Here is a 72,089-nt window from a genome sequence, read left to right as displayed (position 1 = left end):
TCCTGTGGAGAATATCATTGGTCTTTTGCTAAGGATTACATTGATCTGCAGATTGCTTTCGGTAGTATGAATAACAATATTAATTTTATTAATAATATATTAATATGGATAATATTAATTAATATGGATAATATTAATATGGTTATTAATATCCATACACATGGGAGATTTCTCCACTTATTTGAATCTTATTCAATTTCTTTATCAATGTTTTATAGATTTCAGTGTAGAGATATTTCATCTCCTTGGTTAAATTTATTCCAAAGTATTTTATTTATTGTTGTAACTGTAAATGGGACTGATTTATTTCTTTTTTAGATAGTTTGCTCTTTGATATGGTTAGGCTTTGTGTCCCCACCCTAATCTCATCTTGGATTGTAATTCCCATAATCCCCACATGTCAAGGGAGAGACCAGGTGGAGGTAATTGACTCATGGGGGAGGTTTCACAATACTGTTCTCATGATAGTGAGTAACTTCTCACTAGATCTGATGGTTTTATAAGGGCCTCTTCTCCCTTTTCCCGGCGGCACTTCTCCTATATACTGCCTTGTGAAGAAGATTCTTGCTTCCGCTTCACCTTTGGCCGTGATTGTAAGTTTCCCGAGGCCTCCCCAGCCATGCTGAACTGTGAGTCAATTCAACTCTCTTTCCTTTATAAATTACCCAGTCTCAGGTATTTCCTTATAGTAATGTGAGAACAAACTAATACACTCTTAGTGATTATATCGCTAATATCACTGATATCAGAAGCGATACTGATTTTCATATGTTGATTTTGTACCCTACAACTTCACTGAAATTATTTTTAGTTCTAACGGGATTTTTTTTTTTTTTTTGGTGACATTTTAGGGTTTCCTATATATAAGATCATGTCATCTGAAAATGTACAATGTAACTTTTTCCTTTCTGAATGTAATGACTTTCTTTCTCTTGCCTAATTGCTCTGGCTAGAACTTCCAGTACTATGTTGAATTAAAGGGCAAAAGTGAGCACCCCTTTTCTTGCTTCAGTTTTTAGAGGAAAAGCTTTCAACTTTTTTCTGTTGAATATGATATTAGCTATAGATTTGTTAAATATGACCTTTCTGTGTACAGGTATTTTAAACCATGTATTATATTTCCTTAAACTTTGACAACTAGTTATAGCAAAACTTCCTCATTTATCCTCTTTCTTTTTAAATATAATTCTGTATTTTTTAACTTAGACATTAAAAAAAAGCCTTAAGAAAGTAATGGATCCACTTTTTAGTTGTTGAGTGTAATTACACCACCGTAAATGCTATGCAATGCTCTGAATCCATCTGGGTCTGTGTGCATTTCTGTAACAGTGAGGCATCCATCAAAACAGCCTTTTCCTTTGTGTGTTCCTATGGGCGGAGAACATTTAATAAACCCAGTCTCTATCATCAAGCAGCAACAATTTGAAATTATAATTTACTCACATAAACAAAAACCTAATGGAAGAGGACATTGAGGTTTCCAAATAGGTATTCTTAGAGTAGTTTATCTTTTATAAAAGTGACTAAAAGTAATCTAATTCTGTTGTTTTTTTCTAAATTTATTAGATACCATTGAGTTATAAAGCTATTACCTGGCAAGGGAATTTTGTCTCAGACTAAAATACTGTCAAAGTAATGCCAAGTTGAAATAGGATTTAAAATTGAAATTATCCATATGGAGGCTACAAGGCTGGTTTCTAAAGAAATGATTAACAACATACCCTATCACTTTAGAAACAGATTTAAGAATATACCCTCATTCCCAACATTTGCAGATGTAATATTCAACACTACCTTTATATGTATAAACTTTAATAAATGTTTGTGATTTATTTCACTCATTCATTTATTCATTCAGTGGTAATTGAAAGTCTTTTCACCTGTATGCAATGTTGCTAAGAACATAAAGGTATGAAGATACAATTCGGGCCCTCAGTGGAGTTGTAGAACACTTATAAATACAAATTTTTAAAAGACTGGTATAAGAAAGGGAAATACTGCTATGGTAAATATAAAGTATTCTTCCTTGCAGCTGACAACCTAAAATAAATTTTAGGTCAATATAAAGGGGACTCTCTCTGAAGGGTCAGGGAAAGCTTCTTACAGAAGGTGGTACATAAACTATGCCTTAAAGATAACTGATGAAAGGGAGATGGAAAAGTCCTTATTTGGGTAAGAAATTCCACTTCCTCTACAAGTACTTTAATTTCATGGAATTAGCACAATAAAGGGTTATATCTTGCTCAGTTCACCTTACACACTGCACTTCACCCACGGGTGAGCTGGAGAGGGTGGGACTGTGGTTTGGCTTTATGCAGTAACCCAGATGTGGGGCACTTTCCTGCCACTGACTTGCCCCTGGAGTTCTCAGCCTGTTCTTCTGGATCTTGCCTATTGATAACTGGTTTTAGAATCTGGCTCTGGAAGTGGCAGCACTCACGTCTGTCCACATAAAATGCCCCAAACTTCCTCCTGTGGCCTGTCTAGAAATAAAAGCCTAGGAATTGTAGTTTGATATTAGGCCAAGGGAAAGAAGGGGTAAGACTTACTGATAAGTAGAGACAGTGCCTCCGGAGTGGATAAGGGGGATTCAAGGAGAGGGAATAGGACTTCTAAAATATAGAGAGGAGAGCATTGCTTGATGAAAGGGATTGAGGAAGGGGTACAGGGAGCCCAGACTCGGAACACCAACCACATTTATGTTGGCTTTGTTGGTAAGCTTAGATTTTACTATGCAGCACTGAGAGCCTACTATCAAACTTTAACTGGAGGAATATGAGATGATATTTGCATTTATTGAAGGGAAATCTGATGATTACATGGAGGGTGGATTGGAAAACAATAAAAGGAAGTGGCTTGTGATAGGCATAGAGAAATATAAATAAGGAATATGGAATTTGTGCCTCTTTGGGTCTCAATGTATACTTGAAGACTTGCATTTGTACAGAACTGTGAGTTTTCAAAACACAGCTTCACTGATCATGGATCACTTTTTATCTTCATAGCAAGAATGTGAGATGAAAACGGTGTGTGTTCCCTCTTTTCATTGAGGAATAGGTTCAGTTTAAGTGGAAGTGATAATATTTTGCCTTAAACAACTCATCTAAGAGATGACAGAGAAGATATTAAACCCAAGTCTTCTTCTTTATAGCTACCAAGTTAAAACACATTTTAGAAAAGAAATTTTTCAGGAATCTGAGAGTCATTTCATGCTAAGCACAGTCATATCAGGTCTGTGCCCCACTAGTCTTTGAGGCTTTGGGGAGAAAGTCTGGGAGTCCACCTAAGGGCCCATAAAGAACAGCTCAGTGGTATTTTTGTGAGAATTTTCAAATTCTTAATTTTCCATCAGTTTTATCACTTATCAAACAGTGAAACCCAAATTGTCCTTGGGCATGTTGGCCACAAATAAAACATAAAATAAACATAATAGCCACAGTCAGATGCATGTTAATAAGTTTTAGATTTTATTGGTCAGGAAAGTAAAATCACAGATAGATTTAATTAAGTTAACAACATCAAAAAATACATATCTGAGTCTACTAGAGAAGCATAATCATGTTTTGTTTTCTGTGTTCCTTATGGCATCTGGACAACAGGATTGTGATAGTTCCATGTGCTTTTAAATAAACCTTCCTAATTCTTGAGGAGGAGAGAAAGGTGAAATTCCTTGGAGTATATAGGGTACAAATATTGGGAACTTTTTCCAATAGTTGTTCTTCTGAGACAAACACAGAAAAAAATCATGAATATAAAAACACTGAAAATGCTTTCTTTAAACAGAAGACTGAGACAAGAAGAGAGATACCATCACTATTTATTATTGGACTAGAAAAATCAATGCAATTTGAAAACGAAAATAGATGAAGGATATGTAAAAATAATTAATAAAACTATCACATTTTGAGGATGATATAATAATATCACTTTAAAAACTCAAGAGAACAAACTAGAAAGCCATTTAAAACAATACAAAGATTCAGGAAGATAGTAGAATACAAATCTCAGAAACCTATAGCCTTCACATATATAAGCTGTAGTAGAAATAATAGAGATTAGAGAAAACACTTACAATAGTAAAAAAAATGATTTATAAAACCCAACAGAAATAATAAATTTTTAAAGACATTATGGGGAAAATTAGAAAATAGTACGGATGAATACAAAGGAAATCCTGAAGGTATGGGTAGACTTACCTAAGAATAAATGCCTGAAAGAGTCCTGTGTTCTTTGTGACAATCATGAGAGTATACACTCACACTTCCCTTGCAGAAAGGTTGTGCCAGTCCCCTTTGGGAAGCAGTAAGCTAACATCCTCTAGCTCAGCAAGGTCAGGATCCACTGCAGTGTTAACAGCTATCCCACACTCTTCCCAGGCAGTCCACAGATAATGACTGAGGAAGGTGGCAGTGACTGAATTATCTATTACCATGTAATAAATTATCCCCAAATGCAGCAGGTCCAAAGAAGAATTAATTATTATTCCTGTGTGTATGAAATTTGAGTGTGGCTTACCTCAGCAGTCTGATTCAGTCTCCTAAGGCTGCTGTCAAAATGCGACTCTGGCTGCTATCATCGGGTGGTTGATGGGTCTGGAGGTTCTGCTGCCAAAATGCCTCACTCCTTTTGCTGTTGGAAGAAGCTCCAGATCCTGGCAACCTGGAGCTCCCTCGGGACTGCTTGAGTGTTTTCACAACATGGCAGCTGGCTTTTCCCTCTGTAGGTCACCTTTGCGCCATGAGCTCCCATCAAGCAGGCTGAGACTCTCTCAGTTGCACCATAGTCTGTGGCTCTTCTACTCAACTCTCTTTCCATCTCTACTATGGGCTGAAGCTCTCCCTGCCCATGCTTGCCCAGTCTTTCACAGTCAGAAGCCTCCAAACATTGTCACACATTCTTACTTTATCTTGGATTCTGCTTTCTAGAGGACTAAACACACTCAATAATTTAATTTATAAATGTATCATCATCACAATAAAAATATCAGACATGTTTCCTTTGAAATGCATACATGTATGAAATAAAAACCAGTAATATGAATAAAAATTTGAAATTTATATACATTTATATTCATGTACAAGGGTTGTTGGATTTATACAAATACAGAATGTAATAATCAAGGAAAGTCTGTTTAAGAACTACAGCAGAAAACCATCCTGAACAGGTCATAAGGCGTATTATATTATAATGCTTCAAAACAATTAAAACTAGAAATAATAAGATGAAAAAATATATAAAATCTAGAAATACTTTGAAATCAATATGGAGTTTCAATATATGATAAATTTATCTTTTAAAATTGAAGTGGGAATGACAGTGTTTTTTAACAATCGGGTTTGAACAACTGAAGAGTTATACTGATGAAACTTAGCAGGATACGCTAGTAAAATTTCAAATAGATAAAAATTTCACTGTAAAATATGAAGTCATATAAGCATTAGAATAAAACAATATTAATTCCCTTATAAACTTGAAGTAAAGAAGATCTTTCTTAAACTAATTCAAACTATAGAAGTTGTTAAATTGATACATTTAATTCTTTTGATATAAAAACAGTAAATACAAATAAAAAAATCATCGTAAATAATGTCACACAAAAAAAAATCTGATACAAAATATTTTCAACTTCAGGATGACCTGAAGTTCAACAACTGAGATTATCACCTTGATTTCTAAGAACTAGAAAACAATTTTAAAAATCCAAAGCAGGATAAAGACAAACATGTATATACACACTTACTCATCCACAAATTACAAATTGCCAGTACACACATGAATCTATATTCACCTTTCTCCAGAGGAGAGAAAAGCAACTTAAAAATATACTGAGATACCCTTTCTCCATTTTCAGATTTTTGGTGGCAATGCTGAAGAAACAAGAACTTTGCTACCTAGCTGGTTAGAATGCAAAATGGTGTAAGCCCATGGAGAGCAGGTTTACAATACCTGTCAAAATTTATTTTTCATTCGTCCCCACAATCTCATTTCTGTTGCCTTATCCTACATAGTCACCTGTGCATGTGTGTGTACAGGTGTATTCATTGTAGCATCGCTCATAATCACAAAATATTACCATCCACCCAAATGTCCCTCTATACTCAGTCAATTCTTACTGTGCCTCTGTTAAAAACCAACCTCCTCAAATGCAATATAAAATCAAAAGCAAGATATTCCTCTATGTACTGTTATAGAAAGCATTATGAGATACTGGCCAGGCGCAGTGGCTCAAGCATGGAATCCCAGCACTTTGGGAGGCCAAGGTGGGCAGATCACCCAAGACCAGAAGTTTGAGACCAGCCTGGCCAACACAGCGAAACTCCAGCGAAACTCCATCTCTACTAAAAATACAAAAAATTAGCCGGGCGTGGTGGGAGGCCAAGGTAGGCAGATCACCCAAGACCAGAAGTTTGAGACCAGCCTGGCCAACACAGCGAAACTCCATCTCTACTAAAAATACAAAAAATTAGCCGGGCGTGGTGGTGGGCATATGTAATCCCAGCCACTTCGGAGGCTGAGGCAGGAGACTCACTTGAACCTGGGAGGTGGAGGCTGCGGTGAGTCAAGATTGCACCATTGCACTCTAGCCTGGGCAACAAGGGTGAAACTCTATCTCAAAAAAAAAAAAAAAAAAAAAAAAAGGAAGTATTACAAGACACATTGAGCGAAAGCAGCAAGGTTTAGGATAGTGTATATAAATTAGTACTTTTGGGATAAAAATGAAGGCTGGTAAGAACATGTACCCATATTTGCTTTTGTTTTTATGAAAGGACAATGCAAGAACACACACAGAGAAACAAATAAACATGGGGACTTTCACGGGAGAGGAAAGACACTGCATTGCTAGGGAGAAAAGCAGGAGCAGAGACTATTGATTCTGCCTGTACCTTCCTTACATTGTTTTGGATCCTTAATCAAATAAATGCACTCTTCCTTTAAAAAAGTAAGCTAAGTGCTGGAGGGAATTGTTCCTCTTCATCCTGCTCCCAGATCATATTCATATACCCACACACCCATTACACAGATATTTTTCACACTCTTTAGAGAGCTCCCTACACAGTGCAAGATGCCATAGAATATATCTATGAAGAAGATGTGCACAGATGTCATGAAATATCTCTGTTTTGTAAAATTAACGGTGTTTGCCAGTTCTGATACTTGACTTTGATTTATAGCATGCTGAATATTGATATGGGTCTTTAGGCCTTTGCTAGGAGTCTCATCAGACCAAAGGAAGGCAACAAGAGGAATATATCCACCAATCCTGCTTCTATGGTACAGTACACTTAGTAACACAAAACTGGAACTTTTCTAAACAGGAGAGAGATAATCCATTCAACAGTGCACCATCAAAGGGGCTAAGGGCACCTGGGTGAAGGAGGAACATGAGAAGGTGCACAGAGGATGTGATGTCAGAAGGGAGCCTGTCCTTAAAGGGAAAGATGCCATTAAGCCAGGAAAAAAGGATACAGGGTGTGTTCTGGGCAGAGACCTGTGAACATTAACATACCCAGGCTTCCAAAAACTACCTTAGTTAATGGAGCTCTACAAGATTTCACTGGGTTTAAGCCTGAAAAACGTGAAGAGATGTGACGCCTATTTCTAATGAAGAAATCTGCCCAATGAGGTGAAGACGTTTAGAATTATAGGAACTGGGAAACTGAATGAAAATATTAACCAGGGAAAGAATAGAATTGTATTGGAGCTTTAGACAGAGATATTGGAAAAGAAAAAAACAAAAAAACAAAAAACTCAGACTAAGGAAGGAAATTTAGTAAAAGTTTACCAGCACTCAAATATACAAAACTTCAAAAATAGGAAACCCAGTGAGCCATTTCTGTGTTCTAAGACAGGAAAACCAGAATGCACAAATGCAGCATTGTCAGCTGGCATTCTTCCAGGAGGCCTTGCCGAGGTCTTGGTCAATCGACAGCGACTGAGTCCATTCCTTCATTTGACCTTCCCCTGTGCTACCTCGTGGCCATCCTCTAAAAGTCGCTTCATTGTCTTCCAACTCCATCTCCCTGGCCTTAATCAGGAGCAAAGCAGCAATTTTAAGAAAATAGAAAATGCTTTCATGTCTAACTTCATGCCTGTGTGAATTTCTTAGAATGCTTTTAGTGGAGAATTCCATTTGGCTGAAAGAGAAAATATAAGATGCTATGAAATGCAGGGTTAGGATAAGTAAATTGAAGCTATTATATTTCCTATTCCCTTAGTATCATCTTAGCATTAATAGATCCCCGACCTCGAAAATTGGGGGTCTTGTTATTTTTTTATGCTCATTACTGTTGTCTATGCTTCTCTGTCAGTCAAATTTATTTGGGAAGGAACCTTGAAAAAGCTTTCTAATCAGCCTTCACAGCAATGATTTTCTATATGTTAATTCATTTTTCCTTTGTTATTATGAGATTTGTATTTTTGGTTTAAAGTGGAAAATCACCATGCAGTGCAGAGCTACTTTCCCCAATACCAACACTTACCAGCTGCGGTCTAGTATTTTTTTTAAAAAGCATTTTCCAGTCTGGCTTATCTACATTTCCTGGCGCCAAATATTTACAGAGTGTCTCACTGGCATGCATATCTTAAAATGTATTTTGTATCTTATCTGTTGACTACTGGATACTATTTTAAAACTTATTTTGCTGTTTTCTAACTGTAAATGTAATTTTAAAAACTAGAGATTCAGAAAACAGTGATTTAGAAATGTAATCATGGAAGAAGAAGGAAAGAGGAGATGGAAAGAAGAAGGGAGGAAGGGAGGAAAGAAAAAAGTAAAAAAAGTGCTAACTGAAGAACGATGGGGTTCATTAACTTGGAAAGGAGGCTTTTACTTGTCATAAAGTGTTGCAGCCTTCAGAGTGGCCATTCTGACAGGCTGGGAAGCACAGCCTCTGGCCAGAAGACAGAAACAGACACTTTGAAGGAAGGGCAAAAAGAACAGGGATTTACGCTGAGCAGAGTGGCCAAATATACATCTTTAGTAAGCTATAGGAAGAGTCATGAAAATTTATAACAGGAGAAACATGCACGTGTGCAATTGAGTTTCATGCACCTTCATGAGACCCATGTTTTAAAAAGGCAGTGTTAGCATCAGCCTAATCCAAGGATGGAGTTTTCGGTCCTCTGACATCAACAGGTGAAGGAGATGACACAAAATCCCTTAATGCACATTCTTCATAGACTGGCCAGAACCAATTCGTGGCCCATGGCATTTTATCAGGTCAAAGAGGAGAAGAAGCATCAGGCCCTTGGTTGATAATTATATCAGTGGTAGAGTCTTTTGGAAGGGCTGGTTTCCATTAAGCCCTCAGGGAAAGAAGGCCAATCATGGTTAACCAGGGAGGAGGTATACAGAGGTGTGTCTGATCCCCCATCCTGTCCTGGCTGAGGACTCAGTTTTCAAGGTTATGCTGCTATCCTCTTGGCCAAGACTGGTCTGTTCAATCAGTTGAAGAGCTTAGAATTTTATTTTTAGGTTACAAAAGGAAGAAGATGAGGAAGAAAAACAAATAATTAAGCTTACTCTCACAGAGATGAAATTACTAGTAACATACTAGTGGATATGCTGACAATATTTGTGAGGCTGGTACCTTAGGTGCACATGGAAGCCCATATAACATATATCTAAATATCTAAGCATAAGTCAAACAAACCTACTGACAATAGATGTATATGTGCTTTTCTTTCTACCTTGAAAAATATTTCTAAACAATGGCTGCAAGTTCAAATTCAAATATTGAAATGCCAGGTCCTAGAAGTTTCTCACCTTAGCATAGCAGCATGGAGGGGGCCTTGTCCTCTTCTGGTCTCTGCACTGACCTATTCCACAGGGGGCCTCACAGAAGCCTTTGCCCATTCCACTTCATCCAGTCAGCAAGTTCAAGTCTTGATCATAGCTTCCCAAATAGCTGCATCTAGGCCACTTTCTAGTGGTGTGATTCACACTTGAAAAGACAAATTTGGGCAAGAGGCTAGAACCCTTGAAGCAGGAACTTTTGGAGTCCTAGGTAACTAAGACATTATAAGGAAGGTAGGGTAAGGGGGTCTCCAAATAGGTACATCTCTTTGGCCCCACTTATGTGGGCAGAGGTAAGGTTTGAAGAAAGCCCAGAACAGAGTTTCTTTTCCAAGAGTCTGATGCCTGTCAGTATTGCATGCTGGTATATTGTTTCAGGTTTTCTATTACATGTACACCTTGCATGTTGCTTTATTCAAAATCATTTCTGATAGCATTACATATTGTAGTAAGCATTTATATGGCTGCAAAGATGCAAAGACAACCTTGATGTATAATAATTTAATTCCCCAAATCATCTTATAGATTTAAATTATATACATAATTTTTGTCTGGTATACACAGTGTTAACAAAGTACATATAGGGTGCAAAAAGTTTCCCCCATTAAAATATGTATTTAACAGATTTCTAGTCATTAACGTCAAGAATGTGTGGAAAGTAGAAAAGTTGAAATTGTGAAGATTTTAGACAATTCTGTCAAGAGGCATGGCTATGAGGGAGCAGTAAAGTACTTGGTGTTATTAGGAGAGAAACTTGGGGTAGAAGTAGGCATTTGGTGTGTGTGTGTGTGTGAGTGTGTGTGACACAGAGAGAGAGACACAGAAAGAGAGAGAGAGAGAGAGAGAGATTGGTTTTATGATAGTAATGAAAATACACCACTCACCACTAAAATTGAAACCCCTCTAGATGTGGGGACCGTGGAGGAGGCAATGTGAAGTCATGGAGAAGGTAGAATGTGATCTAATCCAAGAAAGAATAAAATGACAGGGAGGAGAAGCCCTTAATCACTCCACCATTCCAAAAATGGATAAGGAAATGCAACAGGACATGAGTCCTGACACATTTGGATATTTGGTTTCAGTTAGTTGAAGCAGAGTCCCAAGCACAGACCCAATTCTCAATAAGATGTTACAGAGTCATTGAACTGTAGTTTCATTTTCTCTGTGAATTGCAGCTGATGTCATCAGGCGAGACTGGGTTGGAGCAGAGAGATGAGAGGTCTGAATATTGGTGAGAAGTTTTTAAAAATACATTGTAGAGAATAGGACAAAACGCTGGTTAAGGACTTTCTTCTGGGTTATCTGGACAAGATCAGGATTTTATTCCATGTTGGCCAAGGTTTTGAGTAGCATGGAGGGCAGATTGGTGTGAATTTTGTTCAGTACAACTCAGTATTCTGAAAGTATCCAGGGATCCTGGAGACAGATGGCATAATACAAGTTGATGTTGTCCCAGTTTGTAAAAAATAAAGCAAAACAAAACAACATTGAAATAAGGAGTTTAGAAAATGGCCAAAGGAAGTTAAATGTATGGACCACAAATGCTAAGCTAAAGCAAGTGAAGACAAGGCATTTTATAAATAGAAAAAAAAAAAGGATTAGGAATGAGTAAAGAACTGAGGACTTTAAAAAAATCTTTTGTATTGGTACTCTGAAAAAAAAAAATCTCATCCTAGTTGTGTCTCTTTCTCTCATTGCTGGTCTCTCAATATTTTTTTAGTCTCTCACGAGATTCCCTATCTCCCTCCACTCTATTGTGTCTATATTATAAAATCCTCTATTTTGTAAAATCCTCTTGTGATCCCTGTCCAGGCTAAAATTGTGTTCTTTCTCGAAGACTCTGTGTCACCTGCCACCTTGACAAGTGGATACTAGCCATTCTTCTATTGCTTATAAACTGCTTACTCAAGAAAGATGACATGAGATTTTTGTTCTCATACAAGAGCAAAGGCCAAGGTGTTTGCTTTACTTGTAATTTTCCACAGACAAAGGCACTATTAAAAGAATAATGTTGGTGCAATTAAAAGCCTATACTAGAAATGAGCTGATCCATCTCTATTAACTCCCCATCCTATGAGAATCACATCATCTGGGTAATTATTAAACCATGAATGTGAATTTAGTTAATGTCCTCATCCTCCACATAGTATCTTATACGAAATCATTTCTTGGTCCTTGAAAGTGGTTTTTAAGCAATCTTTGAACCTTGCAGTGTGGGGATGGCTTAAATATCAGTAAATCACAGGCATGTTTTTATGCATTATTGATTTTCTATTGTCATTAACTACTTCATTATGTTTGGGGAGTTTATTATTTGTAATCCCAGCGAGGCAACTCAACAAGGTTGCCACAAATCAAGCCGGTGCCTCTCCAACTAGCTGTCACAATTCTTTATGACCAGCCTGGGAATTTACATGATCATATCACATTCCTAACTTAATTTCAAAGTACACTATAGATAAACTACCCAGTAATGTAAGAGGTGCTTAGCACTTCTCATTGAATATAAGCCTTAGGCATTACAGTAATGCATTATGAAACTACAGGGTACCAAGATTCTGTTCTCTAAGTGGTGAATCCATAAAAGCCTCAGATTGTTTCAAGCTATGTATCTTAGAAGAGGGAACATAATTTGTCTTGTCTAGAAAAAAGTCTTGGGATTGTCCTAAAGCACTCAGTTAAGAGTCCAGAAAATTTAAAAGTTCTGGTGAAATTGAACATAAAGAATACATGACCCAGGAAGAAAATACTCTGGGATTTATGAAGTTTTAACATTTTAAAAGGCATATAATTATTATTTTGTATTCCAGAAAAGGCACCAAAACCATTAGATGCAAGTTTCAGTACATGACATTTATCATCAGCATAAGAAAGGGAGTTTCTAGTTACATAGAAATGCAAAATTAGTGACCTTTTTTAAAGCAAATTTTTGGGTTGCTCCAAAAATGCTTATTCTTAGAATAGATCATGAACATTCACCCTTTAATACCTGTAAACTCAGTAGAGAAAGGTGTCTAATTTTTGTGCTTGTTGCTGTTTTTGTTATTTCGTTTATTAATATTGAATGGAATGGATATGAGAATTGGGAGGAGATAATGAAAACTGAGGGAACTTGTGATTACAAAAATGTGACTAAATAGTAATTGAGAGACTTTTATGACTCTTTATTCTATATAACCTTAATAACATATAGAAGATAAAAATTGTATCCATCAGGATTCATCCACAGAAGCAGAACTACTTTATACATTTGTGTATGTGTGTTTGTGTGTGTGCATGAGAGAGAGAGAGGAGGGAAAGAAAGAGAGACATCCCATGGTCTGCCCTCTGTGCTGTTGTGAACCTTCATAAAAATATAACAGATATTCCATTTTTACCAATGTCCAGATAACCTGGAAGAGATTCCTTAGCTAGGTTTTCTCCTATTCTCCACCATATATATACATACATATATATATATATATATACATATATATACATACATATATATATATATATATATATATATATATATATATATATTTCCACCATTCTTCACTCCACTCATCTCTCTGTTCTATACCAGTCTCAGCTGATGACTTACTCTCCAGTTCACAGGGAAAGTGAAACTATAGTTCAATGACTACATAACTTATCATTGAGAATTGTGTCAGTGCTGAGGACTCTTGTTTTAACTTCCTGAGATTGAATATCAAATGCATCTGGACCTGTGATAGATATAAAGATAAATTTGTCAAAAGAAGTTTGACTTACACAATGGTTGAGTTGCTTGGGCAGTCTCTGTAAGCTGACTTTCTGGAGATGATGCTAGAGCTTGGAGACAACTGGACAGATCGTCAGGAAGGGAAGGTAGTGTAAAGTGGTAGAGAGCTAAAGCAGGGTGCAATCTGCAGGCATGAGCTGGAAACCCACGGAGAAGGAGTGAAATCCATATCACTTACTTCTGCCTCTACCCTGGGTTACACATGTACCCTGCAGGATTTGGACCCCTTTGTTAAACACCTAAACACACATACTCTTGACCCAAGAGTTGGAAAAGCACAAGAAGAAGACAAAAGAAGGTAGAGAAGTTGCTGCTTCGTATCAATGAGGTAAATCAGTAGATCAACAACAAAGCACATGGCTGAATAGAAGGGTGTTGTATCCTTTCTGTCCTACAAATCTCCTGAGAATTTTACTTGTAGATCACATTATGTGAGCACATGCAAGAAATAGGATTCTGAAAAATGTAGTCAGCCTCGGTGTGAAGTGGATGTATCACAAAGTCACTGAAAACTCATATTCCATTTCAAATATGAAAAAAGTGGTGTGAAGGATAGTTACAATTATAAGAGTTACACCCTCTGTTAGAATGTGGATGGACCTACACTACTGCATGTATCAAGAGTAAGAAAATTGGAACTTCAAGCATACAAACACAAAAACTATATTTAACCAGAACATTTTATTTGTCCTCTCTTACTTTAGACTAAAAATGCAGGCAGTTGATCTTCAGTTTCTGCTGTGGCCTATATGCAAGGATTGGCTAGTGTAACTGACCTGCTTCGGGTACTTAATCATATAGAAAATATTCTTGATCTTGTCAGATAGACCTGCTATGCAAAGCCTCATGTCTTCTGGGGATTTTGAATCTCTGGCGTCATTCTCAGATGATAAGAATCTACTTAAGTTCTTCATTACATCTTGATCTTGCATTTTCACTTTCTCTTCCTTGTTTTTCTCCTTCATCTTGGCATTTTATGGTCTCTTATTTCTGATGCAATCTTAGATTTAAAAAGATACTCTCCCCTCACCAAATTAAAACCCACAGAGACTTCATCAACTGTATCAGACCTTTGACCACTCAGTTAGAGGAGAAAGACCAGACATTTGGCTTTCCTCCATATTTTTACAGTATTCTCTTAGGTGTGGTAAAGCTTCTCCTGTTTTTAATCATCTTTTATGTTTATTTTTGTTTTTTTTTTTTTACCATGGCTATTTCATAATTCATTTTTATTCATTGATTTATTTAACAGACACACATTGAGTGTATACCATGCATACACACTGAGAATACTAAAATGAGATGTCCTCAAGAATACACATTAGATGGGAGGTAGATAAGTAAATGAATGATACAAAACCAGTTACCAAGCTAAATACAACGCTATTAAAACAGAAATCAGGTCTGGGTGCGGTGGCTCATGCCTGTAATCCCAGCACTTTAGGAGGCTGAGGTGAGTGGATCACCTGAGGTCAGGAGTTGTAGACTAGCGTGGCCAACATGGAAAAACTCCATCTCTATTAAAAATATGAAAATTAGCTGGGCATGGTGGTGCGCACCTATAATTTCAGCTACTCGGGAGGCTGAGGCAGGAGAATCGCTTGAACCTAGGAAGCAGAGGCGGAGGTTGCAGTGAGCTGAGATTGCGCCTCCAGCCTGGGCAACATGAGAAAGATTGTGTCTAAGAAAAAAGAAAAAAGAAAACAGAAATCAGAAGAAGAAGATGGTTCCAGAGTAATCAAAGGTTACAGATAGTGAGCATATCCTAATGATCGCCAAAGGTTGACCTGATTTTCCTTTATGACCTTGGCTTTTGTTCTACAAATGAAAACTTGTGCCTGATTCTGAAACCGGTTTCTGCCTGGCCTAACCCCATCTCATGCAGAGTAAGCCCATGACCTATAACTATAAGCATTGAGCTGTCAAATTAGCAAAAGTAATGATTTCAGAAAAAAATGATCGTTGGTAGTAGGGATAGAGTTAATGTATCAGAGAAGGCTTCCTAGCATTGGATAAGTTAAGCTGAAATTGTCATAGAGGATAAGATTGGCTTCTTGGCAAAAGGAAATGTATATGCAAATCTATAAAAATATAAGAAAAGGAGGGACATTCAAGACCATAAAGTTGCACTTAGGGGAAAAGTTAAAAGTAATAATAACACTTACAATCTGTGAGCACTTTTATTATAGCCAAGCAATAGTCTAAGTTCTTATATGTGTTAACTAATACTAGCCAGAAATATATGCATATGTTCCATTAGTAATTTTCATCATCCTCATATTACAGATGAGAAAACTGAGTGACATTAAGTATGAGAAAAGCTTAAAGAGAAAATCCAGGATAGGAACTCTTACCTCTTGACTCTATAACTTGAACTCTTAATCTTTTTTCTCAACATTGTGTGCCCATGAGTTTAGAGAGAAAGACAAGTGTGGCTTATAGAAGCTCTGAAATCAATAGGCCTTGAGTGTCGGCCTTGAGTGTCAACCTTGATAGCAAATGTCCAAGTAATTGCAAACTGCAGAAAAGTGTGATCATATTTTTATTTCTACATTTTCTCCTCAAGGCAGAGTGTATTTTGAATGGAAAGGAACTGAAGACAAGAACTCCGGATAGCAAAGTCTTAAAATTTAAGCAAACAGCAATGAATAAGGTCCGGGGGGAGGGGGGGGAAGCCAGTTACTGTAATAATGACAATGAAAGAAAAGATTAAGAGCTATTTATGAGAAAGAATGAACAAGGTGATTGGAAGTTAATAAATAAGCAGTAGATGAGATGACATGATTTCTGACTCTTGAGACCAAGTGGTCCCATTACTCTATGATATAGGGAAGACAAGAAATGTAGACTTTAAAAAAGCATTAATTCAGTGATGGCTGTATTGGCATTGAGTGTTCTGTATCGCAGGTAAAGCCAACTGGAGATGTTTTGGATATCATGAAAAATGACACATCCAAAGTTCAGGAGAAGAAACTCGGTGAAGAAGATGGTTCCAGAGTAATCAAAGGTTACAGATAGTGAGCATATCCTAATGATCGCCAAAGGTTGACCTGATTTTCCTTTATGACCTTGGCTTTTGTTCTACAAATGAAAACTTGTGCCTGATTCTGAAGTCGGTTTCTGCCTGGCCTAACCCCATCTCATGCAGAGTAAACCCATGACCTATAACTATAATCATCGAGCTGTCAAATTAGCAAAAGTAATAAACCCTCTATAGGAATAAAATCTGCCACTTGTTCTCTTGAGAAATTCACTGTGAATGGAGAAGCACTTAGCTAATAACCTTATAAACAAAATTATTCATTACTCTTATCTTACATAATTCAATCTGATGTCCCAATTCCCTATGCATTATGCTCTGACAACTGCATTGGAATTACTGTTTGTGCAGTTATAAAAACATTTCTCTTCATTGACTATGTATTTTTTGCTCTGTAAGCTTCAGGTCATTTTTTTTTTTTTTTTTTTTTTTTTTTTTTTTTGTCTGTAGCGTCTTAATGAGCAAATCTGTTCTCCTTTTTGATAAGTTTTGAGGTAATTCTGTGTGTTTTTGCCCATTATGAGTTGTCCAAAGAATGGACAGTGCTACTTTATTACCACTCTGAATTATACTTTTATGAAAATAAAATAAAGTAAGATTTGGTCACCTAATTTACGCTGTGCATTACCATTCTAGGGGGATGCAAAAAAATATATATATATATGTATTCTTTGTCTTGTTCCTATGCCCTTTTTGGAGCTCCTTAGGTAATCTAAATAGAAGAAGAGTTTGGGAAGCTATTAGTTTAAAATATATCTTCATATAATGAGAAAAATACATCTGAAAAAAATGCAACAAAATCATGATTAGGTCCCTCTCTCCTCCATAAGCCCTAAAGGCACTTGCCCTTCCTCCGGCATCACTGAGATTATTCTTTCTATCCCTTGTGCTGACACTACTTCCTCCAGCTTCTCTTTTAGTTGGAGGAATTCTTCATGGTTCTGACCCTTGATATTTCTTTTCTTTGTAATGTCTACTGTTGGCTGAATAGCTACATATGGTCTTGGGATGTCATTGATCACCTCTAGGCTGATGATTTGGAATTTAAAACAATAAAGATGGTACCAAGCATTTATGTACCAGGGCAGAGGTCTTTACTCAGTGGAAACAGCAAACTGTCCTTCTGAATTCTTCTACCCTTTTACTTCCTTGTAAAATGTAAAATTTCACATTTCTTTAATCCTAGAACACTTGAAAATCTATACTTGTTAATTTGTGTTCACGGAGTAGATCACAGGGCAGCACGATGCTTCAAGAATTCATATAAGATTAACTTAAAGAAAGACAAATGAAATTATAAGTAATAATTTATTGACATAATATTTGAATTCCTCATTCCTAGATCAGATAATGAGACTTCCAGGGTTGGGACAAGGTTGATTGCCATAAGATTCCGAGTTTTAAAAATACTAATGATAAGATCACTAAAGGACATCTCAAACTGACAATGCATCCACATTGTGGTGAAACCTCTGGATAATATCTATATAGTGGGCTTTGTAAAACATAGATCTGAAAATGTCATTCCAGTAAAATGTAAGCACTACAAGGGCAGGGAACTTGCACTAATGTATCCTGTGTACCACGAACAGCACCCAGCACATAATAGATCCTTAACAAACATTTGTTGAAAAGTGAATAAATCCCCAGCTTAAAAATTCCCTTGCAATAGGCTAAGCCCACACTGAACAGCATAGCATGCAAGACACAGTCACATTTTTCTCAACTAATTTGGCAGTGTTATCTCCCTGTACATCATTCCATAATCCCACATAATCCCAACTAATTTCCAAAGACAATTCATATTTCTCCAAAGTTGCCTTTTTTAAAAAAAATAGATCTTTGTGGGAAACATATTGTGTTGAATTCACTATGTATTTTTTCAAGAAATGAGCTTTACACTCCTTTCTAACCGGGTATATAACCATGAAGATGATATCACCCCTTGCCTTTGAGGTGTTTATAGTCTATGAGAGAATAGAGACATGTAAAATAGAAACAACTATAAGGAAACACACACACAAATGTGCATGCACACACACATACATGCACACATACACACATGCACACACACATACAGACATACATGCAGGAGCACACATACACATGCACACACATACACACATGTGCACACATATACATGTACACACACATGCGCGCACACACACATACATGCACACATACACACATGCACACACACATACAGACATACATGCAGGAGCACACATACACATGCACACACATACACACACGTGCACACATATACATGTACACACATGCGCACACACACACATGTGCACACACACATGCACACACACATACAGACATACATGCAGGAGCACACACACACATGCACACACACATACAGACATACATGCAGGAGCACACACACACATGCACACACATACACACATGTGCACACATATACATGTACACACACATGCGCGCACACACACACACATGTACACACACACATGCACACACATGGCAGAAAAGGGGCCATAAAGAAAGAGCAACATAATGGACTGGAATGTCTAAGAAATGCTTCCTTGAGGAAGTCACAAAACCAGAAAAATGGAGAATCCTTTTGTACATAGATACAGAAGTAGAGCTAGCTTCACAATTTGTGGGATCCAGCCAAATAAAAATGCAGGTCCCCTTGCTCAAAAAGAAGAAAAAATTTCTAATTAAGGTACAAAAACACAAAGTTCTTTTCTGTCTTCCACACTTTCTTTTTTTTTGTCTCTCAAAGTATCTTTTTTTTTTTTCTTTTTTCTTTTTTTTTATTATACTTTAAGTTCTAGGGTACATGTGCACAATGTACAGGTTTGTTACATATGTATACATGTGCCACATTGGTGTGCTGCACCCATTAACTCGGCATTTTCATTAGATATATCTCCTAATGCTATCACTCCCCGTCCTCCCACCCCAGGACAGACCCCAGTGTGTAATGTTCCCCTTCCTGTGTCCCAGTGTTCTCGTTGTTCAATTCCCACCTATGAGTGAGAACATGCGGTGTTTGGTTTTTTGTCCTTGTGATAGTTTGCTGAAAATGATGGGTTCCAGCTTCATCCATGTCCCTACAAAGGACCTGAACTCATCCTTCTTTATGGCTGCATAGTATTCCATGGTGTATATGTGCCACATTTTCTTAATCCACTTTATCATTGATGGACTTCTAGGTTGGTTCCAAGTCTTTGCTATTGTGAATAGTGCCACAATAAACATTCGTGTGCATGTGTCTTTATAGCAGCATGATTTATAATCCTTTGGGTATATACCCAGTAATAGGATGGCTGGGTCAAATGGTATTTCTAGTTCTAGATTCATGAGGAATCGCCATGCTGTCTTCCACAATAGTTGAACTAGTTTACAGTCCCATCAATAGTGTAAAAGTGTTTCTATTTCTCCACATCCTCTCAGCACCTGTTGTTTCCTGACTTTTTAATGATCGCCATTCTAACTGGTGTGAGATGGTATCTCACTGTGGTTTTGATTTGCGTTTCTCTGATGGCCAGTGATGATGAGCATTTTTTCATGTGTGTGATGGCTGCCTAAATGTCTTCTTTTGAGAAGTGTCTGTTCATATCCTTCGCCCACTTTTTGATGGGGTTGTTTTAGTCTTGTAAGTTTGTTTGAGTTCTTTGTAGATTCTGGATATTAGCCCTTTGTCAGATGAGCAGATTGCAAACAATTTCTCCCATTCTGTAGGTTGCCTGTTCACTCTGATGGTAGTTTCTTTTGCTGTGCAGAAGCTCTTTAGTTTAATTAGATCCCATTTGTAAATTTTGTCTTTTGCTGCCATTGCTTTTGGTGTTTTAGACATGAAGACCTTGCCCATGCCTATGTCCTGAATGGTATTGTCTAGGTGTTCTACTAGGGTGTTTATGGTTTTAGGTCTAACATTTAAGTCTTTAATCCATCTTGAATTAATTTTTATATAAGGTGTAAGGAAGGGATCCAGTTTCAACATTCTACATATGGCTAGCCAGTTTTCCCAGCACCATTTATTAAATAGGGAATCCTTTTGCCATTTCTTGTTTTTGTCAGGTTTGTCAAAGATCAGATGGTTGTAGATGTGTGGTATTATTTCTGGGGACTCTGTTCTGTTCCATTGGTCTATATCTCTGTTTTGGTACCAATACCAGGCTGTTTTGGTTACTGTAGCCTTGTAGTATAGTTTGAAGTCAGGTAGCACGATGCCTCCAGCTTTGTTCTTTTGGCTTAGGATTGTCTTGACAATGCGGGGTCTTTTTTGGTTCCATATGAACTTTAAAGCAGTTTTTTCCAATTCTGTGAAGAAAGTTATTGGTAGCTTAACGGGGCATTGAATCTATAAATTACCTTGGGCAGTATGGCCATTTTCACGATACTGATTCTTCCTATCCATGAGCATGGTATGTTCTTCCATTTGTTTGTGTCCTCTTTTATTTCATTTAGCAGTGGTTTATAGTTCTCCTCGAAGAGGTCCTTCACATCCCTTGTAAGTTGGATTCCTAGGTATTTTATTCTCTTTGAAGCAATTGTGAATAAGAGTTCACTCATGATTTGGCTCTCTGTTTGTCTGTTATTGGTGTATAAGAATGCTCATGATTTTTGCACATTGACTTTGTATCCTGAGACTTTGCTGAAGTTGCTTATCAGCTTAAGGAGATTTTGGGCTGAGATGATGGGTTTTCTAAATATGCAATCATGTCATCTGCAAACGGACAATCTGACTTCCTTTTTTTCCTAATTGAATACCCTTTATTTCTTTCTCCCGCCTGATTGCCCTGGCCAGAACTTCCAATACTATGTTGAATAGGAGTGGTGAGAGAGGGCATCCCTGTCTTCTGCCAGTTTTCAAAGGAAATGCTTCCAGTTTTTGCCCATTCCGTATGATATTGGCTGTGGGTTTGTCATAAATAGCTCTTATTACTTTGAGATACGTCCCATCAATACCGAATTTATTGAGAGTTTTTAGCATGAAGGGCTGCTGAATTTTGTCAAAGACCTTTTCTGCATCTATTGAGATAATCATGTGGTTGTTGTCTTTGGTTCCATTTATATGATAGATTATGTTTATTTATTTGCTTATGTTGAACCAGCCCTGCATTCCAGGGAGGAAGGCCAGTTGATCATGGTGGATAAGGTTACTGATGTGCTGCTGGATTTGGTTTGCCAGTATTTTATTGAGGATTTTTGCATCGATGTTCATCAAGGATATTGGTCTAAAATTATCTTTCTTTGTTGTGTCTCTGCCAGGCTTTGGTATCAGGATGATGCCTGCCTCATAAAATGACTTAGGGAGGATTCCCTCTTTTTCTATTAATTGGAATAGTTTCAGAAGGAATGGTACCAGCTCCTCCTTCTACCTCTGGTAGAATTTGGCTGTGACTCCGTCTGGTCCTGGATATTTTTTGGTTGGTAGGCTATTAATTATTGCCTCAATTTCAGAGCCTGCTACTGGTCTATTCAGGGATTCAACTTCTTCCTGGTTTAGTATTGGGAGGGTGTATATGTCCAAGAATTTGTCCATTTCTTCTAGATTTTCTATTTGTGTAGAGGTGTTTATAGTATTCTCTGATGATAGTTTGTATTTCTGTGGGATCGGTGGAGATATCCCCTTTTTCATTTTTTATTGTGTCTATTTGATTCATCTCTCTTTTCTTCTTTATTAGTCTTGCTAGCAGTCTATCAATTTTGTTGATATTTTTACAAAACCAGCTTCTAGATTCATTGATTTTTTGAAGGGCTTTTTGTGTCTCTATCTCTTTCAGTTTTACTCTGATCTTAGTTATTTCTTGCCTTCTGCTAGCTTTTAAATGTGTTTGCTCTTGCTTCTCTAGTTCTTTTAATTGTGATGTTCGGGTGTCAATTTTAGATCTTTCCTGCTTTCTCTTTAGTGCTCTAAATTTCCCTCTACCCACTGCTTTAAATGTGTCCCAGAGATTCTGGTATGTTATATCTTTGTTCTCATTGGTTTCAAAGAACATCTTTATTTCTGCCTTCATTTTGTTATGTACTCAGTAGTCATTCAGGAGCAGGTTGTTCAGTTTCCATGTAGTCGAGCGGTTTTGAGTTTCTTAATCCTAAGTTCTAGTTTGATTGCGCTGCGGTCTGAGAGACAGTTTGTTATAATTTCTGTTCTTTTACATTTGCTGAAGAGTGCTTTACTTCCAACTATGTGGTCAATTTTGGAATAAGTGCAATGTGGTGCTGAGAAGAATGTATATTCTGTTGATTTGGGGTACAGAGTTCTGTAGATGTCTATTAGGTGCTCTTGTGCAGAGCTGAGTTTAATTCCTGGATATCCTTTTTAACTCTCTGTCTTGTTTATCTGTCTAATGTTGACAGTTGGGTGTTGAAGTCTCCCATTATTATTGTGTGGGCATCTAAGTCTCTTTGTAAGTCTCTAAGGACTTGCTTTATGAATCTGGGTGCTCCTGTATTGGGTACATATATATTTAGGATAGTTAGCTCTTCCTGTTGAATTGATCCCTTTACCATTATGTAATGGTCCTCTTTGTCTCTTTTGATCTTTGTTGGTTTAAAGTCTCTTTTCTCAGAGACTAGGATTGCAACCCCTGCTTTTTTTTGTTTTCCATTTGCTTGGTAGATCTTCCTCCATCCCTTATTTTGAACCTATGTGTGTCTCTGCACATGAGATGTGTCTCCTGAATGCAGCACACTGATGGGTCTTGACTCTTTATCCAATATGCCAGTCTGTGTCTTTGAATTGGACCATTTAGTCCATTTACATTTAAGGTTAATATTGTTATGTGTGAATTTGATCCTGTCATTATGATGTTAGCTGGTTATTTTGCTCGTTAGTTCATGCAGTTTCTTTCTAGCATCGATGGTCTTTACAATTTGCCATGTTTTTGCAGTGGCTGGTACTGGTTGTTCCTTTCCATGTTTAGTGCTTCCTTCAGGAGGAAGCACTGTAGGGCAGGCCTGGTGGTAACAAGATCTCTCAGCATTTGCTTGTCTGTAAAGGATTTTATTTCTTCTTCACTTATGAAGCTTAGTTTGGCTGGATATGAGATTCTGGGTTGAAAATTGTTTCATTTAAGAATGTTGAATATCAGCCCACACTCTCTTCTGGCTTGTAGAGTTTCTGCTGAGAGATCCGCTGTTAGTTGGAGGGGCTACCTTTTGTGGGTAACATGACTTTTCTCTCTGGCTGCCCTTAACATTTTTTCCTTCATTTCAACTTTGGTGAATCTGACAATTATGTGTCTTACAGTTGCTCTTCTTGAGGAATATCTTTGTGGTGTTCTCTGTATTTCTTGAATTTGAATGTTGGCCTGCCTTGCTAGGTTGGGTACATTCTCCTGGATATTATCCTGAAGAGTGTTTTCCAAGTTGGTTCCATTCTCCCCGTCACTTTCAGGTACACCAATCAGACATAGATTTGGTCTTTTCACATAGTCCCATATTTCTTGGAGGCTTTGTTCGTTTTTTTTTTACCCCTTTTTTTTTTCTTCTCTTCTCATTTCATTTCATTCATTTGATCTTCAATCACTGATACCCTTTCTTCCAGTTGATTGAATAGGCTACTGAAGCTTGTGCATTTGTCACGTAGTTCTCGTCCAATTGTTTTCAGCTCATCAGGTGTCCTCATCAGGGTTCTTTGTGATGGATTTGAACTTCCTCCTTTAGCTCGGAGAAGTTTTATCATCTGAAGCCTTCTCCTCTCAACCGTCAAAGTCATTCTCTGTCCAGCTTTGTTCCATTGCTAGTGAGGAGCTGTGTTCCTTTGGAGGGGGAGAGGCACTCTGAATTTTAGAATTTTCAGCTTTTCTGCTCTGCTTTTTCCCCATCTTTGTGGTTTTATCTACCTTTGGTCTTTGATGATGGTGACGTACAGATGGGGTTTTGGTGTGGATGTCCTTTCTGTTTGTTAGTTTTCCCTCTAACAATCAGGACCCTCAGCTGCAGGTCTGTTGGAGTTTGCTTGAGGTCCACTCCAGACCCTGTTTGCCTGGGTATCAGCAGCAGAGGCTGCAGAACAGTGAATATTGCTGAACAGCAAATGTTGCTGCCTGATCCTTCCTCTGGAATCTTCATCTCAGAGGGGTACCCAGCCATGTTGGGTGTCAGTCTGCCCCTACTGAGGGGTGCCTCCCAATTAGGCTACTTGGGGGTCAGGGATCCACTTGAGGGGGCAGTCTGTCTGTTTTCAGATCTCAAACTCCATGCTGGGACAACCACTACTTTCTTCAAAGCTGTCAGACAGGGTCATTTAAGTCTGCAGAGGTTTCTGTTGTCTTTTGTTTGTCTATGCCCTGCCCCCAGAGGTGGAGTCTACAGAGGCAAGCAGGCCTCCTTGAGCTGTGGTGGGCTCCACCCAGTTCGAGCTTCCCAGCTGTTTTGTTTACCTACTCAAGTCTCAGCAATGGTGGGCGTCCCTCTCCCAGCCTCGCTGTCATCTTGCAGTTCAATCTCAGATTGCTGTGCTAGCAATGAGTGAGGCTCCATGGGCGTGGGACCCTCTGAGCCAGGTGTGGGATATAATCTCTTGGTGTGCCATTTGCTAAGACCATTGGAAAAGCGCAGTATTTGGGTGGGAGTGACCCAATTTTCCAGGTGCCATCTGTCACAGCTTCTCTTGCCTAGGAAAGGGAATTCCCTGACCCCTTGTGCTTCCCGGGTGAGGTGATTCCTCACCCTGCTTCAGCTCATGCTTGGTGGGCTGCACCCACTGTCCTGCACCCACTGTCTGAGAAGCCCCAGTGAGATGAACCCAGTACCTCATTTGGAAATGCAGAAATCACCCATATTCTGCGTTGCTCACTCTGGGCGCTGTAGACTGGAGCAACTGTTCTTATTCATCCGTCTTGGAACCACACCCCTGCAGTTTCTTTCTCAACTTGGTTTGTTGTAGTATTTTTATTTACTATGTAATGTCATTCTAGCTAAAGAAAAATTAACATTTTTAATTATTAGCATATATTATTTCATCTTCATGTTGTACAAGTTTAACTGTAAATATAAGAACATTTAATTCACAAAAATATCATCAAAATTACACAATTTGTATTCCATCATTGGTGCATCTATGTGTATTTAGCTTTTCCGGTGTAAATACTGTTTAAAGCTAACTCAGTGGTTTTTATTTCACTTCTTGAAAAATGCACATCCTACCAGCACTCTCTACCTTCAACTTACTGATGAGTAACAAAGAAACGAAAAGTAAATATGTTATTGTATTTTTCCCTTTCCTCTACACCATCATTTCCAGTAAGTTCTACTTCTAAAGGAAACTGGGGCCTCTCAGGGTTCCTTGCAATCCTTCTCAGTCACAGATGTGCTGCTTTTCTACACACTTGGAGTCTTGCTGAATCCCCATGGATCCTGTCCATCAGAACGCTGTGCCCATGAAGCCTCAGAATGACCCCATATGCCTATGGGGCCTGACAGACATGCGTGTTACACGTACCTCCTCGGCTCACATGAATACTCCATTGTTCCTTCAAATTTCCCTTTCAAAACACAAGCTCAAAGATACAATTATTTAAAATTTCATAATGGGTGATGGCAGAGAATTAAACAAAGGTTGGCTTCCTTCTGAATGTAGGACCCATTGTTAATGCACCATTGCCGCCAGCTCTGACACGAAGCAAAAGAGAGTAGGGCACATTGGGGAAAGTTGCTTCATCTAGGATGGTTAGAGCATGCAGCGTAAGAATAGTTCTGTGAGATGTGAGATGAAAAGTATCTTGAGACGTGCCACCAAGTCACTAATGGCATCTAGGACTTTCTTTAGCCCTAGATACACTTTTCTGTAGAATTTTAAAATTTTGATTGTTTTCCCTTTGAAAGATTTATTCTAACTTCTATGGGAATATGCTATCCTGCTTTCCACCTTAACCTCCTGAAATGTTTGTTGACCTATATTCTCCCCAGGCAATCTCAGTCACTTGTTATTTCTATTATGATCAAACCTAGATAGTCAGCTCAGATTTCATGCTAAAGCACCAATTCTTCAGACCACCTACTGGACATGTCTCACAAGTATCTCAAATCACCTGTCTTTACCAGACCATCCCCTTCCCAGGGTGCCCTTTCTCAGGATCCAGTTCTTTACTCTTGAAATCTAAGAATCTTTTCTTTTTTTTAAAAAAAAATCACTCTATTGAACTGCTGGCAGTCAAAATAATCTTTAAATGTCTACATGTGTCATCTTAATTTCTACCTCCCCAGTTTAAGTCTAGGTTGTATTGTCTTTTGTTTTTATCTGGAACCTTCTTTCTTCCTTCAATTCATGCTTTACACAGGGGTTAGAGGGTCATTATAAAGCCAAATCTGATCACATCGCTCACCTCTTAAAATTTCTTTAATGCCTTGCAAGGTCCTAAGATGAAATCCAAATTTCACAAACTGGTTAAAAGACCAGCATTATCCAGGCTTGAAAAACATTTTCAGTCTCAGTTTTTCTCACCTTGATAGGTTGGGAACTAGGCTCTCCTGCTGTAAGTTCAGCAAGAGACTCAAATATTTGTGTTTTAGTTTGCTCTTCTATAAAATCAAGGTGACTTACATAATTTTTCATAGGGTTGTTAGGAGGAGTGAAAGAGCTAATATATGCCAAGCATATAAAATATTAAGCACCATTTCAGTATAAGTTATTGAATTAGTCAGTTATTTCTAGGTAATAAATAAACCCAAAATCTCAATGGCAAACAGCAATAAGCAATTATTCCCCACTCACAAGTATGAAGATTGGCAGGTGGTTTGATTTGGCTGTGGAACACTTGCTATTGGATCCAGCCCACAGATCCACCCCATGTGCTCAGTCTGGAACCCAGACTGTAGATACAATGTTTACCTAAGCATATTCTTCTCCTAACAAAGGTGGGAAGCTTCTAGGTAGATGAGTGTAAATACACGTACATATTAGGCTCAGGATTGTCACTGGGTCATTTTTATTCTTTACATTGAGCAAGGCAAGGCCAGGGCCACAGCATGGTAAGTATAACATAGTATTGAGATTGGGGGAGTGGTGGAGTCAGCAATTCCTGAAAAACTATCTAATTTGCCACTGTAATTGTTGCACATTCCTATTTCCCAGGGCTTATACTCCAGCTATACTCTATATAATTTATGAAATTTATTAAAATTATCCATGAAGTACTTTACATGGGAAATATCCAACACGCTACCTGGAGAAGTGTCTCTACTTTCCCCATTTAGCCAAGTGTCTTACTGATGGATTTGGATAGATGATTAGATACAGATACAGGTATTAAGAACAGTGCCTGTCTTGAACAGAGTAGGCTCCCAAGAGATATTGGTAGAATAAATGAAAATTAACGATTTCTGGAAATATGTGTTTGTGACATTTAAAGACAGATGAGTAACAGAGACTTGGTATAATGTGAAACCAGGCTGCACTGAGATAGTATCTGAGTAACAGACGAGAGACCCCAGAGCAGAAAGTAAGGTAATAGCAGGTACTGTGGAACACTTCAAAGCCACATCACTGTGGTTGACATTAAGATAAATCTCTAAAAACATCAGAAGCCTCTCCAGGTTCTATTATTAAGGCTGATGCACACTGAGATGCAACACAGCCCATAGGGTGCTAACAAAGGAATAAGAGACATTGAAAACCAGGCCATATCAAGATGGATTTTTATTATAGAAAGTTGAACATAAAATACAAACCATAGCTCAAAGGGGCTCAATATAGTCAAGCCCCAAACTAGCGGTGGCGAGGGATAATAGGAGGGCAAGAAAATAAGATTGAGATCAAAGCGGGTCACAAGCAAGTCAGGGTGTCAATGTGAGTACATCACATAAGAGTAAGTGCAAGAACCGTAAGCGAATGCTAGAGGCCAAGTCCCCTCCATCCACGGGGATGTAATATAACTGATAGCATGGCATCAAGAGAAGGCCTGAGAGCCATAGGAATTAAGTACAGACAGGAAACAAGAGGGTAACAACTTCCTAACATTTCTGCCATTTATTGTGAGTCCGTGATGTACCAGGCAATGACAAAAGGACTTTGCATGTATTATCCTACAGTAGTCACATAACAGCCCCCATGAAGTGCATCCCACCATGTTACAGATGAGATATACAGGCTCAGAGGGTTTCAGAAATGTTACGGTTCTATTCCTAGGAGTAGTGCAGCTGGGGGTAGATGAAGATATGGGAGTCCTGTGGGTGCTGGCGATAAAAATGCCCCAGTAATGCATTCACTTGGCAATGTCCGTGGAAGGATCCCATGACTTGGTGGGCATGTGTGTGTCTAGGTCCCATCCACAAGCTACCAGTAGGATAACTCCACTTATTTTAACTCATCCTTAGTGAATCTTATATCTATACTTTTATTTTCCACCCAAGCTTTGGGAGGGGTGTCCTGAACTGGCTAACTGAAAATGTTTGGAACCCACCATTAAGAGACACTTAGGAAAAGTAATTTCTAATTTCTGACATGAGCCATCTTTGCTGTTAGGTAAGTAATGTGCTCAACCCCATGAGTGGTAATCAAAGAACTTTTTTTCCCCTCCACTGGATGTGATGTCAGTGGAATTCGAAAAAGATACATTGTTGATCTCCATAAGAAATGTGTGAGTTTGCTGATATGCTCCCTTAAAAAACTACCAAGAGAAAATTATCTGTTTATTATTCATGTGTATCTTTTCAATTCACTTGACTCCATTTTATATTACGAGAATCTCAGACATCAGTTAATGACTGAGTAGTATATTCCTAATGTGATCTTTCAGGATAATTAGTCTCTGTGTTTTTCCTACAACAGTGTTCTAATATGAAAAGTTGATTTTGTTGGGTTTTAAAAATACAAAAGGTTAAAGACATAAACTATAAATTATCTATAAAAGGTAAAAGTCTGAGTGATGCTCTAATTAAAAATAGCCTATTGGGTCTGAATATCTTTTTTCACTTCAGAATCTTTTTTTTCCTTCTTCAGACAACTCTGTTTTGCCAGTATTAAGTAGTAGTAATAATAACATTATTATTATAATAAAGAGAATATCAGCATGTAATTATAAAATACCTGATGCAGACTATCATTTGAAATTAACTGCCCCAGAGACCTCAAGCAATTTAACTGAGCTACTGTTGATATTGGAAATTTGACCTTTTTACTAGTGATTGACAACCTGATTCTAGAGAGTGTAAAATGTATAGATTCCATTGCAAATTGCATTCCCTCAATTCTCCAAGGGACAGGGAAAAAGAAAGTAAGGCCTCTGTAGTTTCATGGTACAGTGGATAATAAGAAATTCCACTTTATATATCCCCCAATCTGAAAGGAAGTAGGTCCTCAAATTCAATGCTCCCATTGCTGTGTGCCGTGTGGTTGAGGTGGTGTGTATCCTTAAGATTTATCCCAACTTCTAGAGGACATGGGCAGGAAAAACTCCCTTTAAATCTCCAAGTTTGTCAATTCTTGAGAACTTAGCCCAACTTTCTTTTCTTTTCCTTTCCTTTCCTTTCCTTTCTTTCTTTTCTTTTCTTTCTTTCTTTCTTCTTTTTCTTTTTTCTGGAAACCTTCCATAATAAGCCAACTTACACATGATCCCTGTATTTTCTCAAAACCTTTTGTATCTATCTATTCTTCTATGCATCAGTCAGGGCTCAACCAGAGAAGCAGAGCCAGTAGGATCTACAAACCGGACTTGTTACAAATAACTGGCTTATGCAGTTGTAAGCTACATAGACTCTGACTGTGTCTCCATGCCTGATGTTGGAATATGAAGCCCATGAGGTAGGAAATTAAGAAGGGAATATCAGCAGCAGCCTGTAACCCAAGAAAGATGAGCTGGAATTTCACAAGGACAGACTGAGTCCTTTGCTTGTTCTTATTGTCTCTGACCCGGGTGAATGGGTTTCCTACAAAAACTAGGGCCCTTTGTCACAGAGCTGAACACACACACATTTGACTCAGGAACCCTAAAAACTACAGTAGAGATCAGGGAACATAAAGAAATTGTAGGATCAGAGGCTGCTTCATGTCAACGAGGTGAGTCAGCAGATCGGGAACAATGTGTGTCAGCTGTAAAACTGCTAATGTCTTTCTTCTGCCCTCCAAATCCTGCAGGCATCTTCCTTGCGTTCCATTCTTACAGAAGCATACAAGGATGAGAATTCTCTAAATGTACATCAGTCTAGTCAGATGGGCACATTACAAGACCATTTTATTGTGTCCAGAAAGTTCTCCAAAACACAGTGGCTTAAAATTATAAAATAATAGTAGTAACTGATACATATTATCATTTTTCTTGAATTTATGGGTTAGTGGTCTATTCTGGTTTGAGATAGCTTCTCTGAAGCTGGATTATCTATGATGTTCTTATACGCCTTGGGTCTATGCTGAGGTGCTGGTCAGATGGGACATAAAATAAACCTACAAGAATTCTTGAACTTTATGATGAGCTTATGGTTAATAGTGGTATTTTTGCAGTGAATCTGTAGAATAGAGAAAATGAATAAATCTACTGATGCTCTTGGAACCAGGTTTCTAACTCTGGGAAAAAAAGATATACAAATAAGGGAGAAAAAAAGATATACAAATAAGGGAGGGGAAAATGTGAGGAAGAATGCACTTGTTTAGATTTGATTTGAAACTCTAGGACATCTCTGTAGCAATAGGCCTACTGGGCACCCACGTGCTTTCTAATTATATAATTAGAATGCAATATAATTATTATATTGATTTCTAATTATTATTTACCATGAAAATGAATGAGAACATTTTAGAGAAATGGGTGATTTCAGATTTGTGGTAGGAAATAATATGAGATAAGCCTAGGACATCTTGTGCCAGAAAGTACAGAAGCTATTGAAAACTAATAGAAACATGTCAAGTAGATCGAAACTACTTTGAAATTCAAACCCCAGACTAATATAAAACAATCTAAAAATTAATAATGATAATCATAATGCAGTTATAATTAAAATATACTATATTGAATTTTAAAACCTAGAAATTCATACACATACTTAAGCAATAGGATGAGGGTTAGGAAAAGGGAATCTCATCTTTACAAGAGAGAATGACAGCTTGTAAATGAAGAAAGAGTCATAGAATTGGAAAATCATCTCACATTGATTATATAACAGCACTCTGTGAGGATGCATGCTCTTTTGTTTCAGAAACTCATTTATTTAAGTAATGCAAGTAGCCGAAATGTATTGGATTTTGAACCAGAAGACTGTTGTACAAGGGAGAGTTTTGCATATTATTGGCTCTATAAATTTAAACTGGTTTGATTAATTTCTATGAGCTCAGTTACCATAGCTACATTCAATCACTAGTAATACTTATCTCATCATTGCTAGCTGTTTTAAATGAGATGAGGAATGTAAAGTAATAGATAAATATAACCTATTATTTATAAGGACCACAAGCATCAGATTAAGAGACTATAAACGAAGCATTAGTCCATGAATAAAGCTTCACAATAACTCGAGTACTCAGGAGAGATCAGTACAGAGTAATTAGAAGTGTTTTGTTCCTTTATTCTCCAATGTCCCTTGATTTTCCCTTTTCTTCATTTCCTGATTCTCTTTTATAGACAACCCTGAATTGTATGGCATTATGAAATGTATACCATTAGAAAAAATTGGTCTGAGAACACACATAGGCAGTTCTTTCTTTCTCTTCTTCACTATGGCAATTTCTACTTAGGCAGTGAGAAATATATTACTGGGGAAGATTCTGCTGATATCAGGCTTTCTACACAGGCAAGGTGGCACTGTGCAAATCACTAGTCTCTTGCAGCCACCCAGAAGGTCCTGATTGCCAACAGTGATAAATGAACCCATATCAAGCCTTCCATGCTTGTTTCAAAGAGCCCAGCATTTCTATTTCTCTTTTCTTGGCCAATGTTTGTTTCTGGCAAGGAAATGCAGTGGCAGAGGTTTTTATCTTTTTTCAATGAAACTTATGCTTAGATTTAACTTTATTTATTTATTTTTATTGATACATAATAGATGTATACATTTTAGAAAGGACATGTGATAATATAATACACTCACATAATCAAATCAGGGAAATAGAGATATTCGTCACCTTAAATATTTATTTTTCTAAGCTAGGAACATTTGAATTCTTCTCTTCTAGTTATTTTGAAATGTACAATAGATTTCTGTTTACTATAGTTGCCTTATCTTGCTATGTGCTTTCTCTTGCAATTTATTTATTTCTGACACTTGCTTGTGGTTCAGAAACATATATTGTCACTTCAACATCAATATTAGAAATTTTGAGGATCAACAACATTCCAGCAACTAGAGAGAATGCAATTAGAGGGAAAAGGTGTCTTTGTTATGCCTCAATATTTCAATAATAAAGGAGAGAACAAAATAACTGAGTGCAATCTGTTCCCCTCCAGTGGTATAATATATAATTGTATTTCAGGGGAATGCATTACAACCATACACACTGAGCTGTTGAAAATTAATCTTCTTATTGCTGGGACTATTTACAACGAACAAATAATTTTTAAACGCTGATGTTCTATTTGAAAATGTATCTCAATTTTATCAAAACTGACCTATATAGGAGCTCTTATGAAAGATGAATCAAGGAGATATTCATGTTAACTTTGGTGACTTCCATTGGCTTGGAAGGTGACAGAGAGTTCTCTGCCTCAAAGGCATTTTCCACAAATACTCTTAAAAGGCTCATCTTTTTAAAAACACTGATTTTGTTGTACAATTTAATTCAGATTTCAGCTGGCCCTTCTTGCCTTCCCATTTCATGCTAAAGTAACCTACTTGTTGCTCCGGCTTAGCTATTGAAATATATCACTACAGGCAACTCCTATTAAGTTAGTCATTTTTGTTAGACTGATATGTCAACTCGGCTTCTATTTATAAACATCCTATTTATAAAGTCTGCTTTACCTATAATAAACCCCAACTTACTATATGTCAAATATTATACATTAATAATTTTAATGTCTGTAATGACTCTACAAAATAGCTGCTATTATTACGTTTTGTATACGTGAGAAAGCAGAGCTAACCCTTGGCAAAGCGGGGGTTGAAACCCCAGCTGACTATCCTGTAGGAGTTGCATGTTAGCCACTGCAGTGCTCCTTTAGAAAGGTCATCTGCTTTGAGAACAGCCTGGCCAGCATGCTGAAACCCCGTCTCTACTAAAAATACAAAAAAAGTACCCAGGTGTGGTGGCTTGCACCTGTAATCCCAACTACTCAGGAGGCTGAAACAGGAGAATTGCTTGAACCCAGGAGGCGGAGGTTGCAGTGGACAGAGATCGCGCCACTGCACTCCAGCCTGGGCGACAGAGCCAGACTCCGCCTCCTCCGTCTAAACAAAACAAAATAAAACAAAAGTAAGAAAGAGAAAGAAAAAAGAATGAAAATTCTGGCTATGCATTTTAGGGGCTGGTGATCCAGGATAAGAAGTTACTTTATACAACTAAGGTGGTTGTCTGTAAAAAGAAAATGATAACAACTTCCTGTCTTCTTTAGGGTATGATGTGAGAATCAAATGAGACAATCTATGTGAAGTTGCTTTAAAGAGTTCAAAACCATAGGCTTTAAAATTACCCTTGTCATTAATATGACTTGTATAATTAGCATTATTACCCCTTATGCCTCTGACAACATGATTTTACTGAGAATATATAACACTTTTTCATATTGTTATTATTATACTGTTCATTTATTTCCCTATTATATAATGCATTGATTCATTTAGCATTATGTTTTTTTGAGCTGCCAGCCATGAGATTTTAGGTTCTGAATAAATCATAGTCTTTGCCTTTGGGTCTGGGAACTGAGAAGGTTGGAGGGGATGGCTATGTTATACAGAAGCAAAGAGAGTACAGCAAATGTGCCAAAAACAATATTCACATTTTGAAAACAAAAAAGTAGCTCTGTACTGACAAGACTATGACTTATGACTGATGGGACAAGAGAGTGGAAAGATAAAACTTGAATTAGACTGCAAAGGGTATTGTATGCCATAATATGGATTTTCAACTTGGACTTGTGAGAAATGTATAATGAAGGAAATCTTTTAAGTAGGTATTGCTGGATAGCAACTTCTCCCTTAAACACATTATTGCACTTCTCTAAGCCTTAAGGTCTTCATCTTTAAAACGGAAATGGTGATAGCTCCTCTTCAGAGTTTCTCCAAGAACTAGAGCTAATGCACCTAATGCTTGTGACATCGTGCGTATACACACTCAATAAACCCTGGTCACTAATGCCCAGGTAACATAAGACTGTTAATTTCCTTTAAGAAGCTCTAAAATAAATGATTCATATAAAGTCAGTCATGTTTATACTTTTAAAACTTGTGTTCATCCTGGAGTTTCTTGGATGGTAGGTGAATGAGCTTTCCTTTTATCTTAGCTGCTCAGTGCAACTATATATTTTGAAATTATACAAATTATATATAAGACTAATGTCATGAAACCCCATCCCTACTAAAAATACAAAAAGTTAGCCAGGTATGGTGGTTCAGGCCTGTAGTCCCAGCTTCCCAGGAGGCACGAGGCACGAGGATCACTTGAACCCGGGAGGCGGAGGTTGCAGTGAGCTGAGATCACATCATTGAACTCCAGCCTGGGTGACAGACTGAGACCCTGTCTAAATAAATACATAAATAAAATTAACACACCGAATTTCTAAAAGATGAAAAGCAAAAAACTTAAGAGACCCCAAAAAATCAGCATGGTACTAGGTTCCCTGGGTATTTGTTTTGTTGCGTGTATTCCACACTTGAAGCTGAAACAGTCAGTGACCCAGAAACATCAATAGGTGCAGACACACACAAAAAGGTCCAATAGCCAAAGGATGAGGAAAAGGGCAGCTCAGGAAGACAAAATTTTTTTCCCACAATAACAACTCTACTCCATGCAAACACTACTGAAAATACTGTGGCCCCACCCCACTTGTACCAGAAAATGCTGAGTGGAAAGTCTAGGCTTCCGCCCTTGTGAGTACATAATTTGTAAACCCCACATTCTCTCTCCTGGATGATGTAACAGAAGGTCAAGTAGAGAGCTCGGGCTTACTTTCATCTCCTCTGGGTAAGAACCACCCTACCACAGTATCACAGGAGACCATGTTCCGAGCCTGGACTTCCATCATTATCCAGAAGTAGCAAAGTTCCCTTCTCTACCTGTTGGGCTGATGTCAGAGGAGGCCTCGCAGAGTCAGGACTTTTACACCGTCCAGTGCTAGTGCGGCACACGTACGCTTTGTATGTCAGTGGAGGTCATTTCAGGAATAGCAAGGAGGTACTCCTGTCCCTCCAAGTCCTGATAGTATCAGTGAAGGATACTGCAGAGCTACACTTTCAACCTCCACCCAGCATTAAAGGAGAACTTCTCCTTGACTTTGGAGCCAAATAAAGGCCAAATGGAAAACTTGGACATCTCCCCCATCTGGCAGCACCACCACTTTCCTTATAGGAATGATGTCAGAAGAAGTCAGCTAGAATAAAATATTTAAATTAAGATAGGAATGATGTCAGAAGAAGTCAGCTAGAATAAAATATTTAAATTAAGATCCAGAATCTTCTTAGGAAAATGGTGAGGTTTCAATAAAAAATTATTCATCATATCAAGAACCAGAAAAATCTTAACTTGAGTAAAAAAAGACAATCAACAGATGGCCACATCAACATGACAAACATTTGGAATTATGTAACAAGAATATTCTGAAATAATGAAAAGGATAAAGAAAATAATGAGTGAACTTGAATTGAAAATAATCAAAAGTATCCAATCTGGACATCAAAGAGAAAAAAAAAGAAAAATATAAACATCGTCTCAGAGCTTTGTGAGATTATAACAAATGATCTTACATTCATGTATTCAGAGAATAAACAGATTGGGAGGGGAGCTTAAAAGGAGTTCAAATGAATAACAGCTGATTTACTAAAGAAATACATCATCATATTTGTGAAGCGGGACAAGCCCCAAACTTGAAACACTCAAAGAAACCCACATCAAGAGACATCATAGACAAACCTCCATAATTAAACACACAAGGAATACTGTGGAATCAGTGAAACATAAATGACACTTTACCTATAGGGAAAAATTAAATTACAGAAGATACTCATCGCAAACAAGATAACAATGGAAACCTAAATAAAGCGGCAGAACATTTTATAAGTGTTGAAAAAAGAGAAATGTCAAGTTACAATCCTGCATCTAGCAAAAGTATCCATCAAGAATAAAGGAGAAATTAAGATATACCTAGGTAAAGGAAAACTAAGATGTCATGATCAGACTTAACTATAAAGATTAACTAAAGGAAGTTTTCTAAACAGAAAGAGAAAAGAGAAATCTTCAAACATCAGGAAGAAAGAAGAAATACAGGAAGCAAAAGCATAGGTAAATATAATAGACTTTTCTTTTCCTCTTGGGTTTTCTCAGTTATTTTGATGGTGTATGCAAAAATGGTAATGCTGTCTGAGGTAGTTATAAATATCATAGAGAAAATATTTTCAAGGACTGCATTATAAACAGGGGAGAATAGACGGACATTAATACAGATAGTGCTGTATTTTAATACCTCACTTGAAATGGTAAAATGTCAACATGAGCATGCCAATACATTGTGCATATATAATTTAATAACAAGAATAACCATTAAAAAATACTACACACTAAAAAATAAAAACTTTGACATTCTGGTAGATTAAACATAGCCACAGATTCCTTGCAGTTTCTCTCATAAAGAGGTAGAATCCATTTTCCCAATCCTTATATCTGAACTGTCCTTCTTTGTGGCATGTTTAATCAATAGAATAAGGTGGAAATCGCATTGTGTGAACTCAGTAGCCAAGGCCTCTAGAGCTTCCATTTTTGCCCTCTTGGAATGCTGCCAAGGGACCACCATGTGGAGAAACCCAGGATGAAAGATCACATGGAGAGAGAGGCCAGCCACCCAGCAGTCCTAGCTGAGCTGAGGCCGCAGTCAACTCGTCATCTGATGGCAACTGCTGGAATAAACACAGTGAGACCAGCAGAGAAACCACCCAGTCCGCTCATAGAAGACTGAGAAATAATAACTGAGAAGCAATAAAATGTAGTTGCTTTTAAAAAATACTATACAAAGGGATGTACTCAAAAACACCATCAATAAATCAAAATAAAATTTATTTTTAAAAGTTCAAGTAAACCAAAAGATGACAAAGAAAGAAAAAAAGAAAGCCACCTAGCTCAGAAAAAATAACAACAAAAAAGATGAACTAAACCCTAACATATAAACCTGTATAAAAATGCAAGCAATCTCAATCATTTTATATTAATGATGTTTGAATGATAATATTTTGGCCATGCATAGTTAAATAAAAGGTAGTATTAACTTAAATATATTAGTAAATATATTTAATTAATATGTAAAAATTATTATATAAAATGACCGAGGGAGTTAAGTCCACAGATATAAGACTCATTCAATATTTGAAAACAAAAAGATAACAAGATCATATCAACTGATACAGAAAAAGATTTGACAACATTCAATATACTTTTCTGAAAGTATTTCTCAGAAAAATGGGATTAACGGCGAACCACCTCAGCCTGATAAAGTATATCTACATAAAAAAGAAAGATAACACATTTAATAGTGAAAAAAATAATGTTTCTTCCTAAGATCATGGACCAGGAAAAGACATTTTCTTTTTTCTCTCTTATTCAACATAATACTGAAAGTTCTAGCCAATATAAGACAAGAAAGGAAAATCAAAGGCATACAGTTGAAAGCAGTAAAATTGTTTCTATTTGCAGATAACATGATTGTGCACATAAAAAATACCAAGCAACATCGAAAATAACTTGTAGAATTAATAAGGGAATTCAATGATTTAACAGGATATGGGATCAACGTACAAAAACCAAGGTATTTATATACACTAGCAATGAATACCTGGACACCAAAATTGAAAATACAATGCCATTTAAAATCACTAGAAAAATGAAATACTTAGATAGAAATCTAGTAACACATCTTTAGAACTTGTATGTCAAAAACTACAAAAGGCATATAAATAAATAAATATAGATCTAAAGAAATGAAGACTGACCGTTTTAACGACTTGGAAGACATAACATAATAAAGATTTCAATTTTTCTTCAATTGATATATAGGTTTAACACACTTCCTGTTGAAATGCAAGCAAGACTCTGTAAATATGGACAAGATTATCCTAAAATTTATATGAATGGCAAAGAAATGAGAAGACTCATAACAATTCTGAAAAAGAACACAGTGGGGGCAAAAATTTACCAGGTTTCAGGATTTATTACATAGCTAGTAATCCAAACTGTTGGTACTGGTAGGAGGATAGACATATAGACCAATTGAACAGAAGACAGAATCCAGGAACAAACCCTTACACATGTGTCCAGCTGAATTTTGAAAATATGCAAAATTAATTCGATTTAGGAAGAATAGTCTTTTTAACAAATGGTGCTGGACCACTTGGAAGAAAAAAATATCCTTGAATTAACCCTCACAACTTATGCAAACATTAATTCAAAATGGATCAGAGATATCAATGTAAACTATAAAACTATAAAAGTTCCAGAGAAAATAAAATTAAAATCTTCACAATGGAATATTAGGTAAAAAGTTTTTAAGGTTGGCACAAAAACTTTGACCCATAACATAAAACATTGCCAAATTAGACCTCATCAAAAGCAAAAACGTTTGCTTTGCAAATGCTCTGCTACTGTTGAGGACAAAAGTCTAACTTACAGACAGGTAGAAAATATTTGCAAACCATGTACCCTACTAGTATCTAGCATATTAAATAGCTCTGACAACACTAAAAAAAAGGAATTTGAAAATAGAAAAAAATGTGACATGAGACTTCACCAAAGAGCATAGATGGCCAATAAACATATGAAGGTGTTCAATCATTAGACATTAGAAAAATACACATTAAAAACATTAGCTATCACTACAAACCTACCAGAGTGGCTAACAATTTAAGAAAAATAGCAACAACACTGGTGATTACAAGGACAATGAGAAACTAGGTCACAGATGCATGGATAATGGGGAGATGAAATGGTACAGCTACTCTAGAAAATAGTTTGCCTGTTTCTCACAATAAATGAAATTATCGTATAACACAGCAATTCCACTCCTGGATGTTTACCAAAGAAAAACGAAAACTTATGTTTACACAAAAACTTGTGCATGAATGTTCACAATAGATTTATTTGTAACAGACCCACACTTGAAATAACCCAGACATCCATTGATGGACAAATGGTTAGTTGTGATACATACACCTCGTTGAATACGATTCATAAGTAGTATTCATGAATAAAAATGAATTAACTATTAATATATGTAACAACTTGGATGAATATTCGACAAATTTGATTGTAAAACATAAAAACACAATCTCAAAATGTTACACACTGTATGAATCAATTTATGTAACCTTATTGAAATGATAAAATTGTAGAGATGGAAGAATATTTGTATTTCCTAGGTAGGAGTTAAAGATATTGTGGGCTGTGAGTGATGTAGGTATTACTATAAAAGAACAACATGAGGAAATATTGTGTAGAAGAAACAAAATGCTATCTAATTGTATCAATGTCGATATCTTGATTTTGACATTGCACTATAGCTTTGCAACATTTTCCATTGGGTAAGACTGGATAAACTGTACATGGTATCTCTCTGTATTATTTTTCATAACTGCACATGAATTTATAATTATATCTACATTTTAAAAAGTTTTTATAATTATATCTACGTTGTTTAAAGTTTAAGTATAAATAGTACTTATATACTTTATTCTATTTTTTAAAACATTGCCTCAAGCTAGGGAAACAGGATAATTACTGTGGGAGAATTTTGATGGAGGATTTTTTGATTGCATGACTCTGAATATATGACAAAAGAAAGAGGTTTAAATTCTAGTTTTTCCACTTGCTCATTATATGTGAATAATCTGTGACCTACAATCTCTTCAATTACAAAATGGGAATAAAAGAGCGTAATGTTAGTATTATTATGGAACATAAAGGGGATAGCAGTATAAGTAAAATTAGCTGCTGCTTACATGCCAGATGAATTTTCTGAAATATAATTGGTAGTTCATGCAACTAAAATTTATTAAATAGAAATATGTGCTCTATAATTTGTAGTATCAATTAAACATATTATGTGTTAATTGTGTGTCAGGCACTTAAACGTGCTCTGGGGACTTTTATACATACTGAGTCATTTAATCTTCAAACAATGTATTATTATTATTTTCATTCTTTCTTATGAGGAATGTATGTTTAAATAGGGTGAACTAACCCAATCCAAGATCACCCAGCTAACAAATGTCATCAACAGGGTTTATGGATTCGGTTTGTTCTGAGATTTTAGTCACTAGAGGATTATATCACACGAATTTTCTTCTACCTTGGGGTGGTATCCAGCTAACATCCCACGTGAAAGCTGATAGGGGTGTTTTGCAAGTACCCTAACATTTTACATAGACTGCTGGCAAAGTGTGAGTTAGGGGAGATGGAGAAACTTTGTAAGTCCCTGAGATCTGGAGTTCGCCAAGAGGCCAGTGAGAGTAACTAGCATAGATGTAAATAGCTGATGACAGGAAAAGGTATAGGTAGTGGAATAGTTAGTCCCAAGAGGTGAGCATTGAGTCACATCAGGAAAGCACTTGGTCTTACGGTTATTGAGCCGGACAGATACAGTGAATGTGTGGTGTCTTAACATTGCAGGAAGACAGAACATTAAGTAAATATCCATTTGAGATGACATGCAGGGGCCAGAAAGCCATCAGTTGTGTGTAAGCTCAGTGCTTAAAATCAGGTATTCAGTAATAGGGAGGAAAATACAAAACGGGAAGGAAGTGAATGCCTCATTATGGCATTACTTTAAAAAAAAAAAAAAAAACAGTATTGCTGTTCTGTTTATTTCACATATTAATGAACCTTTATGTGGTAAGCCATGTGCTAAGCACTATGGCTATGGTAATAAGCAATACAGACGTATTTCTGTCCTCATGAAGATTTCACTCTAGTAAGGATAAAGACTATAAAACAGAATGGAAAGTCAGGTACAAACACCTGAACATTCATTTTAATCAACTGAATTGTGTGTGTTTCTTTTACGTTAGGCTCATAACCAGTACACAGATTCTGAACCTATGGGCAAACCTCCTACAACTCCTTATAACTCTCCCGCAAAGAAAAGGCAAAAAGGGATCTAGGCAGCATTGCACATACAGGCCAACAGCAGTGAGCTCAACAGTGAAAGGTAGAAGACAGGTAAGAACAAGACTCAGGAATTAGGATATCGTTGCCTTGTGTGTAAAACACCCTCTGCTCTTAATCACATATTTCTCACTTTCAGTCTTTTCTAGAATTGCAAGTTACTGCTAGAATCTATACTGGGATAAAAACAGCATGGAAAGTGGGGGTCGGGGCAAACATTAACCTAATTTATAGGATCTTGGTAGCCTAACAGTTTTATAAATGTTTGAAATAAATTATTCTGACATAAAGGAGTAGTTGGCATTTATATCAAGTCTAGATTTGTATTTTCTAGCGAGTCCAGGTGGAAAATTGTGTAAAATGTAAGACTTCATTGAGCAGCCAGATGCTGCATCTGAACTGAGATTTTGTGGGTCAATAAATAACCCAGATCCATAAAGTATGTGATGGTAATGGGAAATACTATAATTTCTTTTAACAGGTCAGAAAACAGCTGTTTGTTTTTCCCTTTAAGAAAATAAAAATATTTTCTGTTGTTGTTTTTTTTTTTCTTAAAAAGTCAAATATCAACGTATCAGCACAGTTGGAAATACCCAGCATATTATTCTTATCAATCAAATGTCAGAACCACAGACCTTTAACTTTCTGGATCATTGGACTAATGAGGGTACAGAGTGAGTTTGTTTCTCTGAGGTGTATTCTGAATCTTTGCAGGGTCTGTCTGCCTAGCAGGAATTTGAGGTTAATATGAGTGCATTTGAGGGGACTGGCCATCAGAATATCCCATGGATAGAAAGGTTTTAACTAATGGTTTTCTTTTTCTTTTTATCTTCATGGTGGAGAGTCAATTCTCCCCATAATTTTCTCTTCTGAAACCCCTGCTTTAATCTCCATAATTCTCCTCCACTACCATCCAGTTTATATGACACTGTCTGGCTGTGGCTCTAGTATTTGAGTCTAAGTAGGAATAAGAATATTACAGATAGGAGAGCAAATAAGCTTAACAATTGCTAAGATAATAGTGGCAGTAGTAGTAATTATACCAAAATAGAGGTATCACTATCATCGATAAAGAGCTTTAGATCAAAACTCAGTATTTCTCTTTTTTGTATAAATTTAAAGGATACAAGTGCAGTTTTTTCCCATGGATATGTTGCCTAGTGGTGACGCCTGGGATTTTCATGTAACTATCACTTGAACAACGTACACGGTACTCACTAAGTAATTTCACATCCCTCACCCTACTCCCACCCTCTCACTTCTTCCAACTCTCCAGTGTCTATTATTTCTCAGTTTTCTAGTCTTTGATTATACACTAGTTTCTGTGTGATCTGGAGTCAATCACGTCTCCTACATTTTAAAAATAAAACCTGCTTTGTTGGACAGTCCCAATGAAAGCAAGAAGAGTCTCAAAGAGATATGGTATGACTGGAAGGATGAGAAGGAATTTATTACTAGAGACTGGTGAAACAACCCTCATTATGTGAAAGTTGAAATTCAGTGATATTGTTCTCTGTGGTTGTGTGGAAAATAGAAGTTACACTTAATTAGCTGGTAGATCTAGCTAAAAAGATTTCTGTTTATCTTGAAGTGTGAATGGGTTGTGTCCATTCTTTTGTGTTTTGTGTTGAGTTTTTTATGTTTTTAGCCAGATGTGACAAGATATGGATAAAGAGAAATAATTTTTTCAAAAGGAACTTTTTTTAAAGCAAAAAATGGAAAAGAAATATAAAATGATTTGCTGTGTTTAGAAAATAAATCTCATTATTATACTTAGATTCTCTAGACTGCCAAAAACTCAGGGTTAAGATAACCAAAGCAAGTATTGATTAACATTTTTTTTTAAGTAAAAAGCCAGAGTAAATATTTTGAGCTTTCAGGTCATATTATCTTTGCTGCAAATACTCAACTCTAAAATTTTAATGTGAAAGTATCTATGACAATGTGAAATTGAATTAACATGGGTGCACATTTTGCCCTCAGTATCCATGGGTTCCTCATCTTTGGATTCAACCTACCATAGACTGAAAATATTTGAATAAAAATGCACCAGAAATAACAATACAACAATAAAAATACAAATAAAAACAATAACATAATAAAAATACATGGTTATTAAAATAATGGTTATTTACATAGTATGCACATTGTATTGTATATTATAAGTAACCTAGAGATGATTTAAAATATACAGGAGGATATGGGCAAGTTATATGTAAATATGCCTTTTTATAGAAGAGTCCTTAGATGTTGGTGTTTGTGGTGGGTCCTAGAACCAATCTCCAAGGATACCAAGGAGCAACTGTATTCATAGAATTTTATATCCAAAAACATGTGACTGGCTGAATTTGGCCTATGGGCTATAGTTTGCCACCCCTAATCTAAAGTCTATAGCTATAAAGTCCTTTACCAAACTTCAGACAGATTTGAAAGTGTGCCACATAGACCTTCTCTACTAGACAGTTTTCCAAGACTCTTGAAACCATTGTTCCACAGCATTCTGATTTTTCAGGTAAGCCATAGAGAGGTCTATCACAAGGACATTGTTGGGTATGGATTTTGTCCAACAGAGTTAATCTCAACGAGATTAAAAGAAAGACTATAATTTTTTTTTTTGAATATTGTATTGGCGAAAGCATGATCAGCTTGCACTGAAGGGGACAGAAAAGGTTCACCATTAAACAAAACAAAATACCACAGAACATTCAGAACCTCAGAACTTCTATTGGCAGGATATAAGGTGGTAAGTCTACTTAGCTACAGATGTGGGATGTTTCTTATGTGAATGGAGGGATGACACAGAGGGCTCAATCAAAGCCCTAGAGAATTGAGACAAGATCCGCAGAATAAATCCTGAGGAGCAGTGCTGGGTTTTAATGAAGGGGTTGGCAATATGTGCCAACTGAATTTCATAATTGTTACGGACCAGTGACAGCTATGTGTTTTACTTTTTCTCACATTTTTCATAGTACTGTCTATGGCAATTCTTCTACCCTTGAATCACCATATTATATTAGTTGGGTTAGGGGTAGATATGTGTGTCTTCAGTTGGTGAGTCTTTAAAATGAAAGGAACTATACTCAATGACTATACTTGAGGATCTGCACCCCAGGAACCTCATCCACATATGGGTGGGATCTGATTTAAATGACAAGGCTCTTACACTTCGATGGCATAATGGGATGAGAGTTTAGGTAAATTGGAGGGGGGATAAGTGTATTTTTCATGTTGGGGAAAAGAAATAATGTGGGATCAGAGGGTAAACTCTGATAAAATACAGATGAACACAAAGTTTTTGGTAGTCTTCCCATTGACAGGTATGAATTTATTTCCATCCAATTTATACTGACCTGACCTCAGTGACTTGCCTGACCAAGATTGTTGAGCAAATAAGGATAGGAGACTTTCAAGGCTAGGTGATAAGAAAGCTTGCTGCTTCTACCAACAATCTTTCTGAGATTCCTGAAACACCATATAAAAAGTCTTACCAAGCTTAGATCACTTATGCAGAAGGGACTCATGGGGGTGCTCTGGTTGATCAGATGAAGCCAGTCTTCTAGGCACACTGACAAGGCACCAGACATGTGAAGTAGATGTCTTGAATCCTCTGAACCAGACCATTTTTAAACTAGATACAACTGCATATCAAACTGCATGCAAACCATCATCTATGCAACATATGCAACAGATATAATAAAATTGTTAAATTTTGTTGTTTTAAGCTGCTGAATTTTGTGGGACTGTATTTCAGCAAAACTGGCATGAAGGTTATTTATAGTCTATTTTCCCATTCATTAGGAATATCTATATATATTGCCACCTAGATATCCATATGTTCCATTATAGGGTGGTGCTCTAGACTTGAGTGAGTTACCTAATGTATACTCTATGTTCCATATAATCTTTCTGAATCCTGAAAAGACTTCATTCCAAAACTCGTTTGGCCCTAGGGGTTTTAGATAAGGAATTTTGGACATGTATTATTTTCATCATGTTGAACTTTAATTTATCCTATGTCTGAAAATAGAAATGGGCTGCTTTGCAGGGTCTATAAAAATTTAAGAATAGAATAAAAGGGTATGTAGTACTCAGAAGTTTTGCTTATCTCTAACAAAGACTCTGCTCAGCCAGCTGATTGGGAATCCACTCATCTATGGCTTCCATCTCCTGAGGTAACTTTATAGCATAGTTTCATCTCATCTATCCAGAACAAGTGCCCTATTTCTTTCTCACACAAACTATGTGTTGTTGTTGTTGTTGTTTTCCTCACTGGTAAACCTCTTCAATTCCATCTTCGGTTTTTATAAGTCACTTAAGAACCCAGCTCCTAAAGGTATAAAGAGAGTTAATGATTTCAATTATTACTATTATAACCCAAAATGATTGATTTGGGGTGAGGAATCAAGAAAGCCTGACTTTCCCCTAAATAAAACATTGAAGCTCTCTACAGCTTTGAATCAAATCAATATGATTTTCTTGGGTCAATTGTTGAAGTAATCTTGGGATTTCACTTCTGGCTGTACTTTAACATTTCTTTGCACTATAATATCTCTTTGTTTTTCCCACAAATACAGAAGTTTCTTTTTTTATTATGTAATAAAAACAAATACAATAAAAATGTCCATTAAAGTTAATACACGAATGAGAGAAATAAATACAAATACATTTTCTTATATACTATAATTAAGTGTTTGATTTGAATGGTTATTAGAAAAAAATTATGAAATTATATACATAATTTTAACCTTATACCAATTCATAGTAATGATTTTAAAAGTAGATATTAGAAAGGGGCATAATATTTTCAACACCTCTTAATGACTATTCATGGTTTATTCATAAAGGGGATTTTCATAAACTAAATTGAAACAAATTATCGATTTTCCCAAAGGTTTCTATTAATTTATGTCCGTTCTCTTTTAAAGCAGCTATTGTATGACAGTCCAAATTGCTAAAGGACCACTTATCTGACCCTCAGAGCTCAGTGGGTGAATCTGCAATTTGAACACTTATGAACATGATTTTCCCTGGCTCTTTAAAAAGTATCTCTCTCTTAGTTATTAAATTGGTCTTAAGATTTGATGCGTTCCAACTGCCTCAAATTTTATCATGATTAAATTCATCCTGATTATATTTGTTGCCTCTGTGTGACATCTACAAAATGTAGCTGATGAGGTTTGTGATGAAAACATCCACCACGGTTCAGTCTTTTGGCAGACCATGCTTTCTTAGGGAACATTTAGATTAAGTGAAAGTTCTAGACAGTGGTCTCAAATATATTTTTCTGAATTGTCTACTCACTTTTACTACACTTAATTTCTTGGGCCACAGTGAACAAAATTAATTTTTCTTATAAAGGACAACTCTTTGCGTACTTAAGACAGCTTCCACAAATACCCGCTGAGTCATTTCAGGACATTTTTCACTCTTTTGAACACGTTCTAAAATGACTATCATTATAAGAGTAGGCTTATCCCTAAGAATTACCATCCACCAAAGGAAGCTGCCTCACCCAAAATGTACACTCTTTCCCCAAGAGAGCCTCCTGCTATGACTACAGATATAGGCATAGAGGTCACTCCCTGGCCTAAATGGAGAGCATGTCTGCAGGGTGGTCTCAGCTCTAGCGTGCCACAAGGGATGGGCTGAGGTCCTGCTGTAAGTGCATCACGATGCACCTTATCTCTCTGCTTGTGTCTGCTCCCTTCACTTCTATGCAGATATTAATCTAGGGAACACACCCCAATAAACACTCTGCTTGCAAATCTCCATCTTTGTCCTTGGGGAACTCAACCTAAAACACCCTTCATCCTGTTCTGTCATAGCAAAGTTCACAGTCCCTAGAAACTTGGGTTCTGACACTGATGGTGGGCGTCACTCTCCTCCCATCACTGCACCTGCACGTAGTCACATGATGCAGTCACTCCTACAACTGAAGACGTGGGAATAAAAATACAGACAACTATAAGTGGAACTTTACATACCACCAAAGAGTGTGTGGTCAGGTTGAGAGCACACACACAAAATGCATGTTTCCAGAATGTTCTAGAGATTCAGAGAATCCTTTGAGGCCAATGGCTTTGGTACTGATATTCATTAAAATGCATTTAAAAATGGATGGACATCTTTGGTTCATCCATGTGCAAAAGAGGCCACCCTTCATGGTAGGAGGTTTTAGAACCAGCTGAGGTTTTTCAAACAAATTTAGCAGTACTTTAAACCCATCAAGCTCACATTCTGTGTCTCTCTCTTTCTCATACACACACACACACACACACACACACACACACACACGGCACACGCACACACAGTCCTAAACCTTTGCAAGTGTTGTTCCATTCTGCCTTTCCTCCTTTTCCTAACATTCTTTACCGTACTAATTAGTACTTAGTTCTTCTGATCCAATTTTGTACATTTCTTTCCCTGGAACCTCTCCTGATACTCTTAAGATGGGATTGGATTTTTTTGTCTTTGTGTTCCCATAGAGTCCCAGATTTAAATTTCACTGGAATTAATCATAGCACACAACATCAGCAACAGTAACAAACACTAACCTAGCATTTATGATGTGTAGAATACCGCTGTGAGCATTTTACATGTGTCACCTCCAAGGTCCTTCCCCTGTCTGTTAGCTTCATCTTACAGGTGTGAAAAGTGAGCCACAGAGTTTCAGTGAATTACTACAGAGATTTACAGAATATTTAGCTATAGCCAGGCATCGCTTGCCACCTAACATCAGGAATGTGATCAGAAAAAAATGTGCCGTTAGACAATTTGTAATTGTGTGAACATCACAGAGTGCACTTACATACACCTATCTGATATAGCCTATTGCCTATAGGATACAAACCCATACTGCATGTCACTGTACTAAATACTATACTAAATATTTAATATTGTACTAATACTGTACTAAATACTGTACTAGTACTTAGTACTAAATTTAGAATTTAGTACTAAATATAACTGTAACACAATAGTAGATATTTAGTACTGTACTAAGTACAACTAACACAATAGTAGATATTTGTGTATCTAAACATATATAAACATAGGAAAGGTGCAGTAAAAATACACTATCAAAGATAAAAATGGTGTACCTGGATAGGGCACTTACCATGAATGGGGCTTACAGAACTAGAAGTTGCTCTGGGTGAGTCAGTGAGTGGTGAAGTCCTAGGACACTGCCGTAGATTACTGCAGACTTTATAAACACTGAGCACTTAGGCTATACTACATTTATTCTTTAAATTATTTCCTCACCAATAAATTAACCTTAGCTACTGTAACTGTTTTTACTTCACAAACTTTTTTGAATCTTTTCAACCCTTTCATAATAACATTTCACTCAAAACACACATTGTACAGCTGAACAAAAATATTTTCTTTATATACTCACTATATAAGCTTTTTATTTTACAATACATATATTTACTAAAAATGTTTACTAGAATCTTAAAATCAAAGACACACACACTAGCCTAGGTCTATGCAGGGTCAAGATCATATGCATCACTGTCTTCTACCTCCATACCTTGTTCCACTGGAAGGCTTTCAGGGGCAATGACATGCATGGAGCTGCCATCTCCTATGATGATAATATCTTCTCCTGAAGGACCCGCCTGAGGCTGTTTTACAGTTAACTTGTTTTAATAAATAGGAGTGCACTTTAACTAACAATCAAATTATGGTATAGTACATAGACAGATCAGTAACATAGTTGTTTATCATCATTACTAAGTATTATATACTGTATATGATTTTATACACTGAATTTTATGACTGGCAGTGCAAGCTTATTTACACCAGCATCACCACAAACATGTGAGTAATGCTTTGTGTTAGACATTAAGGTAACCACAATGTCATTAGGTGATAGGAATCTTTCAACCCCATTGTAATCTTATGGGACCACTGTACTTTATGTGGTCTGTCATTGACTGAAAGGTCATTACATGGTGCACAGTTGTACTGACTTGTGGGTTTCACCTGATTATCTAAATTCCCAGCAGGCAAGAGATCTGCTTTACTCACTATAACAATGCCAGTTCCTAGCACAGGAACTGGAATCATATATATAAAAAAATAAGTTGAAAGAGTGACTTAGACAATAGTGGGATTTATACGCTGGCTCCAACTCTACCTGGCTGCTTACCCAGGCAATGGGTGATAGATATCCTGGAGGTTCAGTATGGCACCCCTACTGATGAGAGGGCTCCGCCATCACCCTGGGAACTGCAGAGTGTGTTTTCGTGTTTCAGTGACTGGGATATGATTAAATTGACCTTCCCTCTACCATGGGCACACGTCAGACAGTTACCAATGAGTTTTAGAAAAGTTGTCCTGTAGAATTATGTCAAGGATACTAGTAACAGGTAACTATCATGTGTAGGTTTATGATGCAGAGACAAAACCTCTTTGAATCCTCAACACAGTATTTTGAGGCACACAGCATTAATATGATGCATATTTTGCAAATGAGGAAAGCAAAACTTAGAGTAGTAAGATACCCAGCCAAATTGACAATTCTAGGCAGTGATGGGTTTCTGTGAATTCTTGGAGTCTTTTCTTCATATATTCTATGAGTTTCCTATGGCCTGTATGGCAAATTATCACAAACTTAATGATGAAAGCAATGCAAGTTTATTATCTCAGACTTTATGGAATTCTATCCATTCTTGTGGTCAGGAGTCTGAAATGTGTTCCATTGGCCTAAGGTCAAGGTACTTGGCAAGTTTTATAGCCTCAATCCTTTCTTCTGTCTTTTGATGCCTCATTCATATCTTTAGTGTATGGACAAATCACAGAAATAAAAGATAGGTGCTTAGTTTTAACACATGGATTGTTTTATCATGAGATCGCCCATAGATGCACGTTTCTCTTTTGTGTCTTCATAATGAATTTCATAGACACAAAAGAGTACAACATGTTGGACATAAATGCATCCCCAGTATTCACAGAGGTTAATGGATTGTCCCAAGATCACACTCAGTGACAGGAAATCAACTGCAATGTGATTGTTTGGTATCTCAGTGCATTTTTATTTTTCACTTGTACTTTAAAATTCAAATGGAGCACATTAGCCCTTTCTTGATTAATAACCAGAAAGGCACAGTACACAACAAAACAAAAAAGAACAAATGATAGGTATAAAGTTCTTTTTAAGTCTACAGGTCCTCCAGTAAAATGAAATCTTCTTAAATAAAGGCAGTTTGTTTCAATTATTCCACATTCCCCGCACCTAGTACAGGTCCTGGCACACTGGAGATATTCCATAAACATTTACTAAGAGAATAAAACATTTTCTATTTGAGTTCACAGAACCTGTTTCAAGAAAACATAGCATAGACATCTCAAAAGGCTTAAGAATTTACTCAAATGGAAGTGCAAATAAATCAGCAGTTGGATGTAGCTATCATAGAACAAAGGTTATTTTGTGTTCAAACAATAGAAAAAGCAATGGGTCTCAAAATGAAATGATCGTTTCACTCTACACTGCATTGTTTATAGCACAATAAGCATCTGGTGTCAGAGAGTCAATAAATATCTATTGAGCATTTACTGCACACAAGGGCACATGCGAAGTCCTAGAAATCCAAAGGTAAACAATAGAAAATAATCCAAGACCTCATGGTGCATTATGTTAGTGGGAATTTAAACTTTTATGTCAGAAAATAAGTTGCATAAAATAGAACTGTTTCTATAATTGACAAATATATTTTCGTTGAAAAGATTCAAATACAACTAAATTATCAACACTGTCTACTGATATACCCCTTTTAAAAGATAGCCTCTCTTCATGGTTTGATATGCAAGTAATTAGTTATTTAAATAAAAGTATACACATTGCTCTGGAGAAGAAATACCAGGTGATTTGAACACCCAAGCGTAATATTTTACCTAAATCGTGAGGTTGTATTTGAGGTCATGGGTGGAGTTAGCTGGAAGAAAAGACAGGGAAAACCATTACAAGTAGAAGATAGAATACTGAGACATTTTTAGTATACTAAGAAAAAATAATGTCCTGAGACATCATTAGAAAAAATTATTAGATGGTAGCAGAAAGACAAAAGTAGATATTAGACTAAGATGAGATTGAAAAGAAAATATTTCAGGTCCTGTAGGAATATCATGGCTATTATTTATTCTTCAAGGTCCAAATACTCCTGGACTTTGGTAAACTAGGGCATATTCATATAAGTGCATAAGGGTATATGAAGGACATATAATAAATCATGTCATATAATGAAGAGGTAAAGACTCTGAGTATGTTCAATATGAATAAAGACAGACTAGAAAATTATAATCCATTTCATAGTTTGCATTTCTCTAGCTACTTGAGGTTGAGCTTTCTTTCCTACATTTTTACACAATTTACATTCATTTCAGTGTTTTCTCTATTCACATCCTTTCTCATTTTTATCTTGACTTCTTTGCCTTCATATCAATGTAGCAATTATTATTAAAAATATTATTTTTAAAAATTTTTATGTGAGGCAAATATTTTCTACACTCTATAATTTGTGTTTTGACTTTATATTACATTATTTTTAGCTGTGGATTCATAAATGTGGGATGATGTCTTTGTAATCAAATGTATCAGTTTTTTCCTTTATGACTTTTGGGCGTCCTGTCTTATATTAGAAGACATAGACATGTTTCTAAATTTTCTTCTATATTTTCTCCTATATTCTACATCAAGAGTGTGAGTGTTAACTGGGACCAAAAGGGTAAGAGAGACCAACCTTCTTTCACTGGTCCCAGAGCTTCCATCCCACCCCAAGGAAAATGAAGTCCAACGTCTGTTCTAGTCCCTGAATGTTCAAGTAGAATCTTCTTCTCAGATGAAAATTTCAGTCTTAGCCAGTCTTTTGTCCTTAATGTTGTGTTATTACAAGAGTGTTTTTGGAAGAAAGCTAAAAAAAAGTGCTTACAGATTATCCATAAACACACATTTTATCTTTCGAATGTAACTAATGGTGCACTAAGAGGTATCAATATATGTTTAACTGCACCGAATACTGATGCCTTTTATTTAAAGGGTGTGTCTCAGGAAGGGGAACATCACACACCTGGGCCTGTCATGGGGTGGGGGTAGGGGGGAGGGATAGCATTAGGAGATATAACTAATGTAAATGACGAGTTAATGGGTACAGCACACCAACATGGCACATGTATACATATGTAACAAACCTGCACATTGTGCACATATACCTTAGAACTTAAAGTATAATAAAAAATAAAAAAGGGTGTGTCTATGTAATTTTTGGTTTCTTAAATTTTTACCAGAGTCATTTGAATTGTTTCTACCATTCATGACAAATATTTAATAAACTGGTTTAAGAGGAAAATTATGGAAAAAAACATAAAAAAATGGTATTACTCCTTTCATTTGTGAAGAATAATGTCAGTTCCTTCTAAGAATTTTATAACTTCACACTCCCTTACTGGGAATAAATCTGATTCCTCACAATGAATTGTTTTTCCTTCTTCAAGCGGAATTTCCTAGGCCCACATGTGGAATTTTAATACAATACCTTACTGTTGCATTATTTTTGTGTCTGTAAGAGATGTTAATTTAATGGAGGAGTATCATCACAAATGTCTAAAGACAAACCACTTCTCTATTATTTATTTACTTATTGTGGTAAGAACACATAATATGAATTCTACCCTACTAACAATTTTTAAAATTTTTAGTTGTCATGTAATTATACATATTTATGGGGTATAATTTAACAATTCGATACTTGCGTATGTTGTACAATGATCAAATCAGGGTAGTTAGTATATCCATTGCCTCAAGCATTTATCACTTCTTTGTAGTGAGAGCACTCAAAAGCCTCTCCTCTGGCCATTTTGTAATATATAATAACTTACTGTGAAGCATAGTCACTGTTCTATGAAATATAGCCCCAGACCTTATTTCTCTCATCTTATTGTAACTTTGGAACTGTTGACCCACCTCTTCCCATCCTCCTCTTTTCCCCCTCCTTTTCCCAGTCCCTGATGATGACTGTTATACTCTCTATAGCCGTGATATCAATTTTCTTTATTTTCTAGCTTCCACATATGGTATTTATCTTTATGTGTTTGGCTTATTTCACATAACTTTGTGACTTCCAGGTTCATCCATGTTGTTACAAATGACAGGATGTCATACTTTTTATGGCTAAATAGTCTTCCATTGTATATGTGTGCATCTATACAAACACATATACCACATTTTGCTGAGCCATTCATTATTGGGCACTTAGGTTGAGTCTCTATTTTGGCTTTTGTAAACAGTGCTGAAATAAACATGGGAAGGTAGATGTGTCTTTGACATACTTCATTTACTTTAGATATAATCCTTTTAGTTGGGATTGCTGGATCTTGTTCTATTTTCAGATTTTTGAGAAACCTCTGTATTGTCTATGCTAATTTTCAAATCCACCAACAGTATACAAATGTTTCCTTTTCTCCATCCTCACTAAGACTTGCTTTATTAGGCATTTTGGATAATAGCAGTTCTAGGATAAGTGAAGTATCTCATTGTGGTTTTGATTTCCATTTCCATGATAATTAGCGATTTTGAGCATGTTTTTCATATACCTACTAGCCATTGGTATGACTTCTTTTGAGAAATGTCTATTAAGTTACTTTGCCAATTTTTAAATCAGATTGTTTGGGGGTTTCTGTTGAGTTGTGTAAATTTTTTAATATATTCTGGGTATTAACTCCTTTGTTAGATGTATAGTTTGCAAACATCTTCCCCTATTCTACAGGTTGTCACTTTCTTCCTTTATCAACGTCCTTTGCTGTGAAAAAGCTCTTTAGTTGGATATAATACTATTTGTCTATTTTTTGTCTTGTTGCTTTTACTTTTGAGGTCCTTATTTTTTAAAAACAATCCATGCTCAGCTCAATGTTGTGAAATGTTTTGCCTATGTTTTCTTCTAGTAGTTTCATAGTTTTGGGGTATACATTTAAGTCTTTAATCCATTTTGAGTTGGCTTTTTAATATGGTAAGAGATGGATATCTAATCTCATACTTTTGAATGTGGATACTCAATTTTCCTGGCACCATTTATTGAAGAAACTGTCTTTCCTCAATGTGTATTCTTGGCACCTTTGTCATTTACAGTATAGTATCATTACGTATAAGCATGTTGTATAGCAGATCTCTAGGGCTTTTTAATCTTGCTTACCTGGAATGTAATACCTATTAAATAATAACTTCCCAACTCCTTGCAACCCCTGCCTCATGCTTCCCTTAGCCTCTGGCAACCACCATTCTATCTTTAGCTTATAGAAATTTGACTTGTTTTGATGCCTCATATATGTGGAATCATGCAGTATTTGTTCTTCTATAACTGGCTCATTTGATTTAGCATAATGTCCTAAAGTTTCATCCATAGTGTCAAAAATAGAAAGACTTTATGGAAGAATTTTAAGTAAAGACTATCCAATGTATATTCTGTCATAAAGTAGCAAAAAAGGCCCAAAGATCGCTGCTTTCTCTCCCTGGCATAGAAGGACAAGATATTTCTACATTATCTGTGGTCTTATGATTTGTCTGTTCAGTCAATAATGAGAAGAACAGAGAGACCAATGAAAAGTTATTACCTCTCTGAAACTCAGCTTTCTCATCTGAAAAAAAGGGGAATGATAAGAAAACATCTCCAGGTACTTCTTAGATTTGACCTTTGAGTCTCATCGGCTGCTATGAGATGTTAACACAAGCAAACAAAAAAACTAAAAATGATGACAGGAGGAAAGTAGTGTTTCTGTTTGACCTTTGGCATTCTCCTCAGCATCTTCATCTGAGCTTCAACAGTAACTAAAAACGCTATTTTTTCATGTCTATTTGGGATCAAGTAAATATTAGCTATGAAAATACTTTATAAATAAAAACAATTCTTTGTAGTAGTTGAATTTTTTTTGAAAGTAAGAACAAACATCATGGGCTAAATGAAGTTAAAAAAAGATAAACATACATTGAAACAAACAAAAGCAAGGGTGAGTAAAACAAAATAAAATTATTGGCAGGTTCTTGAAAATTTTAAAAACTATTTAAGGAATTATATAACCTTGAGAAGACCATTAGAAGCAAGACTTTCTGTAGTCCACTATTGCTAACATGATATGGCAACAAGGCAAGTGATACAATTAAAATTCCACCTTCTTAGGAGATAGAATCTGAATGGCCTAATTTGGATCAGGTGTCCTCCTGGGTCTGTCCAATTTGGCAACTGTAGTGACATGGTGACTTGTCACTAGTACTGGTGGCCTGGATCTGCAAAGTGGCCCCAGTGTCCACAACAAGGTAAAGTGAAGTGGAACAGCAGCTCTACCTGAAACACATAATAAAATTTATTGTTTATCAGCAAAACAATTATGTAAATAAATTATATAAACAAACATTATATATAAGATACATTATATATAATTATATATAATATAAACATATATATATATATAAATTGAGTAGCTCAATACATAAGAAAAAAAGAGAGCTCTTAGACATTTCCACACCAGTCAGATTACTCTATTGAAGCCCCAAGATGGCCTTACCCTCATGTTTTGTATCTAAATATCTCATACAGACTAGGAAAAATCTATTAGATCACCATATATAGTACTTGAGAACAAATACTTTGATAAACATTCAGGTGATATACATGTAAACAACACCACCACCACAATATCTTCATCCTCTTAGAAATTAAAATTCAATGGAAATTTAAAATCTCGGAAATTAAAATCTAATAAAGAGGCAATGCAAATTCAGTGCAAAAGTCAAAGGCCATGGAGTTGGGATTCTGGTTTATTATCTATGCCTGTGTGTGTGTGTGTGTATGTGTGTGTGTGTGTGTGTGTGTGTGTGTGTGGAAAGAGAGAGAGAGACATAGATACATCATATATATCTAGGTGTATATATATATATATATATATATATATATATATATGCAGAATGTAATAAAGTTTTCTAAAAATTTTATTAAAATGTTAACCAGGGCACAGAAACATTAATGAGCTAATAACCACAAACACCTGATTTAAAAGACCGATTATTTGGAGGATCTAGAGAAGTTTCAGCTTACTTCATGGCAGATGGAACTTTAGGGGTGTACCTCACCAGCAGCACTACAAAAGGAATAAACCTGTGATCCTGGAATTAGAATCCTGGGACCTGTCCACTCTGTCCACTTTTTCACTCCAATGCAAATTCTGCAGCATCCAGAAAAATAAGAAACTACTAGTTTTAACATGATAATTTTATTGTTTCAGAAAAATTATAAGGCTTCCACTTCTCTATCCTTGAATTACATATTCTATACTTACATAGATAGCCAAGGATTGCCATTCATTATAAACATACATTGATAGTGCAGAGGGCAGTGTCTGTCCCAATCCATGTTTCCTTGTTCTATCTTTGAATTAGCTCACCTGCTGTTCTAGTGGATAGTTACCAGCAAGGTGACCGTGTCTCTGTCTCTCTATTTCTTTGCTTCAATGCTTGCTTTGGCCATGCAGGCTTGGTCTGACCTGCAAGTCCAACTCAAAAGTGTAAGAGAGCTAAAGCTGCCAGGGTCAATGTTTACCACCTGGAGGATGGGAGTCAATGGATAAATGACCACAGACTCTCCAGGCTTGTCTAGAAAAGCTTGAATGTTTTTCAGAGAGTCCCTTGTGGTTTTTGAGTTCCAGTTGTTTAGAATGGTAAGCCACTCACCAATGTACTCTATTGTATTTTCTCTTCTCCTATTTCACTTTCACACTCCCTATCTGGAATCATCTCTCAAATAAACTACCTGCTTCCAAGTTGTTGTATCATGGTCTGGTCTAAGACAGACAGCCAGATTGTGAGAGAGAAAGAGAGAAATGGAGAGACGAGAATTGTCTGTAAAATGGGGAGAGGTGCCAAGTTCCTATAATATCGTTCTAGATAACATGAAATAGGTAGCATTTAAGATGAGGTAAACACTATTTGCAAGCTTTCTAACAAAAGTAGTTTTTATGTTCTTGGGCTCAGAATGCCATTTATAAGGACAAAATGTTACTTGCACCAGAATTCAGTATATTGAATTCCATAAGGAAAGATCTGACTATTAGCAGATTATAGACCCAGAACAGGACCTGTCCCAGAGCAATTATATCATTTATGAAATATGAACACTTAAATAAAAGAATAAGAAGCAAAATGAGATAGTTTTTTTTATCATTATACTTTAAGTTCTAGGGTACATGTGCATAACATGCAGGTTTGTTACATATGTATACTTGTGCCATGTTGGTGTGCTGCACCCATCAACTCGTCAGCACCCATCAATTCATCATTTATACCACGTATAACTCCCAATGCAATCCCTCCCCCCTCCCCCCTCCCCATGATAGGCCCCGGTGTGTGATGTTCCCCTTCCCAAGTCCAAGTGATCTCATTGTTCAGTTCCCACCTATAAGTGAGAACATGCGGTGTTTGGTTTTCTCTTCTTGTGATAGTTTGCTAAGAATGATGGTTTCCAGCTGCATCCATGTCCCTACAAAGGACGCAAACTCATCCTTTTTTATGGCTGCATAGTATTCCATGGTGTATATGTGCCACATTTTCTTAATCCAGTCTGTCACAGATGGACATTTGGGTTGATTCCTAGTCTTTGCTATTGTGAATAGTGCTGCAATAAACATATGTGTGCATGTGTCTTTTACTCAAAACAAATGCACTTTTTGGTGCTGAGTTTCTTGGATGGGTGGTGCATAATATCTCCATTAGGATCGATGAATGTAGTTGTTATCATCGATGACAATTATGTGTCTATACATACACTTACTTCTCACAGAAAAAAGTCTACTCATAGTAATACATTTTTAAAAAATACATTAAAAGTCAGAAAATGGCAAAAGGCAGATGTTCCAAACTCTTGGGACTAAGACTAACAGGGATAAGAAATTTCTGGATCAACACTGCAATAAATGAAAATCTACATGATGCCACACGCTAGGGAGACATTAACTTCCTCTTGCATCTGTTGGATATCAAAGCTATTGATCAGTAGAGACTTGCCTAGAGGGTTTTCAACTATGAAAACTACTCTGCAATGAGTAAGTGTTTGTAGAAGAGACTCTTAATGGGGGATTGGAATACAGTATAAATCTCCCGTGCATATAGGACCTAGTGATGGCAAAATAAAGTTATTTATTGATGTTCATTACCATAAACATGTGCACCTTCCACAACCTTTGCTAAAATTCTTATACATATCTAATCCAGCTACTTATGGAATTCTAGGATTTGCAAGCATGCAGAAATAGCTAAAATAAAGATAGATGGATGTATAATAATAATCTTGAAAAAATTATAACTTTGGAAATCTCTAATGGTACATCGAAACAAAATAAAAATAAGACTCGTTGTTGACATATGGACATTCTTTTTCTCTCTCTCAAGAAGGGAAGATTTGGATTTTCTTTAAGATTTATACTGCTATTGTTTGAAACATTTAGTAGATGTCTTTCTATTAGCATAAATATATATTTCTTTCTACCTGGCCAAGTAGAAAGGAATAGATTCAAGAAAATATAAGAAAATAATCATTCCTTGAAAAGTAGAAACTGAACCAAAAATAAAGACAGATTGACACCAGTGAACATACACAGCATGCTGGTAAAAAGATCAGCTGACACTGTGTACCAAAATAATGGGTTTAAATGATGGATGAGTCAAAAATCCCATGAGGTGAGATAACTGCTCAAATAGTATCTTTTATCTTCGAGGACATGAAATCTCTAGATTGTTGTATTAATGAAAGGCATTATAACCAGACACAATTATGTCAGTAATAAATTGAAAGACAAAATTTTAAGAACTAAACCTAATGGGCTTAGAGGCAGAGGGGAAGAAGAAAGAGAGAGAAGTATTTTCCCTTATATATTATATCCCAGTGCACCATTAAATCTTTGCAAATATTGGCTTTTTGAGGACTTCTTTATGAAAAAACACAAGACTCTTCATTAAATAAAAACACTACTTCCTTACTTCTGTTTATTGATAATTAATAGGTCTGGTTTTACATGAACAATTTTTACAGTGGGTTGTTTAGCTGAGAGAAAGTAAAATTTAGGCAGATAATTAGAAATATTTACATATTTAAAAGGATTGAACTTTAAAAAATAATTTGATATATTCTTTCTGGTTCCAGGCAGTAGATCATGCAAAGGTTGAGAATTCATTGAAAGACATAAAAATAAGATTTAAAGAAAATAACTCTCCCTATCTATTTTTGATGTGAGGTAATACTAGCCTCATAATACAAATTGGACAATGCCTCTTTTACTTGTTTTCTGAAAGAACGTTTTTGTCATCGAATGTTAAATAGAACTCACTTGTGAAATTGTCTGCTGTGCCAAGATTTTGGTTGCATGTTTTATTTAAGTGAATAATTGAATAATTTACCTAATGGCACAAATTACTTTAATTACCAAAGCATGATTTATACTTTTTTCCTTTTTTATTTTTTTGTTTTAGAATTTTGGTACAGTACTTGATTAACTATATGTCTAATTGTCTAGTTCATTTAAATTTTCAAATTTGTTGGCAGGAAGTTGTTTGTTATATTTCTGTATCTTTTAAAATTTCTGTTTATCTGCGTCAATACTAGATTTCATATTTCTCATTATGTTTATTGTGGTCTATTCATTTTTCCTTGATGCACCTTAACAGAGATTTTTCTAGTCTTTCAATCATTTTGAAAATATTTATTTTGACTTTGTTGTTTTCTCTTTTACATCTTTGGTTTACATGTCATTAATTTAGGTTATTTGCTTCATTATTTTTCCTATTGTGTGCTTCATTTTCAGTTATTCCTTTCTTACTTAATATTTAAGTATTTTCTCATTTTCATTATAAGCATTTAGAGCCATAAATTTACCTCAACTCTTCAAGTAAAGCTGCATTTCATATGTTCTAATATGCAGCATTTTCTTCCCACTTAATTATTTAAAATTCATAAATGATTGTGAATTCACAATTAAGTTATTTGTGAAACATATAAATTATTTTAACAGCTTTTATAGGTATTTTGACAATAAATTGCAAATATTTAAAGTATACAAGTTTTGACATATGTATACAGTCAGAAATAAGTCACCACAAGATAGTGAACATATCCATAACACCAGAAACTTCCTTGCGTTCCTCTATCTGTCCTTCATTGCCAACCCGAACTCCAGACAACCAGTGATCTTTCCATCACTATAGATTTGTTTGCATTGTATAGACATTTTTTAAATGGAATCATGCAAGTAGCTACCCTTTGTTGTCTGGTTACTTTTATTCAGAACAATTAATTTGAGATTTGTACTTAGGTTGATGAGTAATATCTTACTGTTTGGGCATATCACGATTTGTTCATCCATTTATCTGTTGCCTAACATATTTTTTCCAGAATAGTTGCAGTATTTTAAATTTCCACCTGCTCTGAATGAAAATTCTTAAGGTGCAACATACTTGTCAATACTTGGTATGTTCAGTTATTTTAATTTCAAACATTCTAACCAGTGTGCAATGGTATTTGACTATAGATTTAATTTACAATTTCCTAACGACTAATGAAGCTAAGCGTATTTTATGTGCTTATTTGTCATCAATAGATTTTTCACCAAGTGTCTATGCACATTTTTGCATATGTTTTTATTAGATTATTTTCTTATTATTGAACTTCAGTGTTCTTTATAAGTCCTGGATCCCATCTATCATCAGACATATTCTTTGCAAATATTTTCTCCCTGTCTGTGGCTTTTCTTTTCATTTTAATGAAAGTTTTAGGAGCAGAAATTATTAACTTTGAAAAGTTAGTAGTGATACATATTGCTCGGAGGACAGTGGATGCTGGCTTGCACCATGTGGTTCCCAGCCACCTGTGTCCCCTTGTGTTTGGTTTCCTGTGTGACAACCAACTCTTGGAGATGGCCAAGAAGTTCACCAAAGTGACAGGAACTACACAGCAGGATGCCAACGTGTCTTCCCTCTTGGACATCTACGGCTTCTGGCTCAAGTCTGCCAAGGCCCCAAAAAGAAAGTTACAGGCAAATGGACCAGTGACTAAGAAAGCTAAGAAGAAGTCTTCATCCTGTGACGGCAGTGAGGACAGCAGCGAGGAGGAAGGGGACAATCAAGGGCCCCCAGCTAAGAAGGCTGCTGTACCTGCCAAGGGAACCAGTCTGCCTCAGCATCCTGAAAAGGCTGTGGCCAAAGCATCAGAGCAGGAGTGGTGAAGAATCTAGTGACAGTGAGAAGGAGACAAAAAGCAAAAGCCTGTCCAGATGGAGTCAAGCCCCAAGCCAAGGCAGCCAAAACTCCTCCTAAGAAGGCCAAGAAGTCTGATTCTGATTCTGACTCAAGCTCTGAGGATGAGGCACCAAAGAACCAGAAGGCAAAGACTATACCTGTGGCAGCTAAACTCGGGCTAAAGCCATCCAGGGTACTCTAGCTCCAGCAGCACCTAAAGTAGCCAATAGCAAAGCAGCCAGCAGCAGCTGCAGCAGCAGTGGTGACTCAGAGAAGGGGCGGACAGCAGCCATCCTCAAGAAGACTGTACCCAAAAAGCAAGTCATGGCCAAGGTCCCAGTGAAAGCAGCTGTCACCCCTACCCAACAGAGATCCAGCAGTGAGGACTTCACCAATGAGGAAAACGAGGAGCAGAACTTTCCAAAAAAAAAAGCAAAAAACAGATCCCTACAGTTAAGTCCCCCGACCTTCTGCTCCTCAACCAAAGAAGTCTGTGGGAACCCACACTTCCAAGAAAACTGTGGAGAAGAAACAGCCTGCAGAAAGCAGTGAAGACAGCATGGATGAATCTAACTCCAGTTCTGAGGAAGAGGAGAGACCCCTGTCTATGGGAGTCATCTCTAAAGCAACAACCAAATCACCTACAGCAAAAAGAAAGCAACAGAGATCTCTGCAGACAGCTCAGACCCCGACAGCTCTGAGGATAACGGAGCTCCTCCCAAGCCAGCCAGTGCCACCAAGAATTCCTCAAATAAGCCAGCTGCCACTACCAAGTCACCTGCAGCAAAGTCAGCTGCAACTCCCAGGCAAACTGCAGTCAGTGGCCCAAAGTTTCTGACAAGAAAAGCTGATGGCAATTCCAGTGAGGAGAAGAAGACAAAGATCACTGTGGCCACCCCTAAGCCCAAGGCTGGGTCTGCAGCTCTGATTCAGACAGCTCCAGGAGTGAGGAGGAAGAGAAGACATCTGAATCCCCAGTTGAGAAGAAGCCACAGAAGGCAGCAGCAGGCATAGCCCCTTCCAAGCCAGCCTTGGAAAGAAGGTAAAGGCCGAGGGCAGCAGCAGTTCTTCCTCTGATGATTCCAGTGAGGATGAGGAAGAGAAGCCCAAGGGCAAGGGCTCTCCAAGTCCACACCCAAGGCCAATGGCACCTATGCAATGACTGTCCAGAATGGAAAAGCAGCTAAAACAGTAAGGAAGAGGAAGAGAGCAAGAAGACAAGAAAAAGGTAGCAGTGGCAGTTTCCACACCAGGTTCAGTAAAAAAGTAGAAGCAAAATGAGGCTGTCAAGGAGGCAGAGACTCCTCAAACCAACAACATAAAGCTCAGACCCCTAACAGAGTTCCAAAAAAGAAGAAAGGAGAAAAAAAGGCATCATCCCCATTCTAAAGGGTCAGGGAGGAGGAAACGGCAATGGATTCAGGAGTGGCAGACAACTTGATGCCAAAGGAGGTGCAGCTGGAGACTGAAAGAGCGAGCCAATCCGGTTTTGAAGTTCACCAAGGCAAATCCTTCTGGCATGAGAAAACTAAGAAGAAAGCAGGGAGGCTCAACCTCTGTCCAGGTCACTTTCGTTCAGTTTGGCAGAGAGTGACTGGGCCATCTTTGGTGAAGCAGGAGTGATGATCAAACACCACTCCCTTTCTCCAGTGGACCGGAGAGCCCTCGGCTCTATAGGTTGGGGCCTTGATGAGGATGAAAGCTCAGAGTAGGTTCTAAGACTTTACAGTGGAACATCCCCTTTTGTCCTTTTCTATATTCCCAGTTTTGTGCAGATTTGTTTTTGAGTGTTAAATAGCAGGGACAAAATAAGGTGAATGCTACTTTTTAAGAAAATTGATTTCTACTGTTGTCCCCTTCTTCCTTTTCTGTGAAAGTCCTCATACTGAGAAGTTTGTATATTTTATATTAAATCACTGCCTATTGATTTTTGTTGTGATTTTCAAAGGTAGAGTCCCATGGATAAAAATCTTAGCTATGGGCCAAAATATAGTAAAGGGTCATATATATGTCTTGTTACAGTTAGAAGAAAAATTCTGCCTTTGTGAGTGCACATGTCCACATTGCATCCCTCTCTCCCTCAAAACCCTAGTGAGGGATACTAAAGAATGGTTAATCTATATGCAATGCCTATTAAACATGCACTATGTACTTCATCCTCATTCATTGGGTCTGGGGCTGAAGTCTGAGGCCAACGTGGACCTAACCTACTTTTTGGAATAAAATTCATTGTTTTGTTACAGGCAAAATTCTGGTGTGATGTGAATGCCTTGGGTCAGTCTGAATATATTTTTTCTGTAATTTAATCATTATTACATGATGTTTGCAATACAATGCTTTGCTTTTTAATTTGAAAGCAAATTTTTCTACTGCTGAAAGACATTTTTTGACGACTTGACTATTGCTAATATTGCATACTGAGTTGACTGCATTCTCTCATTTTTACATTATAGAGAACAAAGTCACATTAATTTGAAAAATAAATATCACTTGGTATTTCTGTCTTGTCTCCAGAGGTGATACAGATTTGGTTTCATTAATTCCTACATGGCTGGGATCAAAAAAGTAGGAAAAAAAAAAAACTTTAAAACCTCAATTCTCAGTAGGAAGTAGGTTACATTAGGTGAATTTATAGGTAATCCATATATGTTCTAATGGGTTTAGAAAGAACCTTACAGAGCGTGTTACATGATAAACCTGAGTGGAGTAGGTTTGGGAGAATAAACTAACAGGATTATTGTGTCTTGTACTTGGTACATGGGCGCAATTGACGTGCCCCCTTCAGAACCTGAACTGTTAGTAACAGTGGCAGTAACAACACCAACCAGTGAGCAGAGATACAGCTCTTAGGCCAAGCTGGACTCACCATATGGCTGTAGAGGTGACTGACAAGCAGCAGTGCTTAGCCAGACCAAGACGAGGAGGGAGGAGTCAACAAGCTTTCTGGAGGCTGAGGGGTTCCAGTGGTGGGAAAGTGTGCCCCAAGCCTTTATGGATGAGTTACAGGTCTTAACATTAATCTCCTCCTGTATGGTTTCCGCACCCACTAACTAACCTGATGATAACCTGGTCTTCCACGTGACTGCCTCTAGGAGAGAAAATGTACTGTTCATGCCGACATAGGTATTTCAGTCTGCATGATAAAAGTTCTACATCTTACTACAAAATAATAAACTGGCTGGTTTATAATGGATCTCAGGAGTTTTATTGTTGTGAGTCTAAACCCCTTCCACTCCCTACCCAAACCAGAACAACCTGGGTGGCAGGTAGAGGGGTGGGGTCCAGGCCTGTGAGGTCCCTGCAGAAGCTCCTTGGAAGCAGCTTACAGGCTTCTGGCCACAGCTTGTCTCATCGTGCCTTTTCCAGGCTATCTTCCAGCCTGGGCATAGTCTAAATTGGGGGTTGGCGAAATGACCTATGGGTCAAATCTAGCTCATGGCCTATTTTTGTATTACCTAGGAGCTAAGAATGGTTTCTACATTTGTAAAGGTCTTTAAAAAGGAGACATAATACGTGGCAGAGACCTTACCAATGGCCCACAAAGCCTAAAGTATTTAGGATGTGGCTCTTTACAGAAAAAGGGGCTCCTGGTCTAAATGAGTGATCTGTGAGACACCAGCTGTTCATAAGAATCATCTGGGAACTTGAAAACACTGATGCGCAGAGGCCCATTCTGAGATTTCTTAGTCCTTTCTGGTGGGACCTGGGTGCTAAGATTGTTTAAAGCTCCCAGGTGATTCTAATGAGCAGCTGGCGTTGAAAACCACCTATCTAAGAGTATTTGAAAAGAAATGATTGGTATTTCCCCCATTCATGCTTCCATTTTCAAATGTACTTGTTAAAAATAATAACACAAAATGAAATTTTGTCTCAGTGCCATTTCCTGAAACCTGTTTCTCCTTCCAGACAGTTTCTAGGTATGCACTATTACATGCGTCCTCCCCTCCCTTTTCCTTGCACAAATGGGTTATATGTGCAGTGTTTTGCCACTTTTAGAGGTCATTTTACAGCAGAATACAGCAACTCATTTTTAATGGCTCCGCTGTGTGGTACTCCATTGTGTGGAAATAGCGTAAGTTATTTAAACTAATAGTTTATGGGCAGATGTTTAGGATGTTTGAGGGTTTTGCTGTTACAAATAGTGTTACAGTGGATAGTTTTATACAAGAGACTGAGTATCTGTGTGTATTTTTTGTAGGAAATATTTCTAAAAGTGATTACTGGTTCAAAGGATATGTGCATTTAACATTTTGATCACTATTGCCTTTCAGAATTACTGCACTAATGTGTGGTTCCAGCAATACTGTATCAGAGTCTCTTTGCTTGTCCTCTTGCCAATACTATTTACCAAATTGATCTGTGCTGCTTTGATACATGAAAATGCTCTTATTTCTGTTTGCTTGTTTTTTGTTTTAAATTAACCATAAAAAATAGAGAAAAAGTAATTTACTTTTTTTTTCTTTTGTGAACCATGCCATTAGAGTCATATCTAAGAAATCTTTTACTAATACAAGGTTACAAATATTTTCAACAATTTTTCTTCCAGGAGATTCGTATTAGTAATTTTGGATATTGTATTTAGATATATGGTTTATTTTTAATTAATTTCTAAGTATACTTTATAATGAATAGACTCAACTCCTTCATTTTAAAAGAAACAACAACGTATGTGTGAGGGATTTCTGCTTCCAAATTCGCTGTGGTTAAACTATAAGACTGGGAGCTAGAATCAATGAATTCAGGCCTAGCTCTACTTCTTCCTTTTTTATTATTATTTTAGGACAGGTTCTTGCTCTGCCACCCAGGCTAGAGTGCAGTGGCGCGATCATAGCTCACTGAAGTCTGAAGCTTCAACCTACTAGGCTCAATCCATCCTCAAGCCTCATCCTCCTGAATAGTTGGGACTACAGGCACACACCATCACGGCCTGCTACTTTTTGTACTTTTTTGTAGAGATGGGGTTTCACCGTGTTGCCCAGGCTGGTCTGAAATGCCTAGACTCAAGCAATTCGCCTGCCTTGGCCTCCCAAATTGCTGGGATTACAGATGTGAGCCACCACGCCTGGCCTCTAATACTGAATGTAGTAAGTATGATCATCAGCAAGTCACCTGACCCTTCTGAGCCTGCTACCTTATATCTAATGTAAGTGGGTGGGTGTGATTGATTCCAAAGCTCCTTCTAATTGCTGAGATTTTCTCTTAACAGTAGTTGATATTTTTACTCATTATTGGTCTCATACAAAAGAGCCAGCCATAAATTTCTTTGATGCTCTCTTTTTACTGTTTTACGTAGGTTAGCTTGGATCATCACTTTAATAAAATTGACCATTAAAATCTAGGCCGCTATATGGGATTATAAATTGGATGTTTTTCTTTTCTTTTTTCTTTCTTTTTTTTTTTTTTTTGAGACAGAGTCTCGCTCTTGTTGCCCAGGCTGGAGTGCAATGGCGCAATCTCGGCTCACCGCAACCTTTGCCTCCCAGGTTCAAGTGATTCTCCTGCCTCAGCCTCCCAAGTAGCTGGGATTACAGGCATGTGCCACCACTCCCGGCTAATTTTGCATTTTTAGTAGAGATGGGGTTTCTCCATGTTGGTCAGCCTGCTCTCGAGCTCCCGACCTCAGGTGATCTGCCCACCTCAGCCACCCAAAGTGCTGGGATTATAGGTGTGAGTCACTGCCCCTGGCCCCAGAATATTTTTCTTGATATGATTGTGAGGTCTCTAGATTAAAAAATGATTTATATTGAAAAAATTACATCCTGAAAAAATGCACCTTTTATTTATTTCCCAACTTCAATATTTCAGAGGAATCTGTGCTCTATCAGAAAAGATTGCACAAAACAAAAGACTTGTGACAATTCAGTTATTTAACCCTATGACAGGTTCGAGGAAGCGCTCACACAGCTGTGAGGGGTTCCCACAGACAATGTAGTCATGACTGTTCTACTACTCCTTTTCTTATCAATGAGGAAAGCAGAGTAAAGGTTTGCGGAAAATAGTTTAAAGAAGATATTTAACTTCTCTGGATTGCAACATAAGGTCTTCATTTTGGTAACTCTATATATTGTACATTTCCCCCAGTTTTAGGAAAGGAAACTGCTTGTCTAAAATGGTGACAACTCAACCATATGTTGACAATTCCCATGGCCAGTGGGAAGTCAAGGGTTTCCTTTGTGTGATAGCAAGCTAGGGCTCATTAGATTCAAATTCCAGTGACACATAGAAGCTGAAACCCAAAACACACTTGGCTGTGAATCCAAGAACATGCATTTTCCACCAAGCCCTGCAATCATGGCAGTGAGAGCTTGGGGGATGTGCACACGGGAAATACTAAGAATTGGGAGCCTGCTGATCTGAACTATGGTCCTAGGACCTACCATTGTGCATCCTAAGGCAATTCATGACAAGTATTTGGCTCATAGTTTTTCCATATGTAAGGGAAAAAAAAAGATGAAATAATATCTGAGAATATTAGAAATGATTTTGTAAAGCCAGTGGCAGAAAATGGATGCCTAAAAAAATTGCATCTATTGATTTATCAACGCTTTGGAGTAGCCAAAATTAATTTCAAAGGTGGACCTTGACTCTGCCTTCAGATATGCTCTTGGCTCAAGTTTGTATGAGTGTGAGAACCTTCTGCTTTTTTTTGTTTCCTAAGAAAATCTTGAATAGAGCTCTCTAATTCCGCCAATGCTTGTAAACACTTCACCTTACTCAAATGTTGTGGAGACAGATGAGCCCTCTGTTAATCACACCAAATAGCCACTTATGATATTTTTACTAAGGGGTACAACTTTGATCTCATGGCATCTCAGTTTCCACAGCTCAGATGAAACATAATGGTTATACATGAGTATTGCTGCGGGCTCCCACACACATATCTTATTCCAAATAGTCTGAAGTGTAAAACTTCCTGTCAAAACAAGTCAGATCAGCAGAGGACTAGAAAGTTGACTCACGTGGTTTTCCCCTGGTGTGGTATCATGCAAAAGTATATTTGGTTTTTGTCACCTCCTGGACTCCAGGCACAGAGGTCCTAAAACTTTGAGGATTTCTGAGTGATAAGTATGTCTCCTGTTTTTGTACTGGGTCCCTTTTATTATACATGAGTTTTTGATAATGAGGTGACTTAGAATGGGGCTTTATGGTCTTAGGGTGAGGCTGGTCAACAGAGAGACCCAGTGATTCTGGGTTGGAACATTCTGTCCCACCCACCAACCTCTTGGAAGATGAATGGGGGGCTACAGACTGAAATCTAAAACACTCTTTAAAAAATTATATTTGGAGGCCGGGCGTGGTGGCTCAAGCCTGTAATCCCAGCACTTTGGGAGGCCGAGACGGGCGAATCATGAGGTCAGGAGATCAAGACCATCCTGGCTAACACGGTGAAACCCCGTCTCTACTAAAAATATAAAAACTAGCTGGGCAAGGTGGCGGGCGCCTGTAGTCCCAGCTACTCGGGAGGCTGAGGCAGGAGAATGGCGTAAACCCGGGAGGCGGAGCTTGCAGTGAGCTGAGATCTGGCCACTGCACTCCAGTCCGGGCGACAGAGCGAGACTCCGCCTCAAAAAAAAAAAAAAAAAAAAAAAAAAATTATATTTGGAAAGCCTCAGAATTGGCAGATACATCCATGTTCTGGGAGGGTGGTGCCCCCAAATCCACAGGAGCAAAGCTCCTGAGCTCAGGCTCTCACCAAGCCTTGCCCAATGTACCTCCTCAACTGGCTGTGCATTCGTTTCCTTTATAATAACCTGGTAACTGTGAGCAAAGTGCCATCCTGAATTATGTGAGCTGTGCTAACAAATCAGCCAACCTGAGGAGGGGGTTGTGGGAATTCCCAATTTATAGCTGGTCTGTGAGAAATACGGGTAGCTTCAGGATTTGTGTTTGGCATCTAAAGTGGGGGCAGTCTTGTGGGATTCGGCCCTGAAAGCTGTGCAGCCTGATGCATACTCCAGGTAGCAGAATTGAATGAAATTGTTGGACACCCAGTAGGCATTTGGAGAATTGGTCATTGGTGTCAGAAAACAGCCCACCTTCCTATCCCCCTTTTCCATCAATATTGTTTATAAATGAACTGTCCATTAAGGTCATCATCTTTATGAAGGGGCCCAGGTCCTGTGACGGGGAGTTGAAAGAACTGGGAATGTTTAGTATGAAGACTCAAAGACTAGGGTCTGAGTGGACTCTAGGGTACAAGTGCACAACGTGCAGGTTTGTTACATATGTATACATGTGCCATGTTGGTGTGCTGCACCCATCAACTCGTCAGCACCCATCAACTCGTCATTTACATCAGTTATAACTCCCAACATATTTTTCACGTTTTCATTTCACATGCTCAGTCAGATCCATTTGTAATAACTCTTTCAATGTCTTTGTCCACTAATTCTATCATTTGTGCCATTTCTGGAGTGATTTCAATTCATTGATATGTCTATTCATTCTGCCTCATATTTTCTAGCTTCTTTTTATGAATAATAGTTTTTACTAAATATCAGGTATGAATTTTATCCTTTTGCAGGCTGGCTATTTTTGTATACCAATACATGTCCATGAAATTTGTTCTAGATCTCAGCTAATTTACTTATAATTATTTGTATCCTTTTAATATTTTCAAGCTTTGTTAAGTAAGACAAGAGCATCAGTGAGTCTAGGACTTGTATTCTGCCATAAGGGAGGTAAAACTCTGCTATGGAACAGAAACCCTCCCTAGGCCCATTTAAGCCTAAGACTTGTTCACTTAATTGTTTCAGTGTTCATTTCACTGCTGTCTGATATGTTACTTACATACATAGGTCTGTCAGTCCGCAGCTGAAGACTCAAAGAAGACTGTCAATGGGTATCTAGAATTCTCTCTCTCTCTTCTCTCTCTCTCTGTTTTGCTGTCTCCTCTCATCTGTGATACTCTGTGCCATTCATTCAAACAATGGACCACCAGGGTCCTTCTGGGTTCCCCTTACCTGGTCTGTGGTCTGGAAACACTTCACGCAGTTAGCTAAGGCAATGATAGGGTTTGCCTTATTTGTTTCCCATCATAAAGGGATTACTCTCCTCATTAACTGATGCCCAATATTTTTAAAGTCACAATTATATGTATTTGTGCACTTTTAAAGTTGTTTGTTTTTCTTTCAGATGGGAGGGTAAATCTGTTTCCTGTTATGCTATCCTGGATGGAAGACAAGATGGGAAGTTATTTCTTGAAAGAGATATAAATGGCATTATTTCATGACAGATAGAGTCAGCCACAAAGGGATAGGATAAAATATTATGATTAATGTATAACCTGGGCACTGAGAGAAGAGCATAATACATTCAAGATACCAGTTTCTGGAAGGAACAATAGCAAATGGTGGTCTCAGATTCTTTTGATCCCCTCTGTAACCACTAACAAGCAAAGCTTAGTGTCTGTGATGGTTAATACTGCCTGTCAACTTGATTGAATTGAAAGATACAAAGTATTGATGCTGGGTGTGTCTGTGAGGGTGTTGCCAAAAGAGATTAACATTTGAGTCAGTGGGCTGAGAAAGGCAGACTCACCCTTCATCTGGGTGGGCACAATCTAATCAATCTAATCAGCTGCCAACAAGGCTAGAATATAATCAGGCAGGAAAATATGAAAAGAAAACGGCCCAGCCTCCCAGCCTCCATCTTTTTCCTGTGCTGGATGCTTCCTGCCCTCAAACATCAGACTCCAAGTCTTCAGTTTTGGAACTAGGACTGGCTCTCCTTGCTCCTCAGCCTGCAGAGGGCCTATTGTGGGACCTTGTGATAGTGTGAGTTAATATTTAATAAACATTTAATAAAATCATATATATGTATGTGTGTGTATATATATATATTCCATTAGTTCTGTTCCACTAGAGAACCCTGACTAATACAGTGCCCTTGTTCAAAGTTGAAGTTTTTTTCAATTTTATATATTAGTATGTGTATATATGTACCAATGAAATACATATCAATGGAATATATATATATACACACACATATATTCCATTAGTTCTTTTCCTCTAGAGA

The 72,089-nt window shown here is 37.1% G+C and overlaps 1 pseudogene; it reads left to right on the top strand.

Moving 5' to 3' along the window:
* The first annotated feature begins 16,431 nt into the window (after positions 1-16,431).
* LOC104663368 lies at positions 16,432-63,666 on the top strand (annotated as a pseudogene).
* The last annotated feature ends 8,423 nt before the right edge of the window (positions 63,667-72,089 follow it).

The sequence above is a fragment of the Rhinopithecus roxellana genome, chromosome 9 (genome assembly GCF_007565055.1).
Source record: "Rhinopithecus roxellana isolate Shanxi Qingling chromosome 9, ASM756505v1, whole genome shotgun sequence".
Classification (NCBI taxonomy): domain Eukaryota; kingdom Metazoa; phylum Chordata; class Mammalia; order Primates; family Cercopithecidae; genus Rhinopithecus; species Rhinopithecus roxellana.
Note: the sequence above shows the minus strand (reverse complement) of the source record. Positions and strands in the feature narration are given on the sequence as shown.